At 40.7% G+C, this 72,089-nt stretch overlaps 2 protein-coding genes, 1 long non-coding RNA gene and 1 pseudogene across 3 annotated transcripts; all 4 read right to left on the bottom strand.

Annotated features, from left to right (window-relative positions):
- Nucleotides 1–158: 158 nt before the first annotated feature.
- Nucleotides 159–6,770, bottom strand: LOC113011057 (pancreatic alpha-amylase-like). Its single transcript, XM_026150425.1, has 9 exons — nt 6,587–6,770; nt 5,868–6,014; nt 5,388–5,585; nt 4,227–4,457; nt 2,524–2,657; nt 1,490–1,712; nt 1,286–1,407; nt 1,029–1,154; nt 159–414 (listed from the first exon to the last, which is right to left on the bottom strand). Exons 1-9 carry the CDS (start codon nt 6,752–6,754, stop codon nt 225–227), a joined length of 1,539 nt encoding a protein of 512 aa, XP_026006210.1. The 5' UTR covers nt 6,755–6,770; the 3' UTR covers nt 159–224.
- Nucleotides 6,771–16,175: 9,405 nt separating this feature from the next.
- Nucleotides 16,176–16,594, bottom strand: LOC113011059 (uncharacterized). The gene is made up of 2 exons (XR_003270441.1): nt 16,432–16,594; nt 16,176–16,353 (listed from the first exon to the last, which is right to left on the bottom strand). It is a non-coding gene; the product is annotated as an uncharacterized LOC113011059 (long non-coding RNA).
- A 1,535-nt stretch (nt 16,595–18,129) lies between these two features.
- On the bottom strand, nt 18,130–29,042 carry LOC113011058 (pancreatic alpha-amylase-like; annotated as a pseudogene).
- Nucleotides 29,043–37,035: 7,993 nt separating this feature from the next.
- LOC113011237 (pancreatic alpha-amylase-like) lies at nt 37,036–41,690 on the bottom strand. The gene is made up of 9 exons (XM_026150681.1): nt 41,495–41,690; nt 41,049–41,195; nt 40,609–40,806; nt 39,285–39,515; nt 38,866–38,999; nt 38,286–38,508; nt 38,076–38,197; nt 37,819–37,944; nt 37,036–37,289 (listed from the first exon to the last, which is right to left on the bottom strand). The coding sequence occupies exons 1-9, from the start codon at nt 41,660–41,662 to the stop codon at nt 37,100–37,102; spliced, it is 1,539 nt and encodes a 512-aa protein (XP_026006466.1). The 5' UTR covers nt 41,663–41,690; the 3' UTR covers nt 37,036–37,099.
- Nucleotides 41,691–72,089: the final 30,399 nt, after the last annotated feature.

Genomic DNA, 72,089 nt, shown 5'->3' with positions numbered 1-72,089 from the left:
GAGTGGGTAATGACTATTTATTACAAAAGAACATATTCTGTGTGTAGAGTACATTACACTTTAAGTTGCAAGTATTCAGATGACGTGTGAAGTGTATTTACATGTCAATCTATTATGTAAATATAAACAAAATATTATGTCAAAAATGACAAAGAACATTTTCAGTTTTTAAAATAAGCTTTATTTGAATTTTAAAGATTCATTTGAAGTCATATTTCCGGGATTTACAGCTTAGAGTTTGCATGGATAGCGATGAAGGGGTCCTCATCTTTGCCACTGATCGAGAAGGTGGCACGGCCATCACTACCAACACTGACCTGCTTCCCAGTGCATCTGCTTCCTTCCTTCTGACCAGAAATGACATCACAGTAGGTGCCACCAGGCAAGCCTGTGTTCAGGGTGACATTCAGGTCCCTGAAAGCGAAAATAAAGTCGTAAGAGTGCCATAATTAAACTTCATTGCCTTCTTGTATTTATTCTGCTTTCAAGACAAAAAAATAAAATAAAGCAATATAATACCACCTGGGCAAAGGAAGGCATTACATATCTGGTAAAAAAAAAAAAAAGAAAGAAAAGAAAACATAAATAAAAAGGGATGCAGTTCATTTTTCTCATTCTCTGTTGAGAGAGTTTTACTGACTCAGCAGTCCAATCTGCTACCAAAATAATACAGTGCTGGTGTGGAGTAACAGCAAAAGTGTACTTTAAAGACATTTCATTTCCAGATGTCTTTTGTGGATAATATGATAATTCTATAGATCCTATAATAATAATTATATAATAACTAAAATTATATAATAATACTTATTATTAATATTATTATTATTATTATTATTATTATTATTGTAGTAGTAGTGTAGTAGTTGTTGTAGTAGTTTTTATTTATTTTTATATATAATTAATAGTGCTCTTTATGAAACAGAGATCCCTTTCTAATAAAATAAATAAAGGCTTGAAAAACTACAGACATTTTTGAACTAAGCTTTTTTAAATTACACACACACAAACAAAGAGAACATAATCCTTACCAGTTCTCATTGTTAAAAACGATGAAACCACGGTTACCACGCCCAAAGGCAACCTGGTTGCCCTGGTTGTCCCACCAGTTGGAGTGAGGCTGTCCATTGACCACATTACGGAAAGTGACCATGTTACTAAATAGGAGAAAGGACAAATTACAATCATAATACATGATATCTACAGTTTTGATGGTCTAGCTGACAAAGCAGAACAATGTGAATTTGCATAAGGTCAGTGTGCTTTCTCCTGATTTCTGTGGACTTACGTGATCTGACGCCATCTATGCTCACAAACCCATCCATTCCCACAGGTCTGGTCAGAGTTGATAGTAACAGGCTTGGTTGACCCATCACCATTGCTGGGGGGTCCAATCCAGTCATTCTTATCCTATTATACAAGCATTAATGAACGCATTCAACAAAAAAGCATCTAATACACACTAGATATTGCATTATACTTGTGAACATACTTGTCCGTTTACAATGTTGCGGTCCCACCGATAGCTAGACATGACCCTGGTTACACCGTAAGGGTGGGCAAGCATGTAAGCAACAGCCATCTTGTAGAGCCTGGGGTCCCAGAATGTAAGGATGGATGCACCGCCAGCACCATGGCCTCTTTGGTTATCATGGTTGTCAGTGAAGACGAGAGCATTCCCGTTAGCCATGAAACCCCATCCTTCTCCCCAGTTCCTAAATACAGCAAAGAAAAAAGAAATGTATTTTTATTATAGTTGATCTTTACTAAGTCTGTGTTCAGACCAGTACTTAAGATAGAGTTTGCACTGGTTGCTCTAACCACACTTAAGCCTAATTTTTGCAGTGCTATTGCAAAGCAATGTGGTATCTTGATAATTTGCTACATTCGATTAGGAGCAGCCATGGAGGATCAAACAACAAAAGAAGTGAAAAAGACATGCCAAGCATTCTAATCTGATAAGAAGAAAAGAATTCAACTAGGAATTACATAGATCATTGTCCAATGGACTTGTGTACTTCAGAAAGAAAAAGACATGGGGAAAAGTAATCAAGGTAAAGCAAAAAATAAAATAAAAGTGGTGTTGGGGTGAGTGCCAATGATTAATATAACAAGTATTTATTGATATTTATGGCCATGATTCACTACATGACTTCACTGGGTTCATCGGCAAGCCAGCCAGCTGATGGGTTATGGTCTGACATTAACTGAGAGTCCATTAATACTTGAAATGGATGTATCCTGCACATGGTAAAGCAAAATTTCCCTCCTGTAAAATTCTGCTCCTCAAAAAGTCAACATATGATGGATGTGCATTTGACTTTAACTTAACTTAAAATGCAACCAAATTGGCTGGCCCCTGCACATTTATAGTAGTTTCTATGAGTTTGTTTTTCCTTTACAAAGAGCATTGTTAAGAATGACATATCTCTGTTATATCTAAAAAAAAACAAAAAAGAGAAAAAAAACTTTTTTATTAAATTGTGTAATATTTTCCTTAGCTATACCAGTAGAAGCAACACATACTTAGTGTAGGAAAGCTTCTGGTTGTTCCACTTTCTGAAGACCTCTCCCAGTTTGGCACCATATTTAAACTCAGTCACTCTTCCAAGGCTGACATATTCATTGGATGAAATAGCCTCACCTCCCAGATCAATAACCTAGAGCGAAAAGAAAAAACTGATACTATAGTCTGAAAAGTGAGAAGGGTTTAATAAGTAGTACTAAATTATCTAATGATGTTATTGCAAGAACTGTATATGTTTCAAACCGTCACATATTTTAGTAAAGAAAAAAGAAAGAAAGAACAATGCCAGATGATGGCATCTATTTGTACAGATTCTTATTTTGTGCAGTGCTGCTGCTGCAGTTTAGGCAGACTCACCTGAGTGGCATCCCCAATTACCCCTCACCGGTTTAAAGTGTGGGCTAACTCCTGCATTATTGTTGTAGTTGGTATGTGTTCAGCTGGCAACTGGAAAGCTGCAGCTGTGTGTGTTTGCAACAGCCAGCAGCAACTTGAGTGTTAATATCGAGATGCTGAAAAGCATGTGAACATCATCGGGTCTGCATTGGTTATGTTACAGTGGTGCCAAAACCCAGGACTGGGCCAGCAAGGGAAGAAGCTGCCCAAATGGCAGCCGAGCTGGTGGCCACGCAATGGGGGCAGACGGCGGTGGGAAGAACTGCAGGACCAGGTGTTGGTCCCTGGTCAACACCGCCGCCAGCCCTATCCACGACCCGTGACGGCATGGGAACGGAGGTCCGGACTGTTCCAGCGCCCGTTCAGGCCCCCAGGGTGAGGCCAGCCAGGACACAGCCTGCCTCCGCACCCGTCACCATTCCTTGGGAGAGAGCGGCAGGTGCCTTGCTGTGGCCTGCACCTGTTCCTGCTCCCCGGAAGAGAGCCACCGAGCAACCACCGGCTCACGCACCTGGAGGTGCGCGAGGGTCCTGCTATGCCTGTGATCATCTGTGCTGGCTGGTCCACACCAGAGGCCAGCACACTGGCTGGACCTGTCCTATCTCCACTAGAGGCGAGCGCGTGGTTAGGTCCCGCGTGTATTCCGCCTGTCGAGCTGCCAGTGAGCCTTGGCTCGTAGCTGCCGCCACTTGCCATATGGGTGGTCCCCAGACCATCTCCAGGGCCATCGCTGGACATACGAGCGCAGCCCTCAGACCCACCTTGTCACCTCTCCCACTGAATACGCGGGCGGCCAATTGAATGGACACCTCCCTGTCGCTGGGGCAGGGGCAGCGGTCCAGGCTGATTCCCCCTCCCACTCACAGGGGTCTGCGGTGCCACTGCAGGGGAGGTGGATGCACCTGATCATGCCTTGCTGGCTTAAAGTGTGGGCTAACTCCTGCGTTATTGCTGTTGTTGGTATGTGTTTGGCTGGCAACTGGAAAGCTGCCATCACCAGTGTGAATGGGTGGACGACTGAATGCAGTGTAAAGCGCTTTGGGGTCCATAAGGACTAAGTAAAGCGCTATACAAATACAGGCCATTTACCATGTTACAGTGCTATTCTGGTCTCTGCAAAACAATAATTACATTAATGTTTCCTGTCCTGCAAGATAAAATATGAACCAAGATCTGTTCTACATTTCAGTCACATATAAAGGACATGTAAACTCTAAGACTTATCAAATCCTACGATTTCATGAAAACTGAAAAACATGCTTAAGTATTTATTTATTTCACCAAAATGTTTTTTTTTTAAACTTACCTCCTGATAGATGAAAGGTCTGGAGCCACTGGGGAACCACTGGGTGTTAAGGTTTTTCAGACGACCATAGACAACGCTCAGATCACCAGGCCACATGTGTTTGCAGGCATCCATTCTGAATCCAGCCACGCCTATGTCAATAAGCTTGTTCATGTACTCGGCCACTTTACCCCTAACGTATTCTTTCTCCAGGGAAAGATCCAGCAAATTATCCAGACGGCAGTCACGTACCTGTAACAGTTAATATTTTATTCAGCATTTGGACCCAAGAAGAAATTTTACCAGTGGAACTTGGTGCACTGGTGGCATCCAATCTTGGTACCACGCTGGATTCACTGAGCTCCAGAATGCAACCATTCTGCATGACTATGTGCCTGATTTTAAATACCTGTGGCCACGGAAGTGATAGGAACATCTGAATTTAATGATTTGGATCCGTGAGTAAATTAAGTAAGAGTTACTTTTGGCAGTATAGTGCATATCATATGTGATGGATGACAAGGAATAAAAGGTGTTTTGTAAAAAAAACAAAAAACAAAACAAAACCTATAGATCTCAGATCACCAGTGTAATCTGTAAAAGAAATAAATGATCTTTTAATAGAAAGAATGACTGGAAATACATTTTGTCACAACAACTGATCTCAAATTATGCAGAAAAAATTATATCACCAAAAAGAATTATATTGTTTGTTGCCAAATAGCTCCTCATATCACTCACCTTGTGGGGTTTTTGAAGACCCCCCAAAAAATAAAAATAAAAATAATAATAAAAACAAAAACAAACAGCAACAAAAGTAGTAAACCATTTTAATATTTATTAAACTACTGACCTAAAAATGTTCCAGTTGTATCGATCTTCACACTACACTTATCATGTACAAAACAAGTAATAATCTAATTCAAAACTGTATTCAGAGGTTGTTTGGAAATAGAAAGAAAAGTTTCTTTGCTTAGTGAAATGTCGTTTTAAAAGCAATGTGTTGAACTCTACACCCTTTCTGTACATTACCACCCCCCACTACCATACCACCGAAAAAATAACAGAAAGAAGTAATGATTAACTCAGACAGTTGGTAAAAGATTAAACTTTTGGATAAGTATTGATGGATATCCTCTACTAAAAAAATGTCTCACATTGTTTCTTGATAACATTTCTTACCTGATATTTGTCACCATAGTTCTCAATATTGCCACTCGAAGTCTTGCATTTTTGGTCATTGAAGTCCAAGGAGGAATAAGGAACACTGGGGAAGTCTCTTTTCCCAGCATCAAACCAGCTTCCACATGAAGAGTGGGTTCCCGTTCCACTGAAGGTTTTACACATGTGGTTGATAAGGGTGTCTACGTAGATGTTAACCTGTTGGGATTTAATAATTGGTGAGGATGCAGTTCACCACATCAAAATTTGTGTCCAATAACTTAGCAGTTTCCTTGACTTTTCTTGCATAATACGTTCAAATACAGTCAGTCTTGTAAATTGTCAATCTTTATTATTTTGTTATTAATTGCCAGTCAGTGTTTTTACAATATTCATTTTCCAACTTGTTGTTTTATATAATCATACACATTTACAATGTGCAATCAAATGCAGATAGGTCTTTCATGCTTATGACTCGGTCACAACTGTAATTTAGTTTACCCCAACTTTGTTGCATCTGGTGATCATGTCTCTCAGTTCTGCCTCACTGCCAGATCTTGAGCAGAGCTTGTAGCTAACTGGCTGGTATCGCTGCCACCAGGGCCTCCATGGATCGCTCACTAGAACGTGCTCATGTGGAGGAGAGATCTGAGCAATAGATCAGCACAAACATAATACAGTCTGAATGATAATTCTATTAATTAATTATGGTGATAGAAGATTGTTACTAAAATTGTCACTAAAGACGTTATACTGATACTAGTATAAGTGGAAAAATCCGTTGATATAACATAAACTGTTACACAACAGAAAAATACATTTGACTTGCCATGTTCAAACAGATTTGATTTTAAGGAACTTAGTAAGTTTGAAATCTTAACTCCTGTGGTCAAATCTCACCAAACCTGCCTCTTTAAAAAACAAAAAAAACAAACACTTCCAATCAGAATATGCAAAGTAGTCCATGTGACAATCAAACAGGGTAAATTCTACTGGTTGGATAATTCTAGTATGTGGTAGTTATCACTTTGTTCACTGTTTCATTGTCAATTCTTTCATCTTTCGTAATCTTTATAGTTGCATCTGTAGTAATTTTGCAACCATTTCCTGCATCTTGTCCAAAGGGGTGGACTCTTTTGAAAATAAGTTTAAAAATAATAATAATATACATTTTTGAAAATAAAACACCTTTCATTTAGTTATATATCAGCTATACATACCTGAACTCCACCAAAACCTTTGGGACCCAAGAAGCGTTCACACTCTTGAGCAATGTCAGCCCAACGCCACTCAAACAGGTGGACAATGGAAGTCCTTCCATGCTTAAAGTTTGGGTTGTGCTGGGCAAGGCTGAGCCCAAAGAGAGCTACCAGGATGAACAACTTCATGCTTTCAGTGGACAAAAAAAACAAAACACAGTCACACTGTGTCACAGTGTATTAACTGTATTTATACCCGCCCAGGCCAATGGGAGACTGGTAAATCAACATGGAAACGAAACAGGTGCATTTTTATCACAATTCCCTGGTTCCATTTTAATCAGCTGAATGGAAGAAGATGTGACACAATTCTGTGACTGGAACCACAAAAATATAAGGGGCACATAGTACCCAAAAGGTTATTCAAACAAGGGCCATGAAGATACCTTGATATTCTCACACTGCTTTTGTGTAGCTTGTTTTTGTTTAGTTTTTCTTTAATTGTGTGTTTTTAGTGTGTGACGATGGGAGTTATTTGTTAACTCCCAAGTAAACACACTGAACACCACTTATTTTATTTGAAAATCTAAAATATGGAAACGTAAACATGTAGGTAATTACATAATGGTATGACCTTGACAGGTGGATAGAGCAGTGTTTCCCAACCTTCCCAGCCATGGCACATATTTCCAATTTGGAGAAATCACCCACAAGATTTCCACACCACAAAAAAAAAAAAAAAAAGTCACGAAAAGCATATTGATAATTTTTTCCTGTGCTCTAAGTATAGCGGAAATAGTTCAGTTTGTCCCCAGTATACGTTTTTTGCTTTCTTCTGACCACTACTCATGCTCGGGCCCTCATCTGGGTCGGAATTTTCTCCAGGACCCAGGTCAGACTATTTCATTTCAAATATTTGTCTATTGCAAATAATCTTTGTCGGCGCAGCTGATCATTTCTCATGGCACACCTATGTGCCGCGGCACAGTGGTTGGGAAACACCGGGCCAGAGAGATATTACAGTAGCTGTACAGCTACTGCAGTGCACTCAAATAACCTAACACATTAATTAGCTACAAAACCTATTAACATAACAGGGTATGCAGCTGTGTCCAAAAGAAAAATAATAGAGACACTCCATTTCCTATGAATTGATTTTGTATGCATTTTTTCAGACTGGAACCACAGAAATATAATGTGCACACAGTATTCCAAAGACTACTCCAAAGAACTTGGGAGTCTCAGACTGCTTATGTGTATCTTGATTTTCTTTTGTTTTTCTTTATTAAGTGTTTCTAGTGTGTGATTATTGCTTTTTGAAAATAAGTGTTTATTTTTTTTCTTTTTGAAAAATAAACACACTGAACAGTATTTATTTTAAGCAAAATGTGCATAATTACATAATAGCATGATAGTCTTTGACAGTTGTGTACAGAACTATTTACGGTTTTTACTATTCAGGCAAACAATTAAATAACATGTTATCCGGTTATTTAGCTGTGTACAGGAAAATATTAGCAACACTCCTTTTTGTATGAATTTATTTCGACAATGTGACAACATTATATTTACATTGGGGGGGTTTTTAATCACACTTTTATACATATTTTTGAATTTGAATTTGTTTGTACTTTACAAATAATTTAGCAGTCCATTTTCCTGCTCTCGTGACATTTAACCTGTCTTTTTGTTCAAAAATGTCTTTTACTCTATTGGTCCCTATGCAATTAATTAAATTATTGGTTTACTAGTGTCTAGTCTAGGGACTTGAGGCACAATTTGCCCAAATGCGATTTGTCCAGCCAAATCGGGCTGGACATGTGCTGCAGCGATTGTGAAGTGGAGACTGCAGCTGCCGAGAGTCCACTACTGCTGAACCTTTGAATGGCCGAAAAAACGGATCTTCCGATGTTTTCAGCTAAACTGCTGGACGTGCTGATAGGCAAGAAGTGAAGCAGCTCATGGCGGTGACCATCAGGTCAATTGCCCATCAGGGGAGAGCAGACACAATCTGACCACTACTGGCACACTTTTTTCACTGTAAGTTAGTGATGTGCGGATTCCTCTGATACCAGTCATTTATGTTCTAGAATCAATTCTCATATTAAAATATCGATATTTTACTAATTTAGGATAAATTTGTAGTTTATCATTAACAGGAACACAGTGGAAAGACACTATATCATTCGGATTGTCTACATTGGAAGGAACTACTTCCTCTTCCGCCTTTCATAGCGATGTGCAAAATACGGCTGTATAAATGTGTGGCATCCCCTGGCGTACGCACTAGTGATGGTAAATTTGATTCTTTTTACTGAATCGAGTTTTAATGAGTCACTCACCAAAGTGAATCGAGTTTTTTGAGTCATTTGATTCACTGAGTCAGTTGACCAGAGAGTGCAAAAAATGTACATTTTCACTCAAACTTAATTTGTTTCTCTTTTCATGTAAATCCTACTGCTAAGATGAATGATTCTAAAAGAAAACAACTATTTTATAGAGCAAAAAAGAGCAAAAACATTTCTAAAATTAAGCAATTTCCTATCAAAGTTGCTTAATAAACATTTATTTTATTTTATTTTATTTTATTTTATTAGTATTTTCCTTAAATGTGTTAAATATATATTTTCTCATCTAAATGTCCACTGAGCTGTGAGCCAGGGGGCGGTAATGCGCCTTAACATTGGTTGCCAACCAAGAAGAAGAAGCTGTGAGCCAGGAGGGAGGGGGTGAGTGATTCGTTCGCTCTACGATTCAGCACAGGAGGGAGGGGGTTAGTGAGTGAGTGATTCGTTCGCTCTATGATTCAGCACAGGAGGTAGGGGGTTAGTGAGTCCTGAGTGATTCACATAGGCTTACGATTCTGCACAGGAAGGAGGGGGTTAGTGAGTGAGTGAGTGATTCGTTCCTCTATGATTCAGCACAGGAGGGAGGGGGGTGAGCTAGTCCTGAGTGATTCGCTTACGATTTAGCACAGGAAGGAAGGGGGTGAGTAGCAAATGTGCTGTTAGCATGTTAGCAGAGCGATGCTACTGTGAACCGAGGAGCTATTTTCTTGATGTGAGCTTCTACTCAGGGGTTTTTCTTCCAGTTCAGAGCAGAATTTTTTTTTGTTATGATACTGGATGTTGTGTTTTTCTCCACAATTTTAATTATAAGCTAGATACATTGCTGCTAACAGCAACAGGGATGAGTCAGTGAGTCAGTTGGGCTTGTGAATCATGATTCACGAGTCAGTAAAGTGATTCTCGAGTATTGAACGATTCGTTCATGATTTACGCATGACTAGTGCGCACTCAAAACAATGGCTGAGCTCAAGTGGAGTTGTCACTACCCGATCCGTACCGGAAACCCGATCCGTACCCCGCATGCGCGAAAGGTCTCTACTTCCGGTCGTAGCGTTTTACGATAGTTATGGGTCAGAGTATCTGTTAAGATGTTAAGAATAACATCAGTAGTGATGAAGTGCTTTGAACGCCTGGTCAGAGACTTCATCATTTCTTCACTACCAGACACACTGGACCCACTACAGTTCGCTTACCGTCCAAATCGTTCCACAGACGATGCCATCTCTCATCTCCTCCACACATCACTCACTCACTTGGACACTAGAAGGGGGAATTATGTTAAAATGCTCTTCATAGACTACAGCTCTGCATTTAACACCATAATTCCCTCCACACTCACCACCAAGCTGGAGCATCTGGGACTCAACTCATCTATGTGTCAGTGGATCTCCAACTTCCTAACTGGCAGACCACAGGCAGTAAGGATGGGCGGACATGTCTCAGCCTCCACCACTCTCAGCACTGGAGCCCCCCAGGGGTGTGTTCTGAGCCCCCTGCTGTACTCTTTGTACACATATGACTGTGTGGCCACTACCAGCTCCACCACCATCATCAAGTTTGCTGACGACACCGTCGTGGTGGGCCTGATCTCTGATAACAACGAGACGGCCTACCTGAAGGAGATTAGGAATCTGGAGAACTGGTGCCAGAGGAACAACCTCCTTCTAAACGTCAGTAAGACAAAGGAGCTGATAGTGGACTTCAGCACTAAGCAGGAGAGGAACTACCAGACCCCCGTCATCAACGAGTGCCCAGTGGAGAGAGTGGACAGCTTCAAATACCTCGGAGTTCACATCACGCAGGACCTGTCATGGTCCTGTCACATCAACACTGTGGTGAAAAAGGCCCGACAGCGTCTCTACCACCTCAGACGCTTGAGAGACTTCCAACTGCCCTCCAAGGTGCTCAGGAACTTTTACTCGTGCACCATAGAGAGCATCCTGGCGGGAAACATCTTAACCTGGTTCGGGAACAGCACCATGCAGGACAGACGAGCTCTAGAGAGGGTTGTGCGGTCAGCTGAGCGCACCATCCGCTCCGAGCTCCCTGACCTGCACTCAATCTACAGCAGGCGGTGCTGGACCAAGGCCAGGAAGATCGTGAAGGACCTCAGCCATCCCAACAACAGACTGTTCTCTCTGCTGAGGTCAGGAAAGCGATTCCGCTCCCTGAAGACCAACACAGAGAGACTGAGGAGGAGCTTCTTCCCGCAGGCGATACGGTCTCTCAATCACACCACCACACAGTACTGACCCACATATACAGTTCTTACACACACACTGGACTTTCTGGACTTTGGTTTTGCACAACACTGGTCACTATATTCTTCATTTCCGGTTAATACTTGTACAGCTGCTGTTATTGTGTATATATTTATTTATATTTAGATTTCTTCATACATTCTTATATAGTTCTATATTGTGTATTTTGTTGTACAGTTATTTTATTTTCAACTTTAATTTATATATTTTGTCTTATTCTTCCCAGTTAAATTTACCCTTCATTCTAATTTGTGTTGTACAGTTATTTCATTTTTAACCTTAATTTATATTTTATTCCTTCCTAGTTAAATTTACCCTTTTTAATTTTTCATATTTATTTCCTATCTTATTCATAGCCTTTTCCTTTTTTTGTTTTCTTTAGGTCACGAGCAGTTGTCCAAGCATTTCACTACATATCGTACTGTGTATGACTGTGTACGTGACAAATAAAAATTTGAATTTGAAATTTAACAAGTATATCTTAAAATGTTTGCAATAATGAAGCATTTCAGTACAATGTAGACAAAAACGAAAAATAAAAAGAAAGTTACAGATCAGGACTCTCCGATCCTTACTGCGCATGTGTAAAGTCTGACCGTACAAATCGGGTCTACCCGATCCGTACCGCGCATGTGCAGATGTTTTTTTTTCTTCTTCTGTTCGTTTAATGGCAGTGTACTCCCCAGTGTACGAGGATACCGCCACCTGCTGACCGAGCGAATAAACCCTATTGTAAACTGAATTAGAGTCATTACAAACGTGTGTTAAATTCGATTTAGCGATAGTCGAGTGTGTTTATGCTTGTCTGTGAGGAGAGGATTGTTGGAATAGTGATGATGATGTGCGCTATCACTGTCAATTGTCAGTAAACACTTCATCTGGCTGATGAATCTACACGTGAGATATTACAAAGTCTGCATTATTAACTCTGTAATTAGGCGCCATTCTTCTTATTTTACGGCGCTGTTGCTCAATCGGGGGACGCTCTCTGTTGAGTAGAAAAGCATGAATTTCTTTGTATACGGATTATCCATTGTTTAAATGTCCCGGGCAGTCGAAAAGGAGGCAGAGCTGTTGAGAAATGCTAGGAGCTAACCGGGCGCTAACCGTATCAGTCAAATATATTGAATGTCGCAATGTTGGCAAAGAGAGGAAGTGACGTAAGATTTGCGCATGCGGGGTACCGATCGGGTTTCCGGTACAGATCGGGTAGTGACAGGAGTCATGTGCGGACGTATTTTACCTCCACAAACAGCCGAAGAGTGGTTTGCAATACATGTGGCAAGAAGGTGAGATTGTTGTGGCAGCTCCACTAACCTCATCAAAAACCTCAGAGTAAATCATATCACAGAATATGACAAGCGTATATTGAGGCGAACTGAAAAGGAGGAGTGGACAGGGATAGGTGCTGCTAGGGTGAGACAGACCCTTTAGTGCTGCAGCTCAGCAAGGTGTTCAAATAGCGCACAACTTCAGTTATTTATTTCTATATGATGAATTCTGCATTATTAAGTGATAAGAACAAGTAATCTGATGTAGGGCTGCCACGATTTGTCGACTAGTCACGATTACGTCGACTATCAAAATCGTCGACGACTGATTTAATAGTCGACGCGTCGTTTGAAGCTTTGTAAGATCCCAAAAGACGCAGGAATAAGTAGCAGGATTTAAGAGTGTAATAACGGACTGAAACAGAAGATGGCAGCACTGCATGTACAAGGATGCCAGCTGCCGTTAAACCCCGAAGAAGAAGTAGTAGCTCCGTCCCAGAATTCATAGCTCAGCTTAGTTTCCAACAATGGCGGCAGCTAGTTAGTTTTAATATTACTCTTATTATTCTTTCTGGGTCACAAAATAAACGTTTAACATATTTTCAGGCGAGAATGTAGCTGTGTAAACCTCAAATATCGGCTCAGTTTATCAGGACACCACATAGCGCTCCGACGTTTTCGGAGACGTCTGTTACCCACTAGCTCGATAGCTAGCCGGGGGCTAGGTCACTAGCGCGGTGAGAACACCGGACTCCCGGCAAATTGTTTTCAAACCCACCGCCGTCTTTCGCTACTCAGGTTAAATATATGAGTCACTTAGATAAATTAAAAATGTTGTTGTTGTCACGGTCTGGGGGGCAGACCGTGGGGGATGTTGGAGAAAGGACCCAAACGCTGGACTTAATGAAATGAACAGTGGGTTTATTTACAGTGAGGTAAATGTACACCACACATTGAATCTCCAAAAGTGCTCCCTCGACTCACGTGACGTGTCTTCTCCCAAGTGCTGGTATCCCGTGCTCTCTGCCCCTGTGCCTTCACACACCCCGTGTGTCTTGCAGTCCTGTGTTCCACTCTCCTGAGGAAAAAACACAGACACAGCCGTTATGGCACCAACTCCAGCAGGCATACACTGACCAGCACTACAAACACTGACATGGAGTCTAACTCAACGATCCTGCGCCGGAGGAAGCTCCATCGCTCTGTTAAGTAGCTCCCCCGACGATCCTGATCAGAAGCAGGTGTGTGGTAAGCTAGGCGTGACCAGCAGCTGGCAGGGCCACACCCATCAGGCCTGCAGGTGGCTGTCCTTCATCCTCCAGCCTCACACACATACACACACCAGCATTGAACACAAGAACACAGTGCAGCAAACATACATCCAATACACTAATAACAATAAAGGTCCACACTGTTCACGAACCCCGAGTCCCCGGAACCGGGTCCGTGACAGTACCCCCCCTCTAAGGGTCGACTCCCGACGACCCCAAAACAAAACCACAGAACAACAAACCCAGGGCGGGTGGCGGGGGGTCCAGGACGGAGGGCCCCAAAACCACTCCGCTAAACAGCCACCACAAAGCAACAAAAGAAAAACACAGGTCAACAGTCCAATCCCCCGGTCCAGTGGCAGCAAACACAGTTCTGGCGGCCGATCTGCAGGACGGCAAAACAAGCGGGACCCGCTGCGGGTTAGGCAGTGGCGGCAAAAAAGTTCAGGTGGCCTACCTCTAACCCCGTGATGGAAGCAGAACGCTTCAGGCGGCCTGCCACGGATCCAGTGGCAACGGCGTTGCAGCTCCGGCGGGCGGCCACGGGTCCGGTGGCGGCGGCGTTGCTGCTCCGGCGGGCGGCCACGGGTCCGGTGGCGGTGGCGTTGCTGCTCCGGCGGGCGGCCACGGGTCCGGTGGCGGCGGCGTTGCTGCTCCCGCCTCAGCACCACCCACGATTCCCGACGTGGCGGCCGGGCTGCAGGACGTGGCGGCCGGGCTGCAGGACGTGGCGGCCGGGCTGCAGGACGTGGCGGCCCCTCCGGCACGCAGACCTCCAGCTCTGGCTCAGCGGATCCCTCCGGACCTCCGAGCTCCTCCGGTGGCAGCGCGGGCTCACCAAGCTCGCTGAGCTCCTCTGCTGGCAACGCCGGTCCCTCCGGCTCGTTGAGGTCCGCCAGCAGCGGTGCGGGCTTCTCAGTGGGTGGCTCGCTGGGCTGCTCCGGCTCACAGTGCTCCTCCGGCTCGCCGAGCTCCTCCGGCAATAGCTCGCTGAGCTCCTCCAGCATTAGCCCGCTGAGCTCCTCCGGCTCACAGTGCTCCTCCGGCTCGCTGAGCTCCTCCGGCATTAGCCCGCTGAGCTCCTCCGGCTCACAGTGCTCCTCCGGCTCGCTGAGCTCCTCCGGCATTAGCTCGCCGAGCTGCTCCGGCTCGCCGAGCTGCTCCGGCTCGCCGAGCTCCACAGCTGGCGACGCGGGCTCCTCCCGCTCGCTGAGCTCCTGCTCGGGCATGCTGAGCTCCCGCTCGCCGAGCCGCTGCTGCTGGACAAAGTCTGGAGTTTCCCGAGCTTGCACTACCCCCCGGGCTTCATGCAGGGTGCGAAGGAAGGCGGAAACTTCCTTAAGCTGGCCGAGGTAGGGACTTCCATCCAGGATTGCCTCGATGGCATTTAACCCCACCACTCTTGCCCTTGCGTTGGTGGTGTGAGTTACCCAGTCCATCAGGCGTTGGACGCGTGTGAGGTCGCCCCCTCCGGACAGGGCTGCTGGAGTGGGTAGTGGAATGGAGGCTGCCGCTGGTGGAGAAGATGGCTGAGGGGTGACTGCATGCGGATGAGATGACGACGGTGTTACAGCTGCAGATGGTGAAGCAGCGGGTGGTGTAGATGGTGAACGGGATGAAACGGTAGGCAGCGAGGTAGATGTCGCGGGGAATGATTCAGCAGGTGACGGCCGACTTACTAGCTGGGCGATTGGCTGTGGTACGGCGACCAGCTGGGCCGCTGGCCGTATAAACATAGCCCCAGAGTAAACGGTAGAGGTGAGTGACGAAGAATTGTCCATATGACTCACCACAGCCGGCTGTTGGAAAGTTTTAGAGTCTGACTGCGGTGAGGCACGCCGGCGGCGCAAGCGTCGCTTCTGTAACGATGCCGGGGCCAGCGTATCAGGCTGAGGTTCCACCAGCCGGCCGGACAGGAGAGCAGCTGTGTGATTTTGAGCTGCCGGTCCTTGGTCTGCTGACTCAGCAGGTGCCGCAGAGGTGAGTGGAGATGGGGTGAGGTGCAGAGGGCGTGTGAAACGTTTCCCCCGCAATGGAGGGTCCAACAAGCGAGCTGCAAGCGACAGCGGGGAGGCTATCAGCCTATGAAAAAAGAAATAGGCAGCAAGGGCTCCCAGGGAGGTTGCCATATCCTCCTCGCCCGGACAGCCCAAACCAAACAGCTCAAAACAGGAACTTTCCCTCAGCGTGGTTATAATCGAAATTAGTCTCTTAATGTCCAAAAAGCTCACAGATGAGGTGATTGATGATAAGAAGGAATCAAAAAATACGACCTGTAAGTGTCTCTGATGTGGATCTGCCGCCTGGATAATGCTCCGACAGTATTTCCAGAGCTGGGCGAGCAATTCCTCCTGTGAGACGGTCCTTGAGTCCGCTGGGCCCATAATGGCAGGATCGTTCTGTCACGGTCTGGGGGGCAGACCGTGGGGGATGTTGGAGAAAGGACCCAAACGCTGGACTTAATGAAATGAACAGTGGGTTTATTTACAGTGAGGTAAATGTACACCACACATTGAATCTCCAAAAGTGCTCCCTCGACTCCCGTGACGTGTCTTCTCCCAAGTGCTGGTATCCCGTGCTCTCTGCCCCTGTGCCTTCACACACCCCGTGTGTCTTGCAGTCCTGTGTTCCACTCTCCTGAGGAAAAAACACAGACACAGCCGTTATGGCACCAACTCCAGCAGGCATACACTGACCAGCACTACAAACACTGACATGGAGTCTAACTCAACGATCCTGCGCCGGAGGAAGCTCCATCGCTCTGTTAAGTAGCTCCCCCGACGATCCTGATCAGAAGCAGGTGTGTGGTAAGCTAGGCGTGACCAGCAGCTGGCAGGGCCACACCCATCAGGCCTGCAGGTGGCTGTCCTTCATCCTCCAGCCTCACACACATACACACACCAGCATTGAACACAAGAACACAGTGCAGCAAACATACATCCAATACACTAATAACAATAAAGGTCCACACTGTTCACGAACCCCGAGTCCCCGGAACCGGGTCCGTGACAGTTGTTTGGCTTTTTTTTTTTTGTATTTTATTTGTTCCTGAGTAAATCGGTTTGTCTGAGATTAAAGTTATAGTTTTTACACAGCTGAATAAACGTCAAGCAGACAGATGATTATCAGAAGTGTGAGATGCTGGAGAATATACTCCGTTGTCCTGTTATATTTTAGATAGCAAGGAGTTTATTAAACTTCACCGAAACAATCTGCAAATTTCATTAAAATTGAATAAACTATCATCTTGTCTTTATTTTTAGTTAGCACCTTAAAAGCTTAAAGCTGTAAGCTAATGATAGTTATATAAGAGCAGATGCTGCTGGTGCAATAAGCTGTAGTTTTACGTCCAGTGGATGATGATCTGATTAGTCGACTAATCGCATAAATAATCGGTGACTAGTCGACTATCAAAATAATCGTTTGTGGCAGCCCTAATCTGATGTCAGTAATTATTATGATGCTATAATTTGAGATACAATAAAAGATACAATAAATAAAATAAGTTTTTGTACCAAGTATCGGTATCGGATCAGTATCATCAATACCACCCTGAATTTTACTTGGTGTCGGATCGGAAAGGAAATCAGTGGTATCGCACATCACTACCGGAGGTTTTCGTAAAGCTTTTATTTTGGTATTTCCGTTGATCCATACAATAAATTTATATTTTGTTTCCTGTAACACTTAGATTTAACATTTAGATTTAGATTTAAATATAATACTTAGATTTAACATTTAGATTTAATATTTAAAATTTAGATTTAATATTTAACATTTAGATTTAACATTTAAAATTGTGTTTTAAATATGAAAAGTTACAAATATTTTACTAAATGTGAAAAAAAAATGACTCGAAAAAACATGTTTTCGTAAGGTTTTGAGCTAAATGTGGAAAAATGTTGTCGTTAATTTCAGCATGTTTCACTTTACAAATGGCGCCCCATACTATCCTGTGTCTGTATCGTTCTGTTCTGTTTGGTGTTCCACTGGGTTGTTTTTTTTATCTTGTTTTTTTTTTTGGGGGGGGGGGGGGGGGGGGGGGGGGGGGCACTGATTCGTATGCCACCTCAGCACCTCCTGGGTGAAGTGTACTGGGCATGTCGTATCAGAAGGAGGCCCTAGTTTCTCTCTAGTTTATTTATCAGTCAGATAATTTGTCAGTGAATGCAGCTGTGTCGAGCTTCATTACTCGATGTACATTCAAATACACAATGCCACGTTATATATTATGCAAACTTGGTCACACATAAGTTTTTCCAGTATTTGATAATGTATTCAAACTGTTGTGTGTGCTTATTTCATTTAAATAAATATGTTAAAAATGACAAAAAAAAACTCTTCTCTTTCAACAGTATGCTTTATTTGAATTTGAAATATTTATTTGAAAGATGCATTTATTTTATTATGGATTTAAAGTTTAGAATCAGCATGTATAGCAATGAAGGGGTTCTCATCTTTGTTACTGATCGAAAAGTGGGCACGGCCATCACTACCAACAGTAACCTGCTTCCCAGTACATTTGCTTCCTTCCTTTTGACCAGAAATTACATCACAGTAGGTGCCACCAGACATGCCTGTGTTCAGGGTGACATTCAGGTCCCTGAAATGGAAAATAAAGGCCAGCTTAATTTTAAAGCCACAACAGTGCCACAATTAAACTGTAATGCTTGGTTGGGAGTAACACCAAAAATTAAATTTAGTGTAATTTTCTGTATTAATAGTGTAATTTCCTGTACACAACTGATACTGCTCTTTCCAGAACTACAAAAAAAAAAGGAAGCTTTTTTGTAGTTCTGGAATACATTTAATGTCAAAATTGTAAATGTTATTGGTGAATGATGTTCATATTAGCTATATTTTGATGTGCTCTCAAATAGTCTGCTTTTTTGTGAAACTGTACAGTTTTAGGAAACAGTCACACACAAAGTCTTTGGAGAAAAACATCCTTACCAGTCCTCATTGTTAAAAACGATGAAACCACGATTACCACGCCCAAAGGCAACCTGGTTGCCCTGGTTGTCCCACCAGTTTGAGTGAGGCTGTCCATTGACCACATTACGGAAAATGACCATGTTACTAGAAAGAAGACAGGACAAAATGTTATCATGTGATGCCTATAGATTGTTATAGTCCAGATGACAAAGAAGAACTGGATTTTGTTTTGCATGATGTCAGATGCTTGCTTTCTCTTAATTTCTGAGTGACTTACGTGATCTGACGCCATCTATGCTCACAAACCCATCCATTCCCACAGGTCTGATCAGGATTGATAAGAACAGGCTTGGTTGATCCATCACCATTGCTGGGGGGTCCAATCCAGTAATTCTGATCCTGTGCCACATGGATGGATATATTCAACAAAAAACGGTCTGATACATACTAAGCATTGCATTTTTTTCCATTAAGAGTGAACATACTTTTCCATTTACAAATTTGCGGTCCCACCGATAGCTAGACATTGACCCTAGTTACACCGTAAGGGTGGGCAAGCATGAAACCAACAGCCATCTTGTAGAGCCTGGGGTCCCAGAAGGTAAGGATGGATGCACCGCCAGCACCACTACCTCTCTGATTATCATGATTGTCAGTGAAAACGACAGCATTACCGTTAGCCATGAAACCATCCTTCTCCCCAGTTCCTAAATATATCAAAACAAATTAGAAATTGATTTCATTATTACAGCAAATTTACAGCAAAATAAATGTAAAAAATGAAACACACATACACACACACACACACACACACACACATATATATATATATATATATATATATATATATTAGGGGGGCAACAATACAGAAAATTCACGGTTCGGTTCGGTTCGATACTTTGGTGTCACGGTTCGATATTTTTTCGATACAAAAAAAAATGTTCATGCCTTTTTAATTTGTCATTTATTAAAATTATAAATATATATTTTAACTCAAAAGTACAGTTTTTAAATTTAACCCTAACCCTTGTGCGTGTTTTTTATTTTGACAGCGAATGCGCACCTGCGGACCACTTATGTGCAGCCCTGGTTATTTAGCTCGTCATATTGCAGCCACAGAAATTATTTTGTCCATGAAACCATAAAGCTGCACTTTCTTTTTGCCTTATAGTCTGATTTGTCATAACTTCTCCGTTTTGTGGTAAGCTTTTCTTTGGCTGTCACTTCTTCACCCTGACCTGTCTTATTTGGCTCAGCAGAACTAAAATATATATCTGTCTGTGAAGGTTCTCAGTCATCCAGGTCATCGTAGTCAAATATATATCCTGCTGCTTTTACACACGCACTCACATAAGCTCAGCTGTTCTCTGCGCGATCAACCTCTCACATGTTTAGGCTTGCTGCGGGAGATTTCACTTGTCATGTTTGCATAGTAAGCTAACAATTAATAAGACGAAGTCAGAGGAATTGGTGCGCAAATTATCCTCACTCACAGATCAGTGCTGTCGCTCTCTATACACAGTTCGCGCGATTGCAAAGTGAAAGCAAAAAAACAAGCGCAAATTCAAACGCGATTTCAATATGTCACATATTGACAGTGGCTCACCGATGCCAATGACATAATTACCCAGCTACATTTCTGAAAGAATGCAAAAGCATTGACATATATTTTTCCTTCCTACAATAGCCCAACGGGCAGGGCAGAGATAGATTTTGGTAGCCCGACTGAAAAAATCGCTAGCCCCGGGACGTCGGGCTAGTGATATTGCGAGCCCTGTATCTGATTGAGGAATCACTCATCTTTGGAAAAGAGAGTTTATTACAGAGAAATGTCTCTTTCCAAAATAAAAGCTATACTATCCGCTTCTTCTGGGCTATATTCTCAGCAGCATATTAAACATATAAGGAGAATCATGTGCTAACAGCTGTCTAAATGACTCGGCTAAAGTTAGTAGCATGCTTGCTTGTTTTTTTTTTCTGCTTCCACTTGTCTTTGCACTACGATGATGTCGGCGTAAATGTGCAGTCATATTCGTTGTGTTCCCACTAGTGCTTTCAGGTTAATCTCGTTGAAATGACCTTAAAGCCACAACGCGGCAAATCTCCGTTAACGAGCTACCGCCGATCGCCCCGTGCATGGGGCTAGACGGCCAACACGTTAACGAGCTAACTGCGCTAACACACTAGTTCCCACCCATGTAATTGAGCATTGCATGGCACATCCAACATACTGTTTTACTTTAGTCCATGACTCGCTTACCTTCAGGGTCATACGTCACATGAAAACCAAAATAATTCCAAACGCCAGATCTGAATGAGGGTGGGGGAAGTCCATGTTGCAAGGAGAGCTTAACTTCTGTCTCGCTAGCTTGCCCTGCACTCTTCCTTCTGACGATGCTGTCTGTGTTGAGCGCTCAGTGAATCTGCATTCGACTACTCTGCCTAGGCTGCACTGTCGAGCCTAGGCGGAGTAGTCATGACGCACTTACCTTACCTTCAGGGTCATGCGTCACATGAAAACCAAAATAGTTCCAAAGGCCAGATCTGAATGAGGGTGGGGGAGGTTCAATTTGCCATGTTGCAAGGAGAGCTTAACTTCTGTCTCGCTAGCTTGCCCTGCGCTCAGTGAATCTGCGTTCGACTACTCCGCCTAGGCTGCACTGTCGAGCCCAGATCCACTGAGCGCTCAACACAGACAGCATCGTCAGAAGGAAAGTTGATAAAATAAATTAAAAATGTTGTATTGTTCGATACATATGCGTACTGAACCGAAAGCACTGTATCGAACGGTTCAATATCGATATGAGTATTGTTGCACTCCTAATATATATATACATATATATATATATATATATATATATATATATATATATATATATATATATATATATATATATATATATATATATATATATATATATATATATATACATATACACACACACACACATATACATACACACATGTGTAATACTTCATTTAGTGTCATGAGGGGAAAACGACACATACTTGTGTTACACCCCGGCCTAGGCAACCGGAGTGCGACACGAAAAAAAGTAAAAATAAAGAAAGAAAAACACACAAAAAAAACCCCCACTAAAGCTCACCACCAAAATCCCAAAACGAAAGTATTTACAACAAACTATTTATTTACAACTATTTACAACAAGACGTCAAACTATTTACAACGGGGGGAAGATCGCGACCATGACACACTGAAACACAAGGCTTAAATACATAGAAGGGGCAATCAGGGAATGGACCACAGGAGGGAAACACAGCTGGGGCAAATTAGAACTGACGAGACAGGGAAAATGTAAACTAAACACACTAAGATAACAACAGACCTTCAAAGTAAAACAGGAAACACATAACAGTCACGCCAAAAACAACACACCGACAACACCGAAACGTAACAGTTCCCCCCACCCAAAAATCAAACATGTAACCCCAAGTGAAATGTTTGATCAAAAGCGGACGAAGGCTGGTGGAGGCTGGAGCGGTCCCACGGACCCTCCAGCAGACGACGAAGGCTGGAGCGGTCCCCCGGACCCTCCAGCGAAGACGGATGAAGTCTGGAGCGGTCCCACGGACCCTCCAGCGAAGGCAGACGAAGGCTGGAGCGGTGCCTCGGACCCTCCAGCGAAGACAAACGAAGACTGAAGCGGTGCCTCGGACCCTCCAGCGAAGACGGACGAAGCTGATGAAGGCTGGAGCGGTCCCACTGACCCTCCAGCAGACGACGAAGGCTGGAGCGGTCCCTCGGACCCTCCAGCGAAGGCAGATGAAGACTGGAGCGGTCCCTCGGACCCTCCAGCGAAGGCGAATGAAGGCTGGAGCGGTCCCTCGGACCCTCCAGCGAAGGCAGACGAAGGCTGGAGCGGTGCCTCGGACCCTCCAGCGAAGACAAACGAAGGCTGAAGCGGTCCCTCCAACGGACCCTCCAGCGAAGACGGACGAAGCTGATGAAGGCTGGAGCGGTCCCACCGACCCTCCAGCAGACGACGAAGGCTGGAGCGGTCCCACGGACCCTCCAGCGAAGGCGGATGAAGGCTGGAGCGGTCCCTCGGACGCTCCAGCGAAGGCGGATGAGCAGCCCACCAGCTGCACACACGGACACGCAGGCCACCAGCTGCACACACGGACACGCAGCCCACCAGCTGCAGAAGGCCGGAGCGGTCCCTCGGATCCTCCAGCGAAGACAAACGAAGGCTGGAGCGGTCCCTCGGACCCTCCAGCGAAGGCGGATGAAGGCTGGACCGGCCCTCGGACCCTCCAGCGAAGACAGACGGCTGAAGCGGTCCCTCCCTCGGACCCTCCAGCGACGGCGGACGGCTGAAGCGGTCCCCGGGCCCTCCAGCGAAGACAGACGGAGGCTGAAGCGGCCCTCGGACCCTCCAGCGATTGGACGAGCCCCCATATGTTACACCCCGGCCTAGGCAACCGGAGTGCGACACGAAAAAAAGTAAAAATAAAGAAAGAAAAACACACAAAAAAAAACCCCACTAAAGCTCACCACCAAAATCCCAAAACGAAAGTATTTACAGCAAACTATTTATTTACAACTATTTACAACAAGACGTCAAACTATTTACAACGGGGGGAAGATCGCGACCATGACACACTGAAACACAAGGCTTAAATACATAGAAGGGGCAATCAGGGAATGGACCACAGGAGGGAAACACAGCTGGGGCAAATTAGAACTGACGAGACAGGGAAAATGTAAACTAAACACACTAAGATAACAACAGACCTTCAAAGTAAAACAGGAAACACATAACAGTCACGCCAAAAACAACACACCGACAACACCGAAACGTAACACTTGGTATAACAAAGCTTCTCATTGTTCCACTTTCTAAATATGTTTCCCAGTTTGGCACCATATTTAAACTCAGTCACTCTTCCAAGGCGGACATACTCATTAGCTGTTATAGGCTCACCGCCCAGATCAATAACCTAGAGGGAAAAGAGGAAAATGTATACCATAGAAATCTGATTCAGTTCAAAATTCATATCATTTAAAGTTTTTAACTAGCAACGGTGTAAATAAATGAAATCTCTACACTATTTGTAGCATGAAGTAACATGCATATGCTGTTCAGCTTTTAGTAGGAAAGAAAGACATGATATTTATAGTGTGCATCTGTAACTGCAGCTTACTTTTCAGTTCATCTCAGTTCAATTGAATTATATTTATACAGCACCAAATCGAAACAACAGTTACCTCAAGACATTTTATATTGTTAGGTAACGACCCTACAATAATACAAAGAAAACAAGCTTGAACATTTTATACTATTAACTATTTTTCTTTTTCTTGCTAAATAGTAATGTTCATGTATTTTGCAAGAATGTTTGCCATCCTGTCTGATGGCTGCCCTAGATACAGTTTGTCCAGAAAAACTCACCTCCTGATAGATGAAAGGTCTGGAGCCACCGGGGAACCACTGGGTGTTAAGGTTGTTCAGACGACCATAGACAACGCTCAGATCACCAGGCCACATGTGTTTGCAGCCATCCACTCTGAATCCAGCCACACCCATGTTAATCAGCTTGTTCGTGTACTTGGCCACTTTGCCCCTAACATAGTCTTTCTCCAGGGCAAGATCCAGCATACCCACCAGACGGCAGTCACGTACCTAGAACAGTCAATATTTATTCAGATTGTGGAGCTAAGAAGCAACTATAGTATGCATGGAGATATTATCCACACAAATTTGCACTGCTTTCTATTTCAAGGTGCTAATGAAAATGAAATACTGTTGAAAAGCTGAAGAATAAAATTGTTGACACTGGACTGCATGGAATCTATGTATAATTAGGTTGATAATTTGATAAAAAAAAAGTAAAAGGAATACAAATTACTGAGAGACTATGAGTATGGCTTCAGAGTAAAAAAGATCCATTTCAGCAGCAGTTAGATAAGTTGAAGGAGAAACATGAAAAGCAACGAACAACATGTTATATGCCGTGGTTGATTATAGTAGACTGTGATAAGATAAGATAAGATAGAACTTTATTAATCCCTCGGGTGGGTTCCTCTGGGAAATTCGATTTCCAAAAAAGCACAGCACCGACAGAAGTTACAGTTACAGAATGTTATATATATATATATGCACACACACACATACACACACATATATAAATACAGAGACAAATATAAATAAAATATACAAAGGGGATAAATAGAATAAATAGGAATAAAAAAATAAAAATACAAGTGAATTGCACATTTCAAGTATTGAGTCTATTGCACTGTTGACTATTTACAAAAAGTATTGCACAAGGTATTGTACAGTGAGGTGAAGAGGCACTACAGCTTAGTTGTTCCCCCCTCCTTTGTCCTCCTGTTTCCCCTCCCTCTCCCCTCCAGAGAGGAGTTAAACAGTTTGATGGCGTGTGGGACAAAGGAGTTTTTAAGTCTGTTAGTTCTTGTCTTGGGGAGAAGCAACCTGTCACTGAACAGACTCTTCTGGTTGTTTATGGCCGTGTGCAGAGGATGCCCAGCATTGTTCATAATGTCCAGCAGTTTCTTTAATGTCCTTTTCTCTGCCACTGTCACCAGAGTGTCCAGCTTCATGCCGACCACAGAGCTAGCCTTCCTGATCAGTTTCTCCAGCCTGGATGAGTCCTTCTTTGCTGTGCTGCTCCCCCAGCACACCACAGCATAGAAAAGTACTCCAGCAACCACCGACTGGTAAAACATCCTCAGGAGCTTCCTGCAGATGTTAAAAGACCTCAGCCTCCTGAGGAAGTACAGTCGGCTTTGGGCTTTTTTATACAGGTGCTCTGTGTTGCATGACCAGTCCAGTTTATTGTCCACCCACAGACCGAGGTACTTGTACTTGTTGACCACCTCCACCTCCTCCCCCTCTATCTGAACCGGCAGTGGACCTTCTCTGGACCTCCCGAAGTCCACAACCAGTTCCTTAGTCTTTGAGGTGTTGAGTTGCAGGTGGTTTGTGTGACTCCATGCGACAAAGTTCCTCACCAGACTTCTGTACTCCTCTTCCTGATCATCCCAGATACACCCCATGATGGCCGTGTCATCTGCAAACTTCTGAATATGGCATAATTCAGAGTTGTAGCAGAAGTCAGAGGTGTACAGGGTGAAGAGAAGAGGGGACAGCACAGTTCCCTGTGGTGCTCCTGTGCTGCTGACCACAGTGTCAGACGTGATGTCCTTCAGCCTGACGTACTGTGGTCTGTCGGTGAGGTAGTCGGAGATCCAAGCCACCAGGCAGGGGTCCACCTCCATCCTGTTCAGTTTTTCCTGAAGCATACAGGGCCGGATGGTATTAAAGGCACTGGAAAAGTCAAGAAACAGGATCCTGACCGTGCCTTTTCCCCCATCCAGGTGTGAGTGGGCTCTGTGTAGGAGGTACAGGATGGCATCCTCCACTCCGACACCCGCCTTGTATGCAAACTGTAGTGGCTCCTGGGCATGTTGTACCTGTGGTCGGAGGAGGTTGAGGAAGAGCCGCTCTAGAGTCTTCATAAGATGTGACGTCAGTGCCACCGGTCGGAAGTCATTCAGCTCATTGGGCCGGTTCCTTTTGGGGACCGGGACGATGCAGGATGTCTTCCATAGGGCGGGCACTCTCCCCAGTCACAGACTGAGGTTGAAGACTCGTTGTAGCGGCTCCCCAAGTTCAGCAGCACATGCCTTTAGCATCCTAGGACACACCTTGTCTGGGCCTGCTGCCTTTCTGGGGCGAAGCTTCCTCAGTTGTCTCCTGACCTGATCCACTGTGACACTGGGAGATGTTTGGGAGGAGGGGAGGGGGGGAGATGTCTTGCTGCTGAGAGAGGGATTGGAGGAGGGGGGTGTCATGGTGTCAGGAAGGGGGGAAGCGAGGGAGGTAGGAGAGTGGGGAGAGGACTCTGTAGTGAAGGTGAGGGTGAGGGGGGGGGGGGGGGGGGGGGGGGTTGTGGGCTGGTCAAACCTGTTGAAGAAGTTGTTGAGTTCGTTTGCCTTCTCCACAGTCCCCCCCACTGTGCTTTTCTTGGTGTTGTGGCCTGTGATGGTTTTCACACCATTCCAGACCTCCCTCATATTGTTCCTCTCCAACTTCTGCTCCACCTTCCTCCTGTAGGTGTCCTTTGCTTCCCTCAGGCAGCGTTTCACCTCCCGCTGTGCTGCTTTCATCTCCTCCTTCACTTTGCTCCTGAAAGCCTTCTTCTTCATGTTGAGGACAGCTTTGACTTCCTGTGTTACCCACGGTTTGTTATTAGGATAACACCGTACCGTCTTAGCAGGGGCGACTGTGTCCACACAAAAGTGTGTCGCCCCCTCTATGTCCTCACCATGTGAGCTCAGGAGCACATCCCAGTCTGTGGTGTCATAGCAGTCTCTCAGAGCATCCTCCTTTTCTGGGGTCCATCTCCGTATTAGGGGGATAAAAATATTTACATTAATGATAAGTACCTACAAAGAAATAAGGAGATCTCTGATTTATGAAAGGTTTCTTATATGGTAGTACAGGATTCAGTGATAGGACCTAAACTGTTAGTATTATTTGTTTTGTTTTTGATTAAATGAATTTATATTTGGGAAAAGAGGTGGTTTCTGAATAGAAGGAAAATGTTAGATTAAAAGAAATTGGTGATATATTTTGGGAAAGTTATAGCCAAACAAAAATTGGAATATTTGGTAACAGACAAATAAAAGATGAAGTCAAAATTGATGAATGATGCTGTAATAGAACGAGAATATAGACATACATGGGCATGATAAGTGACCACAAAATATACACTGTGGATGTCATATCTTAACAACATAAGAAAAAAATATTTAAAGCTATTGCAATATGGTATAAAACCAGTGATAGACAAGAGAAAGGCAGAGATTTTATGTATTATAATAAGATAGTAAGTAAGCTCTTGCCAGTGCTGTCAGAAGCAAAAACATTTTGTTTTGTTGAGTGACATTTCTTACCTGATATATATCACCATAGTTCTCAATTTCACCACTCCCAGTCTTGCATTTATAGTCATTGAAGTCCAAGTAGGAATACGGGACACTGGGGAAGTCTTCATTGCTAGCGTCAAACCAGCTTCCACATGAAGAATGGGTCCCTGTTCCACCACCAGATCCACACATGTGGTTGATGACAGCATCCACATAGATGTTAACCTTTTGTGATATATATATTGTTGAGGGTGCAGTGCACAAAATCAAATTCTGTTTCTAAACCTCATCATTTTCAGTGATATTTTTTTTTACATGTTAGGTTCAAATAAAATACATTTGTTAAATTGTTGATATTTATTGTATCACCTAAACTGCCAGGTACTGTTTCTATAATGTTCCAAAAAGTGTCATAACAAAAACTGGTAATAACTTTTTGTTATGCAAGTGGTTGCAGATGACCACAATTCTGTAAAATTAAGAAACCTGAAGTCTGCAATGCTTATCATCAAATGACAGCTGTAATTTAGTTTACCCCAACTTTGTTGCATCGGGTGATCATGTCTTTTAGTTCTGCCTCACTGCCAGATCTTGAGCAGAGGTTGTAGCTGACTGGCTGATATCTTTGATACCAGGGCCTCCAGGGAATGCCCAACACAATGTGTTCATTTGGAGGAGAGATCTGTGGAGCATAGAAAAAACAAACAAACAAACAAACAAACAAACAAACAAACCCCACAAGAAACAAAAACCATGTTATAATTGTATTAAATAGAATTATGTAGGTGGAGGCTTGTGTTAAATAGGTTAATCTGATTCTACTGTTGATGGTCAGCACAAAGTTTATCACAAAAATTGGTTTTGATTTTTCTTGTGGCAAAATCATGACCTGGAAAAGCTTTCTAAAGTTTAAAATTATAAACCTGGCCATGCTATTGAAACTGGTGTGGAAGCACCAAATCTGTGTCTAATGATACAAATTTATTTATTTTTGTCAATCAATACTTTTCTAAAGACATAATGTGTCAACAGTTGTGAGGAAAAACTGAATTGAGTAAAGTGTGTGAAAATAGAATTTTAGATATAATACTGAGAACGGAAAATACAAGTTCCGTGAAGTGTTCGCGCTGAACTTCCAACACCTCAAAAGGTAGGCTGTATTGTGTAATCAGTGTGATAATGCATTAATGCATTCATTGTTTCATTCATTCATTCACATTGTTTTCAAGTAGTAAAAGAATGCAGGAAGACAGAAAGGATTGTCCTACCTATCTAGAAGCTACATGTGTTATATAGCTATATATACCTGAACTCCGCCAAAGCCTTTGGGACCCAAGAAGCGTTCACACTCTCGAGCAATGTCAGCCCAACGCCATTCAAACAGGTGGACGATGGCAGTCCTTCCATTCTTAAATTGGGGGTTGTGCTGGGCAAGGCCAAGCCCGAACAAAGCCACCAGGATGAACAACTTCATGCCTTCGATCGATCAGAAAACAAAAAACCGTCACACTTAGCCAAAGTGCATTTAAAGTATTTATACTGGCCTTTTCCTTTTCTAGGCCAATGAAAGACTGTCATATATCAATGTGAAAATCAAACAGGTGCGTTTTTATCACACTTTCCTGCATATTTTAAAGCAAGGAAAAAAGGGGGTGGGGTGGGTTAATCCTTGAGGCAAGAATAGAAAGGCAAACACAAGGCGCACATAATATCTGTCCATTTAACACAATTTTCTCTTTCTTATCCAATTCAGGGTCACAGGGTGCTGGAGCCTAGCCAAACTGTCATAGGGCCAGGGGTACGGTGCACACTGGACAGGTCACTAGTTTGTCTTTGGGCTGACTTATACAGACAGACAACCATTCATGCCCACATTCAGGTCCAGGTCAGTACCAATTAACATAACCCTATACATGTCTTTGAGTTATGGGAGGATCCTGGAGGCCCAATACTGGATTTTACTTTTCTTGCTATCAGATTACAGTGCTCCCACACCACCATGGCCCCTATAATAGGACACTCAGATGCAATGTCAAGTGATTTTTGTAAATGTTTGTTACTTTCTAATATTTTCTTTATTCATTTATATTTTTTTATTCTTCTTATTGAAATATAGTGACTCAAAATGTGCTTGACCATTTGGCTGAACAGGCTCTTATAAGGTTAAAACTGTGTGTTGAGTATATTGTCAGTATATTGTCAACCACATACAATTTATTAGTTAGACATTCTTTCAGACTAGTAGCTCCTCAGTGATGCTCACTCCCTCCCATGTTACACACACACACACACACACACACACACACACACACACACACACACACACACACACACACACACACACACACACACACACACACACACACTCAAACACACCAAGGTCAAACTCTCAGTGTGAGGCCTGTCTTCAGAATCATTGCATAGATATTTTCTTATTTATTATACTGGTTAAACGTACACATACTACAAACATACTACAAACACAAACGTACACATTTTTTATATACCTGATTCTATTCATATCAGTGTTAAGTATAATTAAATATCAGAAAAATCACATATTAAATATGGTTCCTTGTTCAACCTTTATGATATCCAAAATCATGGAATTTGCATACGTTGCTTATCTTTCCACATTCGTATAGGGACACGCTAACCTGCCAAGTTCAAAGCAGGATTAAGTACACAGACAAAATTCAGACATTAGAACAGTCCTTTTTAATATTCAAACTACATTTCTCATTTAACATACTGATCAGAACTATCGATTACGTGTTTAATTGATAAAAATTATCTACTATTAGCAAATAAAGGAAAGCTCTGTTTGTTCACTCTGATCATTTTTAACACATAACGCTGGATGTTAAGACTTTTTATGCCATCTCAGAATGATGACAGGGGAACCTGGGTTGACTTCAATCGCTCTCTGTCCCACCTCTGTCGACACAATACATACAAGGTCCTGAATAATCAGGCCCAACTAAACATTGGACGTTGAATAGACATGCGGATCATGTCCAATTCTGGTCCAATTTACATGATTAATAAATATAATTTTGGCAGGGCTGTGGTCTATGCCTCTGTTGCAGCAGGCTCAAGGGGCAGTGCCAACGAGGATGATGAGGCAGCTGTAGCTCATCTGTGACACCAGGATCTGGAGAGGTGTGGAGTCAGTGCAAGAGCTGTGTAGACTGGGCCATCGGAGGGAGAAGCGCAGATAATGGCACTGGTGGCACTAGAGCAGTTTAGAGCGACGGGTCCGCTGCCATCAGGAAACCTGAAGGCAGCCGTCACCCTCACAGAGGACCACATGGCTGCGCAGACTGAGGGTGTGGAGAGCCACAGCCAGCCGCTCAGCAAACTGCAGCCAGTAAACTGCAGCTAATGCCAGCACTGAGGAAGAGGGTCCCCAACAGAGCGGTCACCACAGCCACGGCCCACAAACCCCTTTTTTGGCCAATCTGCTTTCCTGTGGCCTGGACAGGGCAGGCACAGTACTTGAACCATGGAGGCCGGCACAAACGCCAGGGCAGGAGTGCTGGACTGGGACACCTGAGACGGGAGTGTCCATTGATGAAGGTGGGGCAGGTATTCCACATCACCGGGTCTCTGGGACCGTCCCCTGATCCAGGATGGACGTACAGCATTCCAGTAAGGTGTCATTGGGGTATACACTAGGCTGTGGTGGACACAGGCTACACACAGACTCTGGTCCACCAAAGCCTGGTTCAACCCAGAGCATTGATGGAGGTTTTAGTAGGTGGAGGTCATATGTGTTCATGGGGATGTTCTCAAGTATCCCATTATGCCACTGTATATTAAATTTAAGGTTAAATGTATAGAGTAAAGGCTGCAGTTAGGTCCCACCTGTTGCATCCCCTAATTCTAGGAACAAATTGGCTGGGGTTTTATAACCTTTTGGGGCGGTATGTTGGGATGTGATCATGACCTTTAATAGCAGGTCATGATCACATAGGGAGGAGGAGATGACCCCGCCAGCTCCAGTGATTCACTCTGTTAGGGAAAATATTCTAAAACACTTCTTCAGTAAAGACTCAGAGAAGAGAAACACACAGAGTTCTTGCTAGCAAGGGCAGCTCCCTACTGAGAGACTCGCACTAAGAAACTGCCCCGGTCTTTATTTATACTTCAGTGTGTGTGTGTGTGTGTGTGTGTGTGTGTGTGTGTGTGTGTGTGTGTGTGTGTGTGTGTGTCCTGCTGATCAAAGGGTCATAAAAGGCACGTCCTTGGTCAGGAAGAGGGTAGACCTCCCCCGCCCTAGATGGTTCACCCTAGATAACCCAGTGAAGAAGTCCAGCGGTTCATCTAGGCAAAAAGGCACTTAGACTAAAACAGACATAGCTATGTTAAAACAATAAAACAAGGTGCAACCTCTCATGCTCCCAGGACGTGGGGGTGCATTCCTGGAGTGCACACCAAGCCTGCAGCCTGTTGTCACTACACAATTAATTATATGCCTCTAAGCATACATGGTTAAATATTTCCTAATACAAATAACTACATGCAGTATTTTATCATATGCAAACTTATATCACTAAAAGATTATACTGACTACTAAATACAATTTTCCATTGACACACTCCATGGAGGATTTACCACTAAAATAATGGTCACTTGATGTGCCCTTTACTGGTAATGGAGGTCCCATTTGAACACACTGGCAATGGCTTGTCGGTCATTTCAACAGAGTACGATATTATTTTGTATTAGTTCTGGTGGATTATACAACGCAATTTCCCGAAGAAGTGCTGCTGTGCACAATTTCTGCCAAGAGTGTGGTGCAGGCATTGTTTCAGGTCATCTCCAGAGTCGGCATCCCGAAAGCGATACTGACTGACTAGGGCACATTGTTCATGTCTTGCACACTTTAGACCTCATTAGACCTAATTGAGGAAAACTGGGTGGAAGATCTAAACCCAGCTAAAAGTTAGATTCAGCACGTCCTGGACCTAAGAGCAAAGCTGCACAGGGGAGTTGTCACAGGAAAATTTGCTTTAGGCCCAGGGACGTCAACAACGCCTGTACAACAGAGGGGATAGACAGGAAATTTTCAACGGGAGACAAGGTATTGTATTGCTTCCATCCTTAAGCTTAAAGTTACTTGCCAAGTGGCAAGGAGACATGGCGAGTGGGCTGACTATGGTGGTACAGTGTGTGAATGTGTGCGTGAATGGGTGGATGACTGGATATGTAAAGCGCTTTGGGGTCCTTAGGGACTAGTAAAGCGCTATATAAATACAGGCCATTTACCATTTTTTATTTTACAGTTGGACATGGGAGGAGCCAAACAAGTATAACACCTCAATCTCCTCAATGGCTGAAAACGCTTCTCTGTTGAGTCTGGTTAAGGGAAGAGATGAGTTTGGGCTGGAAGTCCCAAATTCCATTCCCATTCCTGCCTCTCTCCATTGGGATAACCATCTGTGTGATTTGTAGATGTGTTCTCCCCCCTGCCTACTCTCATAGAGTACCATTTTGAAACACAGTATGCATGATGGTGCATTGACAGCCATACGGGTTACCTGAACATAAGAGACAAATTGTTCAGAGAGAATTGTTTGAAAATTGTCTGAAAATAGAGGTAATAGAAGGGTCGTACAGCTTGTGGTATAGCCCCATAGTTCTTGTAGTGAAGAGAGATGGGTCTATATGGTTCTGTGTCGATGACCACAAGGTGATTGAGATGCCTACCCCATTCCCCAGGTTGATGGGCTCCTGGACTGGTTTGGCATGGCTCAATTTTTCACAACACCAATTTTAACCAAGAGCTACTGGTTGATTCTCTTGTCTGCAGAGTCCAAGGACAAAATGGCCTTCTTCACTCCGTATGGGATATACCTATTTGTCACATTTTTGTTCTGCTTGTTCAGAACCCCAGGCATTTTCCAGCACCTCCTAGACCTGGTGCTGCATCTACATGCTGCATATACTGCCATCTACCATGGTTCTTGAGTCCCTGAGGCAGGTGAGGTCACGGCCGACCTGAAGAAGTGTGTGGTTGGATGGAGGGAGGTACAGTATTTTGGATACCACTTAGGGGGTGGGCAGGTGCGCCCACCTGCTCGTCGCTGTAGCCCACGTTGGCTTCTGCACCATGGCTGCTAGGTGACGCCTGGATCTCCTCCATGCATGCTTCATGTCATGGGGGGCAGGGCTATGGCTCACCACACCCACTATTAGATATTTACATGGACCAACCTTATTAATACTAGCATGCTGACACACGCAGTGTCATGTTCTGTGTGCAGTAGGCAGGAATGGTGGACCCAAAGTGCAGACTCACAGAGGCAAAAAAGTGTGCTCAACACAGTTTTATTACTAAACACAACAAAATAACTAAGGAGCAGGTGGTGGCGATACAGGCGATGGCATAGAAAGTGCAGGTGGTGGCTGAATGGACTCACCAGAGCCGTCAGCGGATCCTCCAATGGAGGCAGACGGCTGGAGTGACTCCTCTGACCCTCCAGCAGAGACAGATGGGTGGAGCGGTTCTCCAGAACCACCAGTGGGAACAGACAGCTGGATGAGTCCCTCGGACCCTCCAGCAGAGACAGACACGGGGTCAGGAGGTACAGAGACGCCTGGCTGAACAGGTAGCTGAGCAGATGGCGGAGCTAATGATTGAGCTGAATGCTGAGCTAATAACTGAGCATATGAGCAGGTGGGGAAACATGAAGAGTCCTACGTTCAGTAGTTTTAAAAACACAGGAAACTGTCTTCAATTCTTCTGAACTGGAAACATCAGTGTCTATTCTTGTTGTTCCACACTTAGTAAGAGCTCGCGCCAGACAGTCAATCTCACTCACTGAGACGGAAAAATCTGGAGTCATAGTCTCAACAGACACTAGTGGAACCGTAGATCCTGGCACCAGGCTTTGTTCAGTGGGTGGCGAATCCTCATTAACTGTCTCGGCCAGCTGCTCCAAGGAAGTCAGAGGTTCCAAGCGTGGTGAGGAGCGCTGTCGGACGACGCTTCCTCCTGGAAGCAGGAGTGGTGAAGGAAACAGAAAGTGCCGGAGCAGCGGTGACCGGCTCCTCATACCCTGACCACATTTATGCCAAGCATGAGCCAGGGGAGGAGTGGTCAGAACACGACGTGAAGGAAGAGGGATTCTGGTGCTGCAAATGCAGCTGCTGCAGCGGTGCCATGGAAAGCTCAGTCTGCTGCAGCAGCGGCGAAGAAGTGGAGGCAGAGATAGAGAGAGCAAGCTCGCCAGCCCTGACTTGTTCCCTCAAGGCAGCTACAGAGCTGCCCAGCACAGTGGAGTGTGTAATTAATGTGTTGTCTTGTGTAGTTAGTGTGTAATGTTGTGGATAGTTTTGTGTTGTGTAGTTTTGTGTTGTGTATCAGAACAATGAGGCGACTGCTGTCTCCAGGTAGAGAACAGGAGTGATACACCTGCTGCTGTCAGACCTGCAGGTATTAGGCTGTGATGTTCTCCTTTATAGTGGATAGAAATATTTGGAGTGGCACAAATAATTTGCATTTCATTCTTATTGAATGCAGAACGTGATTGTTCTGTAAATAGTTTGAAATGGTTATTTTAAAAAAGGGTAAAAGGTAAATAGCTGCAAATAACTTAGTTTGCACAACTTGTGCATGTGATTTTAAAATTGTCATTTTATATTTGCATTTAAAGTTATGAAATATGATTCATTAAACATGTTTGTGGTTGTTACAGTAAAAAAATATAACTTTTTCTACTCGGATTTTATGTTTTTTGTCTGATTTTAGATCAATTGTGTTAATACAGTATGTCAAAATGAAAACATAAGTTTAAATTCAGACACGTGAGGTTGTGCTGAAAAGAATGATACCAAACAAGGCAAAGTAAATATTTTTTAAAGTTGAAATGTAGAGGGAAAATCAAAAGTAGTGAAAAATGGCCAGTTATACCTTGGACCCCAGAGGGTTAAACATTTTTTTTTAAAGTAACACAATAGTTACTTTTCAAGTAATTAATTACTTTTCGAATCTTGTAACTCATTTACTAACTCAGTTACTTTTTTGAAGAAGTAACTAGTAACTATAAATAATTACTTTTTCAAGGTAACTTGCCCAACACTGATCGCAACACAGACAGATGGAGCAATCAGGAAATGGGAGACAGGAGGGAAACGCAGCTGGGACAAATCAGGCCTAATGAGACAAGGGAAGCAAAACTAGAAACAGAGACATGGACTTTCAAAGTAAAACAGGAAACATAACACAGAGACGCGGACTTGGCAAGGTGATACAGCTGACAGGTGAGACAGAGCAACTATGGAACATAGACAGAAACCAGAAGAATAAGATCTCTAACGCAGAAACCAAAAGACTAGAAATTATAGATAATAACAAAATCAAAGTTCAATAATAATGCAAAACTCAAAACACTGTGTCAATGACCCAGGTACCTTAACACACAGGTGTACACACAAGTGTACACACAAATGTTCACACAGGTGTACAAACAGACACACACTGTCTTGGTTGGGTGCTGCCTCTAAACATATCATGCATTATTAGTTGTGATGCTGCTCAGTAGCATTCAACAACATGCGGTAGTTATAGCGTGTTGGTTGTTTCTGTGATTTCCTTACTGTGTTATTTTCTTCTTAAGCAGGTGGTTAAGCAGATTTCCAGTGTCTTTTCTCTCTTTATCTCTCTACCCCATTTCTCCTATATTTTTACTGTCTTCCCAACTTCTCTTTCTTTCTTCTTTCTCTTTCCCATCCTGCAATCCTGTCCATTTTGATTGTAATAACTAATAAACTACAACAATTAAGTACACCAGTATAGCATAAGGTCCACTCGGGAAAATAAATCTGCTCTTGGCTTTCAAACAACAATTATGAATGCTACAGTGCCGGACAGGACAGGCAAAAAGAAAAAGAAAAAGAAAAAAGATGAGTATTTTTGCTTTTGAACTGCAGAAATATATATGTTGAGCTGTACTGACTATATCTGCAAATGTACCACTAGAATACTAGGAATGTTTAGGTGATTCATGTTTCACTGTACTGTTAGGATACTATTAAGCAGCTAGCTAAGCGCTCTGTTGGTAGTTAACATGGAGCTCAGCATTGTGTCTGAGATTGATTGACTTATCCCCTTTTCAGGGTGTAACATTGTCTATGTTACTGTACTCAATGGATATAATTCCCCCCATAATAAATATGACACGTAAGTGAAGTACTGCAGCTCACCCTTTAATTCTTTTCTGAGCCCATCCCACCCACCAGGGAAAGAAACAATAAAAATGTGTCATTACTTTATTTTAGGACCACCATTACTATGAGATGTATTTTTTTAAATACATTGTGACTAAATATTATGAGTGGGTTTTCATTTCACACCCTGAAGAGTATTTATTATAAATGAACATATTCATGAACATATTTACATGTCAGTCTATTATTTGAATATAAACAAAAGTCAAAAGTCAAAAATGACAAAGAGCATCTTCAGTTTTTAAAATAAGCTTTATTTGAATTTTAAAAATTCATTTGAAGTCATATTTCCGGGATTTACAGCTTAGAATCTGCATGGATAGCGATGAAGGGGTCCTCATCTTGGCCACTGATTGAGAAGGTGGCACGGCCATCACCACCAACACTGACCTGCTTCCCAGTGCATCTGCTTCCTTCCTTCTGACCAGAAATGACATCACAGTAGGTGCCACCAGGCAAGCCTGTGTTCAGGGTGACATTCAGGTCCCTGAAAGCGAAAATAGAGGTCAACCCAGTGTTAAAGTCGTAAGAGTGCCACCATTAAACTCCATTGCTTTCTCATATTTATTCTGCTTTCAAGACAAAAAAACAAATATAAAGCTATATAATACCACTTGGGCAAAGGAAGGCATTACATATCTGGTAAAAAAGAAAAAAAAGAAAACATAAATATGCATAACATATGTGATGCAGCTCATTTTTCTCATTCTCTGTTGAGAGAGTTTTACTGACTCAGCAGTCCAAAATAATACAGTGCTGGTTTGGAGTAACAGCAAAAGCAATAGACATTTCATTTCCAGATGTCTTTTGTGGATAATATGATAATTATATAGATCCTATAATAATAATTATATAATAATTAATAATTATATAATAATACTTATTATTAATATTATTATTATTATTGTAGTAGTAGTGTAGTCTTGAAAAGGCTTGAAGGCTTAAAAACTACAGACATTTTTGAACTAAGCTTTTTTAAATTACACACACACAAACAAAGAGAACATAATCCTTACCAGTCCTCATTGTTAAAAACGATGAAACCACGGTTACCACGCCCAAAGGCAACCTGGTTGCCCTGGTTGTCCCACCAGTTGGAGTGAGGCTGTCCATTGACCACATTACGGAAAGTGACCATGTTACTAAATAGGAGAAAGGACAAATTACAATCATAATACATGATATCTACAGTTTTGATGGTCTAGCTGACAAAGCAGAACAATGTGAATTTGCATAAGGTCAGTGTGCTTTCTCCTGATTTCTGTGGACTTACGTGATCTGACGCCATCTATGCTCACAAACCCATCCATTCCCACAGGTCTGGTCAGAGTTGATAGTAACAGGCTTGGTTGACCCATCACCATTGCTGGGGGGTCCAATCCAGTCATTCTGATCCTATAATACAAGCGTTAATGAACGGATTCAACAAAAAAGCGTCTGATACACACTAAATATTGCATCATTCCATGACAAGTGAACATACTTGTCCATTTACAATGTTGCGGTCCCACCGATAGCTAGACATGACCCTGGTTACACCGTAAGGGTGGGCAAGCATGTAAGCAACAGCCATCTTGTAGAGCCTGGGGTCCCAGAATGTAAGGATGGATGCACCGCCAGCACCATGGCCTCTTTGGTTATCATGGTTGTCAGTGAAGACGAGAGCATTCCCATTAGCCATGAAACCCCATCCTTCTCCCCAGTTCCTAAACACAGCAAAGAAAAAAAGAAATGTATTTTATTATATATATATTTTTAAATTATAGCTGATCATTACAAAGTCTTTGTTCAGACCAGTACTTAAGATAGAGTTTGCACTGGTTACTCTAACTACACTCCTGTAAAATTCTCATTCTCAAAAAGTCAACATATGATGGATGTGAAATTGACTTTGACAACCAATTTGTCGGACCCTGCACCTTTATAGTAGTTTTTATCTGTTTGTTTTTCCTTTACAAAGAGTATTGTTAACAATGACATATCTCTGTTATATCTTTAAAGAAATCTTTTATATTAAATTGTGTAATATTTTCCTTAGATATACCAGTAGAAACAACACATACTTAGTGTAGGAAAGCTTCTGGTTGTTCCACTTTCTGAAGACCTCTCCCATTTTGGCACCATATTTAAACTCAGTCACTCTTCCAAGGCCGACGTACTCATTAGCTGTAATGGGCTCACCTCCCAGATCAATAACCTAGAGTGAAAAGCGCGAAATTCATACCCCAGGAAGCTGATTCAGTTCAAAATGTATATCATCCATAATCTGTAAATTAGAAAGGGTTTAAATAAATAAAATCACTTTGCTTCTCTTTCTTTCTGTCATTACCCTAATCTTCATTTTGTATACCATTATGTGCTTTTGTTTTCTTGCCAAATAGTAGTTACTTTAATGTTCTCCTTGAATGTTTGTATTTGTAAATGCTTCTCTTCCATCCTGTTTGATGGCTGCTCTAGATACAGTTTGTCCAGAAAAACTGACCTCCTGAAAAATGAAAGGTCTGGCGCCACCGGGGAACCACTGGGTGTTAAGGTTGTTCAGACGACCATAGACAGCACTCAGATCACCAGGCCACATGTGCTTGCAGGCATCCACTCTGAATCCAGCCACACCCATGTTAATCAGCTTGTTCATGAACTCGGCCACTTTGCCCCTAACATAGTCTTTCTCCAGGGCAAGATCCAGCAGACCCACCAGACGGCAGTCACGTACCTACAGCAGTTCATATTTATTCAGATTGTGGAGCTAAGAAGCAAGACATTGTACACTGTGCTGGAATTGATATGTTTCTACTATAGTATTCTCAATTAGAACGTTTAGCGAAATCAATGTAGTCATTCTAAAAGAAAGATGAGAAGGTAGAGACAAATGTCTCTTCTCTAACTAAAGATGACTTTTTTTTCCAACTTTGCCTGTTTTGAAAATTTAGTTCAAATTAGGAAATGCAATGAACAACAAGGAATATGCTCTGGTTGTGTTTAGCATCTGAAAGTATAGACTATATTATTAGAATATTTGGTAATAGAAAAATCAAGTATAAAATATATGCTTTAAAATTTCGCAATTTATTTGATCTTAATAAGATTTGCTATTTCAAAACAGCATGTTTAATAAACTAAAGCTTCAGTCTTCCTGGTGTTGTTTACTCCCTTTTTCTAAAAAAAAAACAAAAAGTCAGTAATGACTAAAATTAAAATGCTATCATAACCGTATGTGTATTTTAAGGCTTATCTTACAAATACATTTTTAAAAATGTATCATTTTTTTCATGCTATTGTTTTCCTTGGTCTTGTCATGTGAAAAGTCAGACAACAGGGATATTATTTGCTGTTTATATAATTACATAGACAACAAAAAATTTGGATCCCCTACAATGGTCAGGTCCTACTCGTTTATATAATTATTATTATTTTTGTAAGGTGATTGCCAAGCAATGTGATGGCATCATAATAATCATAAATTATTATATTCATGTTTTTATTGACACAATTAAGATGCTAAATTGTTCATTTTAGCCTGTTAAAGGTAACTGCTAGACAACATAATTACGTCTAAAAAATTGTCTAAAAAATTAAATTAAAGAAATTAAAGAAAATTTCAAGAGTTTAAGATGTATCAGTGTATATAATTTACTTCCTCCTCTCCTGATTCTGTAGGTAGATTTTGCCAACAGTCAAAAAAGGAATTTGGTGTAAAACAGCCAGAAAGGTCAAAATAATAGAAATCAGTATGAAGAGCTTAAGTCAATGTTTAAATGAGTAAACTTTTAAAATAAAGTTTGACTTGTCTGTGTGACATTTCTTACCTGATATATATCACCATAGTTCTCAATTTCACCACTCCCAGTCTTGCATTTATTGTCATTGAAGTCCAAGTTAGAATACGGGACACTGGGGAAGTCTTCTTTGCCAGCATCAAACCAGCTTCCACATGAAGAGTGGGTTCCTGCTCCGCCACCAGATCCACACATGTGGTTGATAACAGCATCCACATAGATGTTAACCTGTTAGTTAACATAACTAGGTCAGTTTTATTCATTTTCTTTGCATGGTCATTTCAAATCATGCTAATTCGTTAAATTGTTGATCTTCATGAATTTATTCTAGCCCACCAGGTACTGTGTCTATAATGTTGTTCTAAAATTCTCATAAAAGGAATCTGGTATTAACTTGTTGTCAAATGACGTCTGTCAAATGAAGAAGTCTGAAATACCTAACATTAAATGTCAACTGTAATTTAGTTTACCCCAACATTGTTGCAGCGGGAGATCATGTCTTTCAGTTCTGCCTCACTGCCAGATCTTGAGCAGAGTTTGTAGCTGATTGGCTGGTATCTCTGCCACCAGGGCCTGAAGGGATTGTTCACCAGAATGTGTTCATTTGGAGGAGAGATCTGAGGAGCGCAAAGGAGAAAAAACAACAACAAGTGTTGTTGTTATTTGGCGCTACAGTCAGGACTTCCTTGCAAAAAAAAAAAAATTCTCAGTGCTAGTGAGTCAAAACATTAGTAAAAGATAGTTTAGACGTCATTCTAATGAGAAAGTAAAAAGCATAGTTTGATAATATTGATAATAGTTTTGATAATAATAGCAAAAATAAACACACACAGACACATAACACACACGTGTCTGTGTATGAAACAGGAAAAGAAAGGATTGTCCAATGTGTCCCTTAATGCTCAGCTATACAGACCTGAACTCCGCCAAAGCCTTTGGGACCCAAGAAGCGTTCACACTCTTGAGCAATGTCAGCCCAACGCCATTCAAACAGGTGGACGATGGCAGTCCTTCCATTCTTAAATTGGGGGTTGTGCTGGGCAAGGCCAAGCCCGAACAGAGCCACCAAGACGAACAACTTCATGCTTTTGATCGATGAGAAAACCAAAAGCAGTCACACTCTGCCGCAGTGTTTTCAAAGTATTTATACTCACTTTTTCCTCTGCTGAACCAATGAGAGAATGGCATATATCATTGGGTGTGGAAACCAAACAGGTGCATTTTTATCACACTTTCTTGCTTTTGTAAAACAAGCAAAAAGGGGGAAAATCCTTGAGGCAAGATTAGAAAGGCAAACATAAGGTACATAATATCCAACCATCCACCCATTTTTTTCCACTTATCTAAGTCAGGGTCAGAGGAGGTGCTGGAGCCTGTAGAGTGGGGGGCAGAGTATGTCATGAACATGTCACAAGTCTGTCACAGACAGACAAACATTAATGATCACATTCACATATGGTCATTTTAGAACTGCCAGTTAACCTACCCCCATCGTCATATTATGACATTGCTCAGCACGAACTTAATCATGCCTCAAAAGAAACACTTTTTTCTTTGCTTTATCTTGTGTTGTTATTGTTTTTATTTTGGTTTTCTTGTTCATGTATGTGTGTGTGTGTATGTGTGTGTCTTGTGATAGCAGTCATTTGTGGGAAAGTGAATCACTCTGAGCACTATTTACTCTGGGGTTTAAAAGTGGAAAAGTAAACAGGGATAATAGCGCCACTGTCCTTGAAAATTCGATAGATATGTTTAGCTGTGTTCAGCAGGAAAAATAGCAGACTGTGTTTTGCTCACATCCCCTTTTAAAAGGAATGAAAATGTATGAATTTTACTATGAAAATTAGAAGAGTACTTTGCTTTTCTCAAAAAATTGAGAAAAATATAATATTTAAAGATGAATATTACTCAGTAGTTGTGATGTTTTATCAAAAAATACTTTGATGCCATCTGTAAAACAGTCAGATTAAATGTAGATGAGGTAAGGTAGCAGTACCATTTTTAAGTAGATACTTCAAACATTTATGCATATATACGCTATTGTAAAACTTAGTGCAAAAATAGTTTTTGATTATTTTTTTTTAGTATTTGTTCACCCAGTTCAGTAACCATGCTGCATACGGAAATCGAATTTTACTTACAAATCTGGAATCTTGGGATGAAGCAAAAAAAAAGCACAGAAAGGGTTTTTTGGTAATAAAATACTATGACTGTCCTTGACAGTTTGATATTATTAGTATTTAGCAGGAAAATTAATGTGGAGTCACGTTTGAGATCAAGCAAATAAAAAGCAGTGTGTGTGTGTGTGTGTGTGTGTGTGTGTGTGTGTGTGCGTGCGTGCGTGCGTGCGTGTGTGTGTGTGTGTGTGTTGATTTCCAAATGTGACTAACGTGCACTTCAAATATAGCCACAGCATTATAGCCCATTAAAGATTTTTTTTTAACCACTTATTCTAGCTCAAGTGATTTTGTGAGATTTATCTTGCATTTGCTAAAATATGGTGACAAAGAAATTGTATTTTTAAAACTTCGATTTTTCTTCACTCAGGTCAATAACCAGATGTCATATCCACAAATTTAATTTTGGTTTTCAATCTGGAATCTCTTTCGGGATCAAGCAAATAAAAAGCGCAGAAAGGTGTGTGGAAAGGTGAATGGAAAATGCAGATTGGTAGAATTGCCTAGATATACAGTAAGTTTTCCACAGTAACAAAGTGTTTTACAAACTCAACAGTCTTATCTGAAGGAGTTACCAATAGAGTGTGGTTTCTTTGGGAGTAACAGCAAAACTGCAGTTTGTGGCATTTGCAGATGTCTTTTTTGCATTATATAGTAGCAATAATAATAAAATACAGTTAATAGTGCTCTTTGTGAAACAGTTTTCACTTTCTGAGTAATGAAAAACTAAATGCTTAAAAATATAGATGTTTTTCTTTTTACACTTTTTCATAATTGTAGAATAAGTTTGATTTGGAAATTGTTTGTCTTTTTGGTAGATTATCTGCATATCAACTATATTTTGATATATTCTCAAACAGTCTTCTTCTAAGACATTTAAGCAATTGCTTTATTTAGATGGGTGAAATTATTTTTATTGTAAAGCAGTAAAATATTCGGAAGCAGTCAGACACAAAGTCCTTAGAGAAGAAAATCCTTATCAGTCATCAATGTTAAAAATTATAAAACCACCTTTTCCTCATCCAAAGGTTGCTCTGGTTGTTCCATCAGTTGGAATGAGGCTGTCCATTAACTACATTACATAAAATGTTAGACAAGGGGATAGGACAAATTGCAAACATAACACATGATATCTGTAGCTTTAATAATTCAGCTGACACATGAAGAACTCTGATTTTAATTTGGATAAAATCAGCATGTTTTCTCTTGATTTCTGAGGACAGCATCTATGCTCATGAAAATCATTTTAAAAAATCGTTAAAATCATTAAATGGCAGCTGTAATTTAGTTTACCCCAACGTTTTTACATCAGGTGATCACGTCTTTCAGTTCTGTCTCACTGCCAGAGCCTGAGCAGAGCTTGTAGCTGATTGGCTGGTATCTCTGCCACCAGGGCCTGGAGGGATTGTTCACCAGAATGTGTTCATTTGGAGGAGAGATCTGAGGAGCACACAGGGAAAAATAAATACTGATTCTACTATTAGGGGGAAATCAAGTTAGTTTACAGAATTTACTATAAAAAGTGCTTTGGGCTTTTCGTTTTAAAAGTTTGGAAATGGTAACCTTGGCTATGTGACTTAACATTGTCCTTAAGGTATAAGTTTTTACTTAAAGACAAAGAATGTTTTTAAAGACTTTTAAAGACTTTTTCTCTTGTGACAGTCAGCATTTTTTTTTAAATAGAAGTCAGTATTAGTGAGTCAAAACATTAGTAAAAGTGAAAAGAGTTAGTATACTTATAGTTAAACATAATTTCTTAGAATACTGAATGAGCAGTGTAATTAGATTTACATATTTAGTAAGTCCTGTAAATGTCATGCCAGAGGCAACACTGCCAGCATCTCCAATGGTAGGTTGCATTTTATTTTCTTATTTATATATACTTAGACACTGACGATGCAAATATTATTTAAATCTGCGAACAACAAATTAAAAATTACTATAAAATCACTTGACTCACCTTTTTCTACCCATCCTTGAGTCATCACACTGGGCTTCTCTGAGAAGTCAGAAATTTAGCAAGCATAACCTTTATCCATTAAAATGTATTTTATGTATAAACAATAAATATATTTTAGCATTAACAATAGCCAGCATACTGATGGATTAACTATTAGAGAAAAAATTAACAGACACAAACACATAACATACACATTTATGTGTGTGACAAAGGAAATGAATTTTTAAAAGCTTCTTTTTCAGTCGCTTCAATATGCCATATACACAAATTAAATTTTGATTACCAATCTGGAATCTCTTTCTGGATCAAGAAAGTAAAAAGCCCAGATAGGTATAGGTTGTATTTGTGTGTGTGTGTGTGTGTGTGTGTGTGTTGTGGCAGATATTTGTGGGAAACAAATCACACTGTGCACTATTTACTTTGAGTTTAAAACGTGGAAAAGTAAACATCTGAGTAATAGCTTCACTGTCCTTGACAATTTAGTAAACTTATTTAGCTGTGTTCAAATAGCAGGTTGCATTATGTTCACATCTTCTTTTTATATAAAATCTAACTGTATGGATTAAAATAGAAGAGTGTCTTATATTTCTCACACACAAAAAATATATAATATTAAAGAGGAATTTTGTGACCGTACTTTAAAGGTGCAGCTTGGAACTTAAGTCTCTGTATCCACAATATAAATTATTATTTTCAATAGTTTTCATGTTTTATCAGAAAACACTTTCATGCCATCTGTAAAATAGTCACATTAGACAAAGATGAGGCATGTCAGCCCTGACATGAAGATGGAGGCTTGAATGGAGCATGAGTGATGTGTGGGGGAGAGGTGGTTTGCAGGAAGGCAACTGCATGGAAGAATGACAGATGTGCAGTGAGATTTAAAGTATGCCAGGTGAAGGCTGATTGGCCTGAAGAAGGCCAATGATTGGACTAGACCCATGATGTCACAATCAGCTTGACAGCATGGGAAAGTGGAAGTGATGCCAACACTTGGGAAGTAGACAGATGAGTGACTACAGATCTCCCTTATTAACCTTACACATAAGCTTATGCACAGGAAGTTACATGGTGTGTAATAGTGTCACTTTCGCTAAAATGTGATAGAGTTATTTAGTTGTGTCTAGCAGGAAAATAGCAGGTTGTAATTTTCTCACAACCCAGTGTCTGAATTTATGTCTGATAATTAGCACAGTGGCCGTGTTTCCAGCTTCATAACTATAAATTTAAAATATTGTTGTATGTAAACTTTTTCGTTTCTTGCAAAGAAAAAATGAAAAAATTTAAATGTAAACCGCGAATAAATGGTGATCACACTTTAAGGGTCCAGACTAATAGCACTGTCAATAGTACTAACAATACTTTCATCCCTGAGGCAATATAGGCTACTAAAAATCTCAGATGAGTTTGGACTCATGGACTCGACTTTGTCGGGCCACAGTAAAGTTATGGATAGAGTGCTGAATCTCCTTGATCAAATAATATGAGCAGGTCAAAAATTACAAAAATAAAAAAATATATATAGGCTATATAAAAAAAATAATCTTTATTTGAATTTTAAAGATTTATTTGAAGAAATAATTCATGGATTTACAGCTTAGAATCAGCATGAATAGCGATGAGGGGGTCCTCATCTTTGCTGCTTATCCAGAAGTGGGCACGGCCATCACTGCCTTCAGTGACCTGCTTCCCAGTGCATCTGCTTCCTTCCTTCTGACCAGAAATGATGTCACAGTAGGTGCCACCAGCCATGCCTGTGTTCAGGATGACATCCAGATCCCTGAGATGAAAAATAAAGATCAACCACATGTTAAAGCCACAACACTGCCACAATTAAACTGCAATCCCATCTTATTTTTAATTCTGTTTGCTACAAACGTAAAGCATTAAAATAACATGTTGGCAAACAAAGGCAATACTTATTTGGCAAGAAAAATAAAAAGAGAGAGAGATACAGTTTTTAGCTCTATTTTGATATGTGCCTGCTTCTAAGATATTTAAGCAACTGCTTTATTTAGATTGGTGAAGTTATTTTTATTGTAAAACAATATTGTATTCGGCAGCAAACACACACAAACAAGGAGAACATAACCCTTACCAGTCCTCATTGTTAAAAACGATGAAACCACGATTACCACATTACGGAAAATGACCATGTTATTAAATAGAAGATAGGACAAATTACAGTCATAAAACGTGCTGTTCACAGTTTGTATGATCCAGATGACAAAGCAGAACTTTATGATTTTAATTTGGATAAGGTCAGTGTGCTTTACAAAACATGGGTTTGTATTTATGGAAGGGGGTGTTACGGCCCTAGCAGGGCCTACTCCTGAAGTTGCATGTGTGGGCGTGTCCTATCATCTCTCCTGCCTTAGGTGTCACCTTTTTCTTTTGAACAGCTGACTCCCATCAGCATTTAAAGGTATTTACGGCCAGAGAAGGATGAGCTCTGGTGCCACAGAGCCATGTTGGAGGTTGCAGCTAGTGAGCTGTGTGTGTGTGTGTGTGTGTGTGTGTGTGTGTGTGTGTGTGTGTGTGTGTGTGTGTTTGGTGGTTTCAGGTAGTGAGCTGTATTTTGTGATTGTGATTGCTCCTCGGTAGAGAGGAATTTGTTTGGTCACTAATCTCTTTTTGACGTACTTTTCAGTTTACTGACCAATGCTTGAGTTTTGTTTTGTTTCTTTAAATGATGATGGTAGCTTGTCCGTCTCTTTATTTGAGTTATTAATAGAAGCTTTAATAAAACTCTGTAATTTAACCATTTTGCCTCTCTGTCTCTTTTATCTGACCCAGACACTTTTTGTTATTTTCCCTAATCGCCTGGACCGTTTTGAGGGGAACGTAACAATGACATATTGTACACATCATATACAATACTTGATTTACGCACACTAGTAGAAATAACACATACTTAGTGTAGGAAATCTTCTCGTTGTTCCACTTTCTGAAGACAGTTCCCAGTTTGGCAACATATTTACACTCAGTCACTCTTCCAAGGCCGACGTACTCATTAGCTGTAATGGGCTCACCCATCAATAACCTAGAATGAAAAGATCAAAATTCCTACCATAAAAAGCTGATTCACTACTACATTCGTACCATCCAGTGGCTGTAAACTAGGAAGGTTTTAAATAAATCAAATCACTTTTCTGTTTGATGCTGTAGTGTATGTATGCTGTTGAATTTCATGTGTTTTAGAAAGAAATAACATGATGCTAAAGTATGTCTAGGTGACATCTGTTACTGAAACTTTCTTTACTGTTTTGTTTGTTGCATACCTTAATCTTCAATATGGTAAATGCGAAATGGCCTGTATTTGTATAGCGCTTTACTAGTCCCTAAGGACCCCAAAGCGCTTTACACATCCAGTCATCCACCCATTCACACACTGGTGATGGCAGCTACATTGTAGCCACAGCCACCCTGGGGCGCACTGACAGAGGTGAGGTTGCCGGACACTGGCGCCACCGGGCCCTCTGACCACCGCCAGTAGGCAACGGGTGAAGTGTCTTGCCTAAGGACACAAAGACCGAGACTGTTCAAGTCGGGGCTCGAACCAGCAACCTTCCGATTACAAGGTGAACTCCCAACTCTTGAGCCACGATCGCCCCAATATTTTATACTATTATGTACTTTTGTTTGGCTTTGTTGCTTTAATGTTCACATATTCTCCCTGAATGTTTGAAAGCCTACCTCCTGATAGATGAAAGGTCTGGCGCCACCGGGAACCACTGGGTGTTAAGGTTGTTCAGACGACCATAGACAGCACTCAGATCACCAGGCCACATGTGTTTGCAGGCATCCACTCTGAATCCAGCCACACCCATGTTAATCAGCTTATTCATGTTCTTGGCCACTTTGCCCCTAACATAGTCTTTCTCCAGGGCAAGATCCAGCAGACGGCAGCAGACCCACGTACCTGCACATATAATACAGGTTGAGATATTATCCATAGAATTTTTACTTTGTTTTTGTTAAAGTTTCAAAAAAAAAAAAATTAGACATTGCTGAAAAGTTTAACCACCAGAGACACATATCTGGAGTCACTCTAAATGGATATATTTCCAAGAAAAATGAAAACAATAAATGTTGAAGGAAATATCTGTTATCCAGCTAAAAATACATTCCTTTACTTCCCCATGTTTAGAAAGATTGTAGAAACTATAGACTATGCAATACCGTAGTATTAGAGGGATAGAACAGTTATGGTAAAACATTTTACATAAATGTAAAATATTTTAGTACCTACAAAAAATGAAGATTTCTCATATTTAAAGAGGAATTCCTCAGGTACCACAAGGTTAAGTCCTGGACCCTAAACTGTTACTTTGTCATTTTTATTTATTTATCTATTTGATTACACAAATTCATGGTTCATTGGTCATGAATTCATTGGTGATGAATTTTGACAAAATGATAGTCAAGGATTTGTAATATTTGGTAACAGAGAAAAGATAAAGTCAAAAATCTTGATTAGCGATGTACTAGAGTATATTAAAGTTTATGGGCTATTGCAGTGTTGCATGAAACTAAAGATATCTCACTGCCTACTTTGTGGTAGCATAATGAAACGCATACACAACGCACAATAATCCAGTTTATGTGATTCCAAAGTGTGGGCTAAGGCCCCCTGGTGGGCCATTAAGATACTACAGGAACAGTAATAGAAATTCAGTTTGAAATTACTCACTCCCAGTCAAACGTTTGGACACACCTTCTCATTTAATGGATTTTCTTTATTTTTACTACTTTCTACATTGTAGATACTGAGGAAAACAAATTTATGAAGCAATGTATATGGAATTATGTAGCAAAGAAAAAAACTGATAAATAACTCCAAATATGTCTTATATTTTAGATTCCTGCAAGTAGACACCCTTTGCTTTGTTGATAGCACTGCAAACCCATCTCTCAATGAGCTTCATGATGTAGTCACCTGAAATGGTTTTCACTTCACATGTGTGCCTTGTCAGGGTTCATTTGTGCAATTTCTTGTCTTTTTAATGGAGTTGGGACCAGTTGTGTTGTGCAGAAATCAGGTTGATACACAGCTGACAACCCTATTTGACAATTGTTAGAATTCATACTATGGCAAGATGCCAATCAGCAAAGTAAAGAGAAATGACAGTCCACCATTACTTTAAGAACTGCCAGAACATCCTGCAGTGGCATGCCATCCCATCCGGTTTGCATTTAGTTGGACCATCATTTATTTTTCAACAGGACAATGACCCCAAACACGCCTCCAGGTTGTGTAAGGGCTATTTGACTCAGAAGGAATTTGATGGAGGCTGGGTTACTCCGGGTAGAGTGCCCACTCCGGGTCAGGAATGAGACCCTGCCCCAAGTGGAGGAGTTTAAGTACCTCGGGGTCTTGTTCACTCAATATAAAGATTGATGGCTCCGGCTATGAATTTCAGACAGATCAGGCCTTAACTTAACAAAAAAGTTATTAATAGTTCTTGTCATCTTTTCTCATTACCCACAGCTACATCCACTTCTGTTGGGCCTAGGCTACTCACTAGGGCTGGGTATCATCGCTGATTTCTATAATCCATTCGATTCGGATTCACAAGGTCCTGATTTGATTCGATTCAGTTTTGCCTCAGACAGTCAGAAATGTTATAATTCTGATCATTTATCATGTACTGATACATGTGAGACTTCATTTTCATTTTCATTTTCCTGGCCTGGCTTTTTATAGCAGATAACCTTAAAAATATTCTCCAATATAAAGTTTAAATTTCTTCAGTATTGAATAGCAGAAATTAGGCCTGTCCGAGGTCATTTAACCTCCTAAGACCCGAACTCTTCCACGGCATGCATTTTTAATTTCTCTTTGATATTTGGTCACATTGGGACCCGATGAATGTAAAAACAAAGAATTACCAGATTTTTTTTAACCTTATTTTTGTTTCTAAGAAAAATGAGAGCCACATATGAGGATATTTGTTTACAATTTTGATAGAACAGTAGCAGTATAATGTCCTCGTAAGTGGATATCAGGCCCTTCTACAGCAAAATTGAGTATTTTAGTCTAAATAACCCAAAATGTGATGTCCATATATGTGGACGCCAGGTCCTAGGAGGTTAAGTAAAAAAAAAAAAGAAAAAGAAAAAAGACAACGGGCGATAGCGCTGCAAACAACGGTAGACTGGTGGGTAATAAGCAAATGAATAATGCAGAAACAGAGATGTCAGACAGGAAACTGTTCTTGAAGTACACACACACACACACACACACACACACAGAGCAGTGCATGAAGTGTGATTTTTATCGTGGTGGAAGCAAAACAGCAAAAGTAAGGGAATTCCTGAGGACATTTATCAAATGTGAAGCGTAGTTTGCTCCTTCTTTTGCTGCTGGTTCAGTGAATTTTGGTTGGAGAGAGACAAGAGCTGCTCAGAATCTAGGGCAAAAAAGACGTTAACACAGCGTGGAATTTATGTACATGGGAGATTGTTGGTCATATCAACAGGTTATATTGATTATACTGTTGAGGGACTTAACACGAAACTTTGTAAAGTTTGAAGTGATAACCCTGGGCATGTCACTTAATCTGAGGTCCATGTGCGAGCTACAAAGTTGTGTTTAAAGATACAAATTGTTATTATTATTTTATTTTTTCATGTGATAATGCATATGTTTTAAGACAAAATATGTCAATAGCAACAAGCAAGCCAAACATTAAAAAAGTGACTGAAAGCAAACTAAGAAAATGAAATTGTTTGTAGTGTGATGTGGGATTTGAAACTGTAGCCTTTCAAGTTATTCCCATGAATCATGTCACATTGCCAACATTATATACTTGTTATATATATGTTTTATTGTTTTATCTTAAAGCATTGTCAGCATATATTGCCTGCATTATTCTCCTTAGCAGAAGCTACATAAGACATTCAGCTAAACATACCTGAACACCACCAAAGCCTTTAGGACCCAAGAAACGATGCAAGCAATGTCAACCCAACGCTATTCAAACAGGTGGACAATGGATGTCCTTCCATACTTAAAGAGAGGGTTGTGTTGGGCAAGGAGAAGCCCAAACAGAGCCACTAGCATGAACAACTTCATGCTCTCAATCAATGAGAAAATAAAAGACAGGCACACTCTGCCAGTTTGGTGTACAATATTTATATGTAGTTTTTCTTCTGACAGGTCAATGAGAGACTGACATGTATCAGTGTGGAAACCAAACAGGTGCACTTTAATCACAGTTTTGTGCTTTTTCTTTTTATCAAACAAGCAAAACGGAGGAAAAGAATTCTTGAGACATGGTAGAAACACAGAAACATAAGGTTCACATCATTTCTTAATCATAAAAACACACTCAAATGTGCCATAATGATTGCAATGTGTTGCAATAAATTCAAATTTATTTGCAATACAGTAAAAACATAAGACTTGTGTGGTGTTCAAGCCTGTTGCAGCCATTTTCAGTGTTTATCAAAAGAATAATTGTAATGTTTGTCATTGTTTCAACCTCAGATTCCTTGCTTTTGAGTCATTTTCTAGGAGCAACATATGAATTTATATAACACTTTTACTGTTTGGGTCCACTCATGGTTAACAAAAGTACTGACCTTCTGTGTCACTTTACTCTGTCTTTGACCAGATTTAACTCTGTGTGTGTCTGAGAGGTAGTGAGGGGGAATGAAGTTCAGTTTAGAGTCTTTAGCAGCAAGCAGGGGAGAACTATGGATGTCAAAACAATGTGAAATTGATTGGCCTTCTTGCCCAAGGAATGAGGCGCTCTGCATGGCTGTTTTATGGCACAGTTATTCCCGTGCAGGACTTCACCATCAATCTCCAGAACCACAAACTTTGCTTGGTTCTTTTTAGGAACACCGTCTGCAGGTTTCCCAGTATAAACCTGAATGTTCCAGGCAGAACTTGTCCTGGGATCACATGTTGCCCATATCTTTATGCTATATTTAGACTGCTTGCTTGGGATATACTATCTGAACGGACAGAATCTCTTAAGGCAACTAGGTGCTCATCCATTGATCACTGCCAATTTGGCTTGTTGGCAATGGCATTGTCTTGTATTACAGTTGTTAAAGCGAATCACCTGTAACAACATTAACATTTCTGGAGTGAAACGATGGCCCACAAAATCAGCTGACCAGACTGCATCCCATGAACTGATTTGGTAAATCCATTTCTGGAACTGTACACACCACTTAAATCAAAAGACTCATATATGCTTTGATGTCTTTCTCAGTTAGCTCCTTCCAATTGTCTTTGTAAGTCTCCCCTCCAAGTGGGTCAAGTTTACCACTATGGTTTTGATTGACTCAGTCAACAACAGTTCAAAGCAGGATTTGATGTCATCAGTCCAGGACAGGGAACATTTTGTAGGCCCCATGATCATCCTGATAATAGTTTCAGCTGAAAGCCTACCTAGATTCTCAGGTGGGTATAGGTTTCCATGCTTTGACTAGAATTCAAGAGCAGCCTCAGATTGGCTCTTCATCACTGGATTCCTCTTCATCAGTCATATCTTGGTCTGGATTATTTTCTATGCCATCTTGAGCTTCTGACACTTCCTCATCTCGTCCAGTTTCCTGGCCTCTCTCCTCTTCATCAGAGTGGTGATCAAATACATAATCAAGAGGCACACTTAGGGTATATTGACCTGCTAGTATGCTGCCACACAGTGGCCTGTGAGCAAGGCCTCAAAAAAGCATAATACACAAAAGCTACAAGAAAAGTTTAAATTCACTGAAACAATGTTGCAGCTGTCTGTGAGAACTGCCAACACATACATATATACTAACATCAACTGATTTAAGGTTAAAGTATCATAGAAGGAAGAGAATCATCATCAAAAACACACGTTTTGTACACATTTGCACATCTAGTGACTGTATTAGATTCAGCTGCAGAAGAGAGCAGTGAGTGTGTATCCATAAAGTTTAGCCCCTAAATCCAAATAAAATGTGTGTACCTATTACACAGCAGGTGCTTTTCATTAAAAAAAAAAAGGAAGTTAGGCATTATTGTGTGTTAAAGCTTTTGTAAATAAGGCATGCTTCTCTTTTCCTCATCGCACCTGCTTACTGTCTGACCCAGCTCCTGGCCTTTCTGCCCCCACCTGCAGAGAGTGTGTCAAACAGACATCTGAGTTTCGTTCTGGGTCACTCCTCCCGATGAGACTGTGGGTCACAGGCATGTAAAAATGAAAAGGCCCTGGCATGTGTGTGGTGTAAACGCACCCTAATAACTCATTTTGCTGACACATAAGGACTTGAGTATGAAGATCAAATTTTTCAGTGCATATTTTAGTTCTCATACTGTGATGACCTTTGTTTGTGTTTTTCTGGTATTAGCCAAAACTGCAGTAATTGCAGAGAAATTGAATGGATTTGTTATACTATTAATCTTATTGAGCTGCACCTCTGTGAATCATTAAATATAAAATATAGGAATGTCTTTATATGTGTGGTGAGGTAAAGCTGTTTGTTTCTAGCCAAAGTAAGAGCTCTTTGTTTCTCTTAATTAATTAATTTAATACCTTTCAAATTAGTTTGTTTATTGATTTATTTATTTTCAGCTGTTGGGGTCAAAATTAAAACCAGCCACTTGAGGGCAGTAAAAAGAAAAATGTCACACAACAGTTTGAAAACAGATGTATGACCAGATGAAACACCAGTCTTAACCAGCTCCTGGGTTTGACTGTTTAGTTTCTAATTTTTAAAATATTTTCACAGGCTTGACTGTCCCCTTGTATGTCTCTTGTTTAGTATTGTAGCTCTTTAGCTTCAGCTTTAGTCTTCAGGTTCGATAAAAACATGGGTTTACTGTGCCAGTAATCTTCATCCTTTTGTTGTTGGATATGTTATCATAAAAATAACAATTAAAGCCACATTTTCTTTGAATTACTACCATGTGGTTGTACCTTATACTCAGAGGGAGGAGATTTCAGAGGGCCGGTTAAGGCCCAAAGTCACTCACATTTTCCCATGAGCCCCCAAAATTCCATCAAGACCAAAATACTTTTCCTGTATAGACAACACAGGACATACCTCTGGAGAGGATGAAGGGTTTGGTGGACAAAGCTTTCTTTCAGTGCTCAAGCTGAGAAACCAGGTGAAGGGAGAGAAGTTGGTCATTTGATTCCCACCCTTGGTTTTGTCATGGGAAAGTGGAAGAAATGAACGGTGTTGCCAAGACTTAGACAAAGAAAGAGGGAGGGAATGGTGTCAACAGGTTACGTGAGAAAGGGAAAAAGAGAGCGATAAGTGAAAGGTAGTTGCGTGGTCTTGAAATCAACGATAAATGAACAAAGAAAGAGGAGTGAGAGTGTATGAGACAGTGAAGGGGCTGCCGCTGCGGTTCGGGGCAAATGAGGAAAAATGCAGAGGGGGTGAGTGGAAAAAGAGAAGGGAAGCTTAAAGCACAAAAAAGTTGAGGAAAGGGTAAGATGTATTTGCCTCATCTTCTTACACTTCAGGTTTCTCTTTTAGCTAGACAGCTCAGTTTAACAGCCATGGCGTTGGTAAATGCATACCACATAGCTTATTGGTTGAAATAGTCCACTCCACTGATTCAAATAATTCTGCGAAATTACATTTAAAACAAAACTTGTGGGCAGCATTCGATGATGTTAGAAGCATAAAAAACTCCACCATGCTGGATGAAGAGGTGTCAGATGACATTTTAACCACATTTATGGCACAGTAATCTGATTCAAGATTCAAGATTCAAAGCGTTTATTGCCATGTGTACAAGTATTTCTCTGTACAATGAAATTCTTTCTCTGATGTCCACACGCAGATGCTGGTTAATATGTTGTTACATCCCCACGAGGAGTGTGTGTGGGGACTGGTAACAAATAGGTCCAGAACGGAATGAAAGGAAAACAGAGACAGAGGTATTTAGTAAATAAAATAGTTTTTATTATAGATAATCTTAACATAAAGAGCCAGCAACGGCGTTTTTCCAATAACACTAGAAAAAGAAAAAACAACAAAGAACACAACAACCAAACAAAAAACTCCACACCACGAGGAGGCACTTCCAGGGGCCCACAGGTCCACCCTGTCACTAGCAGCAGCTAGCTTTACTGCTGCTGAGTCCCACAAGCCCACACTACTCACATGAAGCAGCTCCCCACTGCTTCCACAACTCCACACCATAGGACCTCTTCCGACATCTAGGACATAATATGTAGACACCAGAGAAAACCACCCTCTCTTATCCAGTTCATCCTTAGCTTATATGACCTCAGAGAAGTTATTGCTGACTGGGCCCAGGTGGTAAATGAGGCCAATGAACAGCATTGTGTCCCCTGTGTCCTGGGGAGAGAGAAGAGTGAGAGAGAGACACAGGGGTGGAGCGAGGGAGGAGGAGGTGGAGAGAGACCACACCCCCACAAGGGAATTTCAAGAAGAGGCCCTAGCCTCTTCAAGAAGAGGCCCTAACATATGTACCAATAGATAAGTATTCTGATGGAAAGCATCTACGGGCCATGCCTTACTGTACATGGTTTCTTAATTATCCACCAATGCCTTCATGTGTTACAACAAGCGTTTCTGCTCTGACAAGATATATGTCACCGCATTGTCCCACATTATCGCTTAAATTTTTTCAGTAAATGAAATGTAGGTGTCCTCAACTAGAAGTGCACATTCCATTAAGGAAAAAGCCCTATAAATTAAAAAATCCCCATGTTCTTCCAATGGAAACTTTCAGTCTAGTATCCTTTTTTCCCCATGATGATATGTTGTGCAGATGTTGAGAAAATCTCTTTCCATCAAAGAATAACAGCAGCGACGGAAGTCCCCCAGGAGAGATTCACGTACTAAAACTTGCTAAAATGCACAGACACCCAAACACGTGAGCACCTTAATGTGAGTGTGCATACAAGCACAAAACGTATTTCTTTATGTTTCAGAACATTGTGCCAACATAACATAAGATTTCAAGGTTGAACTAATGATTCTTTTAAAGCATTCTTTCGCCATTGTTGTGGAAAAAAACAACGGGGACAATGCTTCAGACCAAATTTTACAAATTTACCAGAGAGTTCATCAAATTGAAACAGTGAGGAGTGACTGACTTTTTAGCAATTTCAGCCACATGTTGGGTCTTACATTTCCCATAACAACCACCAGCATCCTGTCTTCAGATCCTCCCTGCCCCCTGCCTGTATGTTCATGTCCTTTAAACACAACACCTCCAATGTGTCTCCATGCTGCCAGTTAACTCTTACATAACTGTATTAGGGTTTCAGTTAATATATAATATACATTTTATATTAGAGAGGAAATGTTATTTTACTCTAGATGCACAAAGGACAAACTGTTTTCACACAGTGAGTAGTGCTCTTCTTCATATATAATTAATTAACACTTATTTGTTTTATGCATAGATTAGGAAGATTGGTTAAACGCAGCAATCATGGTGAAGTGAGTTCAGATCTCACGTATGCCATGGTTTTGCATTTATCCCTCCACCTTTGTCCAATGTGGCCAAACTGACTCCTTTAAAACTTCAAAAAAATCGCATATATGAGACAGCTATTCATGAAAAGCTTCTCAGTGGTATGCTATGCAATGCATGCCTTTAAGTGAATTTTAATAGAACTTAATCTTCTCGAGCTGCCGGTGACTGGAAAGTTCACCATAAAAATTACAGATGGAGTCAATTTTAGGATCCTCTTTTCCAGTAGTCAGCGGGAAATCAGAGCTTTGCTTTCATGCTCATAAGCTGAGCAACAGTTTTACTGAGAAGAAAATTCCTGAGCTTCCCTTTAGTCACTTTGTTGAAATGTTTGTAGTTTACCCTCAATAGACATTTGTTACCTTTTATACTACAATAACAGGGAATTTAGGTGTGCAAACTTTCAGTTCCATGGTTTTTTGGGAAACACTTGAATGCTCGTTTGCCTTCATTTCTGTGATTTTTATTTTTTTCATCTGGTATTTAATGACATCTTAAGAAATGCAATACAACACTGTGATGAAACAAGGTTATTGATTTTATGAACAATTTATCAGGGAAAGATACAGAGAGTATTTTATATGAATTTACCCTTAAGATACATCAGTATTGGTAAAACTCCAGGAATTCTAAGAGCTGCAGGAATCCCTTTGAGTGTTTTCCACTCTTGGCTAACGTTCAAGCTTTTCCATGATGTCACTGCAGGCTTCAAGATATAGAGAGGATCCTTTGTTTTCTAAAGATCTGCTCTCCTAAAGCAAGAAGAGAAAAATATGTGAGGAGGCTTAGTGGGGGAGTAGAAAAGGCAAGCATCTATCAAAGAACATAGTATCACACTTTCATTTTTTTTCTTTTTTTATCTGACCTGTGCTGAATAAATCCTCAAATATCTCTTCGTTCTTTCACTGTTGGTTATCTGTTTATTTGTTTTTTGCCAGTTTAATTTTATCAGACAGCGGAATTGATTTAAATTAGGTTGAGAGCAAAGTGGCACTGCTGTGATATTTGCAAACATTTAGGTGAATGGAAATAAAAGGTGCTGGCAACTAGGAAGCACCTCTAAATGCTCACCACGTGATGAACACCTTTGCAACAATGTGTGGGACAGATGTCCGTCTGTGGCACGGGACGTGGATTAGAGCACTGCAATGATCTTTTTTAAACACTTCAATCCTTTCCCTCAAGAAAAAATAGTAACAAGTCTTAAAAGGAAAAGATGCTGTGCTGTAGGTCTCAGGCACATATTTACAGAGGAATAATCACAGGCTGTGTTGCTGGCATGAAGCTGGCTGTAAATCTCAACCCGATCTAATGCTAATGAGGTTTTGTATAAAGACACTGAGCACCGGTTATTTGTTATGTACAGCCTTTAATTGTTTTCAGTTGTAAACTTTGGATCCGGGTTTACAAGATCTGTCCAAGTTCCTGTCTTCACCTGGCTGCTTTTGTACACACTGCCATAACAGTAGCAAAGTATTACCTCTGTGCAAGCACTGGCATATATAGACTGACTGTGGAGTGGGAGATTGCAGGTAGATGGTGTGGGTCTGATATTTCACAAAGGTATCGCTTTCAAACATCACACAGGAACAGAGAGATAGATAGATAGCATTTTCATTATTTCCCCTCTTAGATCCATATTAACCCATGTGTTAACTGAGTATTCTTCAAAAGTGACTATATAACCCTCTACTTCACACAGAACACCCCCGGATATTTTCAAAGTGTAAATACTTGTAACTCATAATTAATGGCCTATGTGGGGAATATCTTCAGATATTAATCTTCCCTACACTGCACCGCCTTTAGTCGTCTTTGCTCTGAACACATGGTGTATTAATCAAATAATGCCCTCCTTTTCAGAGAGAGGAGGTTGATAGAAAGAGGGTGGAGTATTAAAGTGATAAAGCACATCGTTGCTTCATATTGTAATGTCGTCAAACACTGTTTGAATGAGTATGGTACACTTAAAACTGCAAGTGAATAAATGTATGTGCTTCCGCAAAGAACAAAGTTTAATCAGTATGACAATTCAATGAACATCTTTTCATGGCCTTGGCAATCACTGACTCTCAACTCAACTGAACACCAGCGGGAAGTTTTGGAAGGATGTCAGCTCTCTCCACCACCATAATCAAAACCTTAAAAATATGGGAATGTACCTTAGAAGAATGGTGAAGAACTGCATAGCAATGGGAATTTATGACAAGAAAAATTGAAGCCGTTCTGTTTTTTAAGACACTAAATTTAGATTTTTTATTTTCGTATGTTATATCTTTAATTGATCATCCTGCTTGTATTTTAAAGTGAAAACCCAATGACTTTCTCTTGGGTGTTTAAGTGGAGTTTGTTAAGTTAAAGAAAGGTAATTATAAGGCAACTACTTGTTTAAAACTGCTTGTGGACCAGTTTTCAATCATTTAAATGTATTAAGGTATGCATTTAAATACGCTCTATCCTGAATTTCCTATCATTCAGTGTTAGCCACATATACAGCTTTTCAAATTTGAGGATCATTTGATGCTTCTGGTAAATTCATTATAAACTGAGGAAATACTATAGTTTTTTTCTTCTGCCACACAAAGTATTATAAAACCCGTTGGACTTCGTAAAAACAAAACAAAACATAATTACAAGGCTGAAAACAAGGCTATTTTTCTCAAACAAGTTTGAAGAAAGTTAACAATTTAGGCACTAACAGTGTGTGCATGTACTGGTTCACAAGAGTTTGGGTACTAAGTTTGTACTTAGGACCACTTGTCATTGTTTGCTTATACTGATTTGCTTTTCTTGCTTTTCTCTTCATACATGTTTGGAGTCATAGAGAAGTACTTTACAAGATAAACTACAGTTCAGAGAAATCCCCCAAAAACACAAGTTTAACTTTGAGTCTCAGAAACATCACAATCTTGCAACTCCCACAATTTTTGTTACTTCTAACATGTTACCTGGTTGCTACCTTATTGTTAATACATGCTTTCTAATCCCCTTTTTCTGTTTTCAACATGGATTTCTCTTTCTCTTTTTTCTAAAAACTGGGACAAATATCTTTCCACACAGAGCCATCATAAAGTTGGCCCAGGTACTATTCTGGTATGAGAATAGCTATAGACACAGAGGTTGTGTAGATCATTCAGGAAGTTAATTTTGGAGAACTTCCATGAGGCGTTCTGGAAAGATTCACCACCAGTCAAATCAAATTAGAAGCTCCAGATTTGTGAGTGTTTGCAGCTGAATGAGATTCACCCCGTATGACTTGTCTCTTGGTGTGCATTTACAGTCTTTTCTCAGCTTAGAACAGTTTCAGTAAAAGGAGATCATCATGTCTGAGTGTACTTAGAAGTTTCTAACACTAGGGGTCTGTCTTAGGATTTGCTGAATGAGAGCGAAATTGCTCAGTAAACAAACCCACAATTAGAACACCCCTTGGTTCCAAATTAAGCTCACCTCATCAAGCACTGGCAGGGCAAGTAGCTAATCTAGCACCCATGACTCCATCAGTGCAGCTTGGAAGTGGGAAGCAGATTTAATGACTCTTTAAACTTACAATGGAGACTTACATTGAGATTATCCCTTTTCTCTCTTCTCTCTCCTTGCTCTGTTTCTGTTGTTTGTTTGTTTTTTGCCAGCTTATATTTTGAAAAACGGTGCAAACATGTATTAAGGAAATATAAAGGCTACTAAAAAAAGAAAATAAATAACAAGAAAAATTCTAAAGATTAGTGGGAATGTATTTGATCAGGACTGACACCTGATCTATATACACTTTTCAGCTACACTTCACTTTGTTTCAAAATGAAATACTGAACTATATTTACTTTGTAATTTACAATTCACTTTAATATTTCCCATACAAAAGATAAAATATGTACTATAAATTATGTGAGCAAAGGCTTTGGAATTCTGCAGGTCAAATTTTCATTATTTTCACTGATTTGGTTTATGACCCAAGCAGATAAATCAATTCCATCATCATCAGCTGTACATTGTTGCTTGGAGCTAAAAGCAAATGATATCAGGCTAAACTAGGCCTTAACACCAGCAGCCTCATTTGACGTTGGTAAATATGGAGCTGCTCAAAGCTAACCGCTGTAGACTTTTAGTCTTATTAGAGCATCCAGGATATAGAGAGTATAAGTGACATTTGACCTGCTGACACTATTATGGAAACTGAATTTGAAGACTGCACATTTATAGCTGCACCTAATTTCATGACTACGAACCAATATTTAACAAAACATTTCACCCAAAAAATTTAAATCCAACCTTTTGATACTGTAGAGAAGATAAATGGAGTTATAACTAAGTTTTGTGTGGTGGTAAATTGCGAACACTGCTGGCCCAAAATGCTGAATTTCACAATGCTTTTCTTTAAACCTACAAAGCATACTTCTTCCACCACAGCAATTCTCATGTCAAAGATTAAAAGCACCAGAATTAATGCTGGCACAATCAAAGCCTCGTGAATACTTCAATAGGTCAAGCCAAAACACAAAACTTTACAGAACCTTTTTATGAGAGAGCTCATTTCGCGCTGAGGTTGTTGTGCAAAACTTCACAGTCACTTATCAATTTTCAACTCATCATAACTTCCGTGTTGTTAGAAGCGCAATAAAACATTGCAATAAAAGTGGTCTGTCAGTTAGTTGTATTTGCTGCTTTATTGAGTGTGATCAAGCTTCAGCCAAATGTCTGGAGCCAAACTTAAGCCCGGACGATTATTAAGTGTATGTGTAGCACACATCTAGAGCTTGTCAAACAAAACCACCCAATATAAGGAAATGTGGGTGACAGCAACTTCTGTTAAACAGCTGCAGCTATAAGACACTGATGTGACATCAAGTTTTCAATTTTACTGACAATATGAGGGGCTGAAGAGTCCACTTGTCACATTTTTCAAAGCAGTAAGAGCTTTCTATGAAACCATTTTTTCCTTGCTGACAAACAGAACATTATTTCTTCAATATGTCCTATATATAAAAGCAGAAGATTCTTTGTATGTACATCACTTTTTTGTGTGTGCAAGTGCCCTTTTCCGTCATTTCAATCTCTTAGAAAGCCCTCAATCTTCGAATCTTATTTTAGCTTTTTCTCCTCGCAAACTTTTCTTAGAGACTGAACAAAGTGCCCACATTTCTCACCCACTTACACCTAAACAGGAACTTTGAAAGTATAGCCTGTAACTTCGTGTGTATATGTATGTGTGTCACGTGTGCATCTCCCTCCGCAAATGTAGTAGCACATGGGTGTGCGTTTGCTTCATAGTTTACGCGTATATGTGATTTTCTATGTTATATTTGTTCCAAAGTATCAATTTGGTGAGCAGGGCTTGACTTGGTGGCCAGTAATAAGCTTCTATTCCCGTGCTGCCTGTGCAGTGGTGTTCACCACAGGCAACTATGTGGCTAGCCGCCCATGGCACCACAAGGGGAGCCATGGATTTGACTGGTATGAGTCAACTGCAACTCTCAGACACAGGGCCACAAAGGGGTGCATCAGGTTGTCAAGCTTCAAAGCAAATTTTGGTTTTAAGTGGAGGTGGTTTTAAGTTAAAGACATATCTTTCACAAACTTTAATAACATAATATGACGTTACTGAACAGAGATCCATGGGGTTCATAGAGGGCAAGTCTAGTGTAATATCATCCTCGATTAGATCAGACACTGAATAAGCTGGGAATTTAGATTTTGTTTTTCAAAGCTTCTTTAGAGTAAGTAATATATTTAAGTGGTGAGGGAAACATAGCCAGAAAGATAAGTAATGTAGATAGGAGTATTGGGAGGCTATGCATATGGCAAAGAGAGAGGTGTCAGAGACAAAGGCTTATAGTGAGTCGTATGTCAGGCTGGACGTTAAAAACTTGTATCTATTGGCTAGGGAGAGAGATTGAGCTTGAATTTTTGTGCAGCAAGTTAGAGTGATTGAGAATTGAGATGGAAATGTGCTAATGTGTGAAGAAAGTGCGTTGAGAAGGTGGAAAGAGTACATTGAGGAGCTAATAAATAAAGAAAATGAGAGAGATGACAGTTAGTGAGTCAGGAAGCACAGAGAACTAATAAGAGGAAGAAGGGAACTGTCCAGATGACCTGTGGAGGTATGGGAATGTCTATAAGAGGGCAGTGAATGTTTTAAAGGTATTGTTTAATACAGTCTTGGAGAGTGAGAGGAGGCCTGAAGAATGAAGAAGTGTAGTGGTACCGATTTTTAAGAACACCCTTGTTCTTAAAAATCGGTACCACTACACTTCTTCATTGTGCAGAGTTGAAGTAACTACTGGGAGATAAAGTTGATGAGCCATACCACAAAGATATGGAAAATAGCTGTTGAAACTATATTAGGAAAAGAGGTGATAATCAATGAGCAGCAGTATGATTTCATGGAGAGAAAGAGCACTACAGGTGCACAAAAGAGATGAAAAAGAGAGTGTAGTCAGGGTAGAGTGGGTGGAGATGAGTGTCAGGGGTGATTTGTGACAGAAGGATAGGAACAAGAGTCAAAATAGAAGCTTTATAAGATTGTAGTAATATCGAATATGATGTGTGGTTTGGAGATGGTGATGCTGAAAAAATATCAGAGGCAGAAGTGGAGGTGGCAGAGCTGAAGATGTTAAGGTTTTTTTTTACTTGGAGTAGCCAGAATGGACAGGATTAGAAATGAGTACAACAGAGGGACAGCTCAGGTTGGCGTTTTGGAGACAATGTTGAAGAGCCAAGGCTGAGATAGTTTGAACATGTGCAGAGTAGGGATAGTGGATACACTGGACAAAAGATGTTGAATATGCAGCTGCCAGGCAGGAGGAAATGTATACGATCACAGAGATGATTCATAGATGTAGTGAAAGGGAACGTTGCAGGGGGCTGGTGTGACAGGGGAAGATGCTGGGTGTAGGGTGAGATAGAGGCTGATGATTTGTTGTGGCAACCCATTAAAGGGACCAGCCAAAAGAATAAGATGAACCAAGTATGTTTTCCTTGCTGAAAAACAGAACATTATTTCTTCGATATGTCCTATATATGAAAGCAGAGGATTCCTTTGTATGCACATGCATGTTACTGAGCTTTGACTGTCTGAAGATAGATTGAAAGTAGTCCTGATATTGGAATATTGAACATGGTATTAGTCTTTTTATGAATAAGAGAAATATACTAACTATGACATGATCCTACCAACATGGATCATTTCTGCTGATAGTTATTGGAAGTTCCCAGTGAACCAGAGTGAGAGGAAGCCTGAGGAATGAAGAAGTGTACTGATCCCAATTTTTAGGAGAGAGTATGCTGAACTGAATGACAGATTTGTTACAATAAACACATGCGGTTTACGTCAAGTCAGATACACATACATATCCTGGAGTTGTAAATGCTCACTAGAACATCAAATCCATGACCAAAAGTACTGTTAGACAAATTCACACATTATTGCAAAACTTTTTAGGATTAAAATATTGAACTAAAAAAAAAAAGATCCTCAAAGGAAATCTAGCATTGGTTGATAAGGTGTTCAGAGGTTCTGTCATGGGATGTTTTTTATGAGTAACAAAATGAAAAGTGATCTAATAATTCAGAAAATATCAGCATTCGTTGTTGTATTGATCAGTTGCAGAGCTGTTGCTTAAATTTTATCTGCTTATTAAACTGTGTCATGTCATCAAAATTTCTCATAACCTACAAAACTTTGGATTATGTTTTTCTTTCTCAGTTTCACCAAACTGGGTCATCACAATAGTTACAGTATATCTTCAACGTGGATCCCATCCTTGCATTTTTGTGGCCTGCATAACTGATAGGAAGTATGAAAACAGTGGAAAAATGCTACCTGAATCATAGTGGAAGAAGGCTTTGGAAACAATGACAGTCCTGTTGGGAGGAGTGATTCCACATGTGGGAGTGAGTTCTCGCTCTGGTTAAATGATTCCAGACATGTTGCTTTTCTTATCAGATTGACTTGGATTCACAGGGAGCAAGCCAGCACGTGCAGGAGTATATCAAAAAATATACAGAAGCATGAATGCTCCCATCTCACCCACCCTCTACACAGAAAGATACATCAGATATAGCATAAGAATAATCAAACATACACCCAGCTGTTCTGTCCCTTCTGCTCAAAGTATAAGTACCTCCTCTGGAAAAGCGCTGGATGAGCATCACTCAAATATCTTCATACTGGTCTTTTATGTCATTGTATGTCCACCCAGCAGCCTTCTGCTCTTAAACCAATGAGTTGGCATTCTTAGACAGCCAGATGTTGTTGATGTGTTGAATAAAAACATGAAAAATCTTATTTGAAGTGGCTTAAAGTCAAACAGAGTTTTTGCATATAACTGAGTACATGACAGCGGTTAGTGGTAGCAACAAATCCAGTGAGAATTATGTCTAAAACCTGCAGTTTGCCTTAGCTCTGGGACATTTTAGCATTTTTGTGCTCGTTCTGGTATTTCCACTAGCTAATTTCCAAGCACTAAGCAGGAGGTAGACAAAGTTACTAAAGTATTTAGTAGTTAAATTAGAACTGGTTTAGGGCGTACGTATACAGAACCATGTGGTTTTAAGAGTTTCTGTATTAGAGTAGCTATCTGTACTGTACATCCACTATCATGGTTTGAGATTGCTCTGTACTCCTTACTCATTTTCATAAACTTATAAAATACTTATATTCAAGTTTTGCATTAATTAGTTTCAGGTTTTGTATTCTCTAGTGCAGTGCTTCCCAAACTTTTTCCAGCCACGTACCCCTTGAGACATGTCACCCTCAGCCGCATACCCCCTACTACGAACGACTCTTAATTAGTGTCTATAAATACATTGCAATATCGCATGCATAAAGATAAATACTGCACAGTCGATTATTTCTCACCACCAAATGAATTTATCAATATTTTTTAGTAATGACAGAGTTTTAATAACAAACTTTACTACTTAATACTAGCAGTGTATCAAAGGATTTATTAGAATTCACTTTTTTGTCGAGCGCATAAAGGCCATGAACTTTCATTAAACAGAACTTTATTTAATGTGATGGATGTGCTTGAGCAGAGGCACACAGCTCTTCAATGTTTGGCTCAATTTGGGAAAGGCTGAGTCTTAAATCGTTTTCCACACAAAGTCTTGCTCTGTATTTTGTTTTCATGTTTGTTAAAGCAGAAAATCCCTTTTCGCATAAGTATGTGGTGGCGAAAGGCATCAGAGTCTTGACAGCGCGCTTAGCCAGCGCGGGCTGTTCAGTGCGCAGCCCTATCCAGAAATCCGCCAGGTTCTTTTGAGCGTGTTCAACTTTTAGAGATCCATCTGTGGCGATTTCAATTAGGCTCTCCTGGTCAGACGGTGATAACGAAGTAGGCACGGCGGTGAACGGGTGACGTATCCAATCATTTGAGCCGTCCGTCTCTGGGAAGTATCGGCGTAACTGCACCGCCAGCTCCTCAAGGTGCACGTTACATTCGCGCTTTACACTTTTAGATAGTGTGAGATCATTAGAGCACAGAAAATCATGCAGCACAGGAAAGACTTCAGTGTTGTTTGTATCCAAGCAGTTCTTCCAAAGGTTTAACTTCTTTATCATGGCCTCAACTTTATCTTGAACATTGAATATAGTTGCAGAAACGCCTTGTAATCCGAGATTGAGCTCGTTCAGACGAGAAAATATATCACACAGATAAGCCAGGCAGGTAAGGTACTCTTCATCATGCAAATGTTCAGACAGCTCAAAGGGATGGTTACTGAAGAAAACTTTAAGTTCATCCCTCAACTCAAAGAAACGGGTCAGCACTTTCCCTCTAGATAGCCAGCGAACCTCTGTGTGGAGTAATAATGTCTCATGCTCGCTGCCCATCTCATTGCACAACGCAGCAAATAAGCGGGAGTTCAGCGGCCTGGCTTTCACAAAGTTAACCATTTTTACACTCGTGTCCAAAACATGTTTCAAACGGACAGGTATTCCCTTTGCAGCAAGAGCCTCTCGGTGGATGCTGCAGTGTACCCAGGAGGCATCTGGCGCGACTGCTTGCACACGCGAAACCACACCTCCGTGTCTCCCAGTCATGGCCCGTGCGCCATCAGTACAGATGCCAACACATCTGTCCCACACGAGTCCATGTGTGTTCATGAATGTGTCCAGCTTTTGAAAAATATCTGCGGCAGTTGCCCTTTGTTCCAGCGGTTTACAGAACAGCATGTCCTCCTTGATGGTTCCTTCATGAATGTAGCGCACATATACGAGAAGATGCGCCAGGCCAGCTACATCCGTGGACTCATCTAGCTGTATTGCATAACATTCACTGTGGCGTATGCGCAGAAGTAGCTGCTGTAAAACATTTTCTGACATTGCATTGATGCGCCGTAAGACAGTATTGTTTGATGATGGAATGGACTGTATCGTCTTTTTTGCCTTTTCCCCCAACATTGTCCCTACCATATCTAAAGCAGCAGGGAGAATGAGGTCCTCCACAATAGTGTGGGGTTTGTTGTTTTTAGCCACTCTGTAACTGACCATGTCAGATGCTTGTAGTCTGTTTTTATTCATAAGATTTGGCACCTGAATGCAGGTTTTACTTGTTGAAAGTGATTTTAGCTGTCGCTCAAAATATTCCCTTGGTTTATTTTTCAAATGGGGATGATTTGTCTCTAAATGTCTGCGCAAAAGTGAAGGTTTCATTGAGTTCTGAGACAATACTTTTGCACAAATAACACACTGTGGCCGGGGAAATCCACCAATATTTATACACGTAAACCCCAGCGAAATATAATTGTCATCATATTTGCGCTTCTTTGATGAGGTTGTGTTACAGTCCGTGCTGTCATGCTTTCTCCCACTTTGACGCTCCGCATCAGACACTTCATCACTTTCCACATGGCTGGCTCCAGCTATGCTAGCCACTTGGCTAGTAACCACAGATACATCCCTGCTAGCACTGCTAGCATCCAAATCTGACGAACACATTGTTGTTGAACAATCACCTGTGCGGTCACTGGAAAATGCATCTTCAGATATGAGCTTATTGGTTGTTGTGGCCGGTGTCTCTGTGGTAGGGCCTTTTTTTCTTGTTAACCACTTGTCCATTTTCGCGCTGCACTGAATGCTTGGAGGCAACTTCAACTGTTAGGTGTCAGTCATTTGGGCAAATCACGCCCATGTATTTTGTCAGAGCTATTTTTTTGCTGAACACCAGAGGGTGGTATATAGTCATGTATTTGACAGGCAAAAAAAACTGCATTAGCGCAAATTTCGGCTTTTAAAACTTTTGATCCCCACTCCAACCCCAACCCACGCGTACCCCCTACAGCCACTTGCGTACCCCCGAGGGTACGCGTACGGTAGTTTGGGAACTACTGCTCTAGCGCATCTGAGTTTGTTATTTCTGGTTCTTATGTTAGTTCCCTTTCATATCCAGTATGTTCCTAGTCTCGTCTCTATGTCTTGTCATCAGAGATCATCCCTGTGTTTTTCGAGCTCTTCTGTCTAAGTCGCTCAGTGTGTGTGTGTGTGTTACTTCCTGTTTTATTTTGATAGTCTCCTGTCTCAAGCCAAGTCGAGGTAAGTCAAGTGGCTTTATTGTCATTTCAACCATGTGCAGTGGTACACTACACAGTGAAGCAAGACAGCGTTCCTCCAAGACCATGATGCTACATAAAACAGACAATCAACACAGGACTACATAAAGTGCAAGAACAACAACAGCAACAGAACAATGCAGACACAAGGCAGTGCAGACACAGTGCAATAAAAAAGTATCTGTGTTATTATGCAGTTATTCAGTTTGTATTATGTGCTGTTATTGTTTAGTTTTGTATTTACCTTCTAGTTTTTATGCCTTCCTTCAGTTGTGAATTTGAGTTTAGTTCCATTTTGGTAAATCCTGCAGTCCACACCCTTTTTACCAAACACCTGCTTACATGACAATACCAAACTGTAGTACAGTATAGTTTTATTTGAGCTGCTTTGAAATAACAGTTGTTCAATTTCTGAATTATGAGAAATGAAGCTAATGCACAAGTTCAAGAAGCAAGATGTATAAATACTCACCTGCCTGCTTTCCTGGGTGTTAGGGTGCATGAAACCATCTTCCCATGCTGTCAGTCTTCATGCTGACATCATTACTCTAGTCCAATCGTCTTCTTGCCTGTATTCTTTGAGCCAATCACACTTTCTGTGTTTGAAAGAAACTTAGAACATAAATAGCCAACATTACAACAAAGAAAAACTACATTTAAATACTAACAGAGGTTAAGGCTTAGACATTATGTCCAAAACATAATCCAAATGAATGCTGGGTCTATGTGTGTAAGGAGACTGCTTTTTGTTAACTAGTTCACTGCTTTACTTGTAAAAGTGATGCCAGCATTTACTCATATATTGGCAACATCCCCATTATTGGAAACATTTAGCAATAAACGTGTAAATGTTAATTACTTAAGTTCAGTTATTTTTTTGACTGCAATTTTGTTTAAATAATACGTATAAAATAAATACTGTATCAGCAATATAGAGTTATGCTCAAGTGAAATAAAAACGAAACTTTTAATAAACTGATGGAAAACTCGTATGGTTCCTCTGCTCCCCACTCTTCCACTCCAGTTTTTAAGAATACAGAATTTTGATTGGCTTGTTAAAGAAGCTTGTGGATGGACGCACAATATTCAGCAGATTACAGGCACTGTGGAAACAGAGCTACATCCAGCTGGCAAGTTCTTTAACCCAAAACCACTATGATGGAAATCACCCAATGAATACACTGTGGGAGGTGACCGTGGAAAGTAGAAAGCTACTGCCGCTACTGCTTTTACCTTTTCCACTATAACTGTCTCTCTAAATATAATTAACAATCAGGATGGAGGAAATATATTAATAAAAAAAATATTGCTGTAAAGATGGATGACTTTGATGAAGGCTATCTTCCAAAATTACTCATCGACCAAATTTTATGGTATTTTCCTCCAGCCATGTATTGTTATAGTGCCATCAGTGGAAGATGTAGTCAGTGGAAACAAATGGCCCATTCATATTTTCAGCATTGTGGATGATATGAGTGATCTACTCTATAATCTGCTTCATTTGTTTTTCCATAATTGTAACCACAGTTGTCTCTTCGGCCCTCAGTGGAAGTATACACTGGTGAAGGCAAGGGCTTAGGCCAGTGTGGTTTGCGCTTTAGCCTTTAGCGCTTTAGCTTTAGCGCTTTAGCCACTTCTTACTTTGAGGTACAGTGACATTGTATCTTGGCCACAAATTCATTCAGTGCTTCACATTTGAATCTTTTTGGTTTGATGGTGCAGCATACACATTTATCTATGTGTATGACAAGGTTTTTTCATCAAAAAGGCCAAGAATAAAAGAACACCACTGAACTGATTCCAGAAACAGTAAGATTAGTAAAAGAAACCCGCAAAAAAAATGGGAGCATTATTTCAGCAATTTAATCCTTAATTTGCAACATTTTCCTAACACAATTATAGTTGGACAACCCTTCAAAATGTGACTAAGCAGAAAGAAATGCGGTCCAGTGTGTGCAACTTGGAAGCCAAAATCCCGATTTAAATTCTTGATACTTAAATTGCTCGTTTAGAGGTCAGATTCAAGTCTTGACTTCTGCTGTAATCCACATTTTTTGTACTTTTTTATTCATATTCAACTTCTTTTTCACATGTACTTATATTTTGGGTGCTCAAATGTGTACTGGCAAAGATATCAACATGACTTACATGTAAAAATAAATAAAACAGCATGTGACAATTACATTTATTAGTCATGACAATAATAATTAGGCAGTGTTTAAAGTTGCATAAAAGATAATTAAAGAGACTAGTGAGAATGCCAGCCGGAGCTGCAAATACGTAATTACAACACAAAGCTCCTTAAGAGTTACTCAATTACAAGTTTATTGTATTTCCTTTTATGTTACTCTCCATTCAGTGAATAATCTAAGCACCTGGAACCTTGATCAAATCCTGAAGTTGTTTGATAAATAAACCACATTTTGAGACAGTTTAAATGCTGTTAATTTAGCAGACAAAGCTCTATAACTTATTTCTGTGCTTTCTTCTTGTTTATTTAGACAATAAAAATTATTCAGTCATAAGAAAAAACATACGAAGCTAGGGAAAGTGTTCAGCTTTATTTGAGAACACAGCTGGAACCCCAGTTGTTACTGGTTTCATTCCCAGGATTGAGTCCTGCAATGTCAAATTCTTTTCTAAGAACTTATGAGCATGCATCCAGAAACCTGCGACTGCTAAAAACCAAGTTAAAATGAATCATCAGGATGCAGTTCAGCACACAGCTGGGTTCAGTAAATGCCTATATGTATTTGAGTGCAAGTTTTATCTTAAAAAGTTGATGGCTGGTTGGAAAAGGAGTTTCCCTAGCGTCTGATTTTATGACTGGAAACCTACGTATGTACTCACTCATTAAGATGTCAGAGGGGATATACCTGCTGCAATAAAAAGCCAGCAGGCAAGCTTAGTCACTAATCTGTGAGAAACAAACTCTAACTCCAGCATTAAGTAGTATAAGAGCAGCCTTCAGCCAAACAATAGATAGAGTAGACCTCTAACACTTGCTTTGGGCTATCATGCTGTTTTTTTTGTTGTTGTTGTTTTTGAAGGGGAGGGTCAAGTGCATAACAGAAAAGAATTGATATTTCTGGGCACTTTTGCATTTTCTTTTGGTGCTGTTTGGAATTGGCCACTTATATTTTCAGGGCTGGACCAATCTTTATCTTTCTAGGTGTAGGAATAACTGTGATGTTTAATATTAGCAATTATGCTACAGTAAACACCTTAATGCAAATATACAGAATTGGTAAATATATATACACATGTGATATGTACAACAGATTTGTAATGAATTCTAAAGAGAGCACAAATAAACTGAAAACTGTAAACAAAAACGTTACAGTGCATTGATGCTGTTTTTTTATAAATGTACCAA

The sequence above is a fragment of the Astatotilapia calliptera genome, chromosome 18 (genome assembly GCF_900246225.1).
Source record: "Astatotilapia calliptera chromosome 18, fAstCal1.2, whole genome shotgun sequence".
Classification (NCBI taxonomy): Eukaryota; Metazoa; Chordata; class Actinopteri; order Cichliformes; family Cichlidae; genus Astatotilapia; species Astatotilapia calliptera.
The sequence above is the reverse complement of the archived record's forward strand: the minus strand, read 5'-3'. Positions and strand labels throughout refer to the sequence as shown.

Coding starts and splice junctions, on each gene's coding strand:
- LOC113011237 (XM_026150681.1), bottom strand. CDS start 41,662: ATGAAGTTGTTCGTCTTGGTGGCTCTGTTCGGGCTTGGCCTTGCCCAG. Junction 37,945..38,075: donor CATAGATGGCGTCAGATCAC/GTAAGTCCACAG, acceptor TCTCCTATTTAG/TAACATGGTCACTTTCCGTA. Junction 37,290..37,818: donor GTTTTTAACAATGAGGACTG/GTAAGGATTATG, acceptor TTTCGCTTTCAG/GGACCTGAATGTCACCCTGA.
- LOC113011057 (XM_026150425.1), bottom strand. CDS start 6,754: ATGAAGTTGTTCATCCTGGTAGCTCTCTTTGGGCTCAGCCTTGCCCAG. Junction 4,458..5,387: donor ACTATGGTGACAAATATCAG/GTAAGAAATGTT, acceptor TAACTGTTACAG/GTACGTGACTGCCGTCTGGA. Junction 2,658..4,226: donor GACCTTTCATCTATCAGGAG/GTAAGTTTAAAA, acceptor TTTTCGCTCTAG/GTTATTGATCTGGGAGGTGA.